The sequence below is a fragment of the Lygodium microphyllum genome, chromosome 26, assembly GCF_053477565.2.
Source record: "Lygodium microphyllum isolate KBCC chromosome 26, Lygodium_microphyllum_v1.1.10, whole genome shotgun sequence".
Taxonomy (NCBI): domain Eukaryota; kingdom Viridiplantae; phylum Streptophyta; class Polypodiopsida; order Schizaeales; family Lygodiaceae; genus Lygodium; species Lygodium microphyllum.
In genome coordinates this window covers 106,665,508-106,737,596 of record NC_141160.1, presented here as the reverse complement: position 1 = coordinate 106,737,596, position 72,089 = coordinate 106,665,508, and the positions used below count along the sequence as shown (strand labels likewise).

At 42.6% G+C, this 72,089-nt stretch overlaps 1 protein-coding gene across 1 annotated transcript; it reads left to right on the top strand.

The window, feature by feature from the left end:
• Nucleotides 1-17,474: 17,474 nt before the first annotated feature.
• Nucleotides 17,475-70,431, top strand: ACBP1 (acyl-CoA binding protein 1). The gene is made up of 7 exons (XM_087667733.1): nt 17,475-17,584; nt 17,758-18,478; nt 52,113-52,215; nt 52,315-52,430; nt 52,521-52,606; nt 69,803-69,900; nt 70,158-70,431. Exons 2-7 carry the CDS (start codon nt 17,820-17,822, stop codon nt 70,335-70,337), a joined length of 1,242 nt encoding a protein of 413 aa, XP_087523859.1. The 5' UTR covers nt 17,475-17,584; nt 17,758-17,819; the 3' UTR covers nt 70,338-70,431.
• Nucleotides 70,432-72,089: the final 1,658 nt, after the last annotated feature.

Genomic DNA, 72,089 nt, shown 5'->3' with positions numbered 1-72,089 from the left:
AGAGAGAGAGAGAGAAAATAATAAGAAGAAGATAAAGAATTTGAACACAGTGAGAGAATTATAAAGAGAGGAAATATTAAATTTAAAAGAAAAAAGAGAATTATAGAGAGATGAAATATAAAATTTAAGAGAGAGAGAGAGAGGAAAATAAAAAAGGAAAAGAGAGGAGAGAGGGGAGAGAGATAGAGAGAAGAAAATTAGAGAGAGAAAATAAGAAGAAGAGAAAGAATTTGAACACAAAGAGAGAATAATAGAGAGAGGAAATATTAAAAAATAAAAAAATAAAAAAATTTAAAGAGAAAAAAATAACCACTTTCTTTTTAATTAAAATAGAGAGAGAGAGAGAGAAATATACAAAGAGCAAAAAAGAAAGAAAAGGAGAGGGAGAGAGAGAGAGGGTAAACAAAGAGAAAGAGAATTATAGAGAGAGGAAATATAAAATGAGAGAGAGAGAGAGTGAAAGAAAATAGGAAAAGAGAGGGGAGAGAGACATAGAGAAGAAAATGAGAGAGAGAAAATAAGAAGAAGAAAAGAGTGAATTTGAACACACAGAGAGAATTATAGAGAGATAAAATTTAAAAGAAAGAGAAAAGAAAAAAATTTAAAGAGGAAAAAAAGGAAAAAAGAGGGGAGAGAAGGAAAAGAGAGGGGAGAGAGAGAGAGAGAGAGAGAGAAAGAGAGAGAAGAATAAGAAGAAGAAGAAAGAGGAAGAGAGATGGGGAAAAAGAGAAAAGAGGAAAGTCTTTTCAAAATTTAAATATTTTTGAGAAAGAGAGGAAGGGAGAAAGAAGAAGAAGAGAGAGGGGAAGAGAGAGAGAGAGAGAGAGAGAGAGAGAGAGAAGATGTAATTTAAAAGAGAGAGAATGAGATAAGAAAAATATAAAATTTAAAAGAGAGAGAAGGAGAGAAGAAAAAACAAAAAATAAAGAGAAAGGGGAGAAGAAGAAAAGGGGGCGGAGAGAGAGAGAGAGAGGACAAGAAGAGAGAGAATATAAACATAAAGAGAGAATTATATATAAGAAATATATAAAATTTACATACTTTAAGAGAGATTGAGGGGGAGGGAAAAAAGTGAAAGAAGAAAAAGAAGAAGATGATGATGATGATGATGAGAGAGAGAGAAAGAGAGAGAGAACATGTGGAGAGAATTATAGAGAGAGAAAAGATAAAATAGAGGAGAAAGAGAGAAGGAAAAGAGAGGAGAGAGAGAGAGAGAGAAGAAAAGCACAAAGAGAAGAAAATGAGAGAGAGAGAGAGAAAGAGAGAAGAAAAAATTTAAAAAGAGAATGCAGAGAGAGAGAGAGAAGAAGAAGAAGAAAAAAGAGAGGGAGAGAGAAGGAAAAGAGAGGAGAGGGGAGATAATAAAAAGAGCGAGAGAGAGAGAGAGAGAAGAAAAGCAGGGAGAGAAAAAAAGCAAAAAGAGAGAGAGAACCAGGAGAGGAGAAAAAATAAACTAAAATAGAAGGCAAAGAGAGAGAGAGAGAGAGAGAGAGAATTAGACATAGGGAATTTGGAGGGGGAGAGAGAGAGAGAGAGAGGAAAAAGAGAAAAGAGAGATGAGAAATGGATTGTTGAGCAAAGTTACCATGCGATAGCACGGCTACTTCGCTCGCCGCTTCGAGGCAGCGGAGCGGCCTAACATTCCGTGCACGCTTGGAACACTAGTTAGTATTTATGTGACTCTGGTGGGGGTAATTACGAATATAGATCATCAGCGACATGTGGAGGGGGATGGGGAGGGTGCTATTGACAAACCCACCCACTAGCAAAAGGCAGAGCAGGGCCTGCGCTTGTGTCTCCAAGTGCTCCACCATGCTGTTGTAAAGGGCCACCACGTATGTGAAGAGGCCCATGAAGCGCTCGGCCATATGGAGGCAGACGAAGGCAATGAACTCATCGGAGGTGAGCAAGATAAAGGTGACGGCCGCACTATAAAAGAGCAAGAAGAGAGCATGGTTGATCCTTGCACCTACCAAAATCACGAGGTGAAGAGAGGTCAGCCTAGTAAGTAGATAGCCTTGGCATGGGAGAGCGCTATTGCATTAGCCTTGTAGGTAGAGTGGATGCCAAAGGATGGCAGGAGGAAGCAAGCAAAGGAGATTCAGAAGGCCTCGTAGGAGGTGAACACCATGGCCTACATGTGGCACATTTGAGGAGCAAATTAGTAAGTGCAATGAAAATGATACAAGGGACTCCTGGCACAACCAATAGTGAGCTTGTTGCTAGCACAAGGCAGATAAGAAGGGAAGATTAGTGCATGCAATAGGTTTGAGGAGCAAATTATCAGGAGCAGCAAGAATGAAATAGGGCGCCTTGAAGTAGCAGTGAAGTGGGAGTAACAAGCCCAATGTGAAGGAATGGACTGAGAGAGGAAGGGAGGGAGGGAGGGAGGGTTGATTTGGTTGGCATTGAATATACACGATGGTCACTTGGATCTCTAGCAACATCCATCAATTCCCTTATTCCCGGATGACTCGTCGTGAGTCAAGGGTAAAGGTAAAGGCTTGAGGGCCCCATCGCCACATAGGCAATGGGGCTTGAAATATAGCCTAAACCGTTGGTAGTTGCGACTCGGATTCCAGCAACATGCTGATAGTGTTTCAAGTGGTAGTTCACGGTTAGTGGCAGTACTGTTAGCAGCTCTCGATGGTTCGTTGACTGGGATTCGTGTGGTGAGAATGTGGAGTCAATAGCTTTGTCACAAGGAACTTTAAGCACTTTTCCATATAGTAAAAAAAGAGAGATTTTCTAGATACTTATCAAAGTATCTAGAAAAAGTTTCAACTAGTAAAAGTGGAACACTTTACAAGTTAGTGGTCTAGTAAAATATTTCTATATAGAAAATTTTTAAAATTCCTAGTTGATGATCTAGTAAAATATTCCTAAATAAGAAAACTAGTTGAAACCATAGATAGAGTAAAAATTACCTATACAAGAAAACTAGTCGAAACCATTAATACAAGCCATTACCACACTAATATATCATGTTAAGCAAACTAATCATGATTTGTTCACAATGTTGTATTGTTAGCAATAGAATCGTGATTGAATCCACTAATTTTTTTTTATCTTGAACACTACATTCTCTCTGCTTCACCATGTTCTACAGCACCTAAGGTAGGTCTAGAGTTGTCATACTCTTCGAATGTACTCCACCATTAAAAAAATTAAGTCTCGTTGGCTCTTCCTAAGCCTCCCTTCTTTTTTTTTGAAATGCAAATCCTTGCTGCTTCACCAACAATGTTGTCCCTAGATGCATTTCGTACTTACAATCAGTAAGGATATCAAAAGATTCAAACCTATGCATTGCAAAAAAAGCTCAGAGCAACAAGAGAAGACCTACCATTTTTAGCAAACTGCCTTCCCTTTGATCCTAAAAGCACTGCAATCTCCCATAGCTCCACAACATAGATCTACTCTCTATTGGTTGTATGCTTCAAACCCTGTAGTCCTATCCACAACAAGACAAATAATGAAATGATATTTAAATTATTTGCTCATGGAACCATATTGTATCATACTTACTAATGGGGATAAATGTAATTCCCATCAAAATCAATGCATACTCTTGTGGGAATATGCAATGCTATCTAGACTCTCAAACAGTAAGATTTACCAAACACATATGCTAGTGTTGAGTTTTCCCACAAGATAGGAATCCAATAGATTGAAGTATCATACCAAGTCAAATTGATTTAGCTTACCACTACATGCAAATAAGATATCAAAACCCTCAACTTACATTCTTCATTTTCAATGTTTTAGCAAGTTGTTTAGATAGGTGAATGAAACATACAAATCCATCAAGCTCAAACTTCAACCAAGTTAACCTTTTTTTGGGCTTGCAACTACCAAAATAGCAAGAGGTGCATCTAATGTAAGAGCACTAAAGTAGCAAGAGTTGTACCTTCTATGGATTTCCTTCATAAGGATACATACCTTGTGGTGGCAGTCCAAGCTTTGATATGCTTCCCCTCCTCCAAGCACCTTGTTGGCATTGCCCATGTCTGGAAGAGCTGCTACCATGACCACTCTGACTCCATAGGCAAAAGCTGCTAGATAGAACAAGCCTCTCAACAGGTGAGGTTTCAAGTGCGCATACGCTTCATCTAAAAGATTAGATAAAGATTCACAAGAAAGAATCCTTGATTTGCTCAAATGCTAGCTAAACATTGATACTCCTATTAGAAATGATGATGTCGATGAAAAATGTCCTACAAGCAAGCCATATTCCACAAGAAGTTAGATTGGTCTTAGCTATTGAATATCCAAGGTGAACTAAAGTACCAATCCATAGATGGTCTCAAGAGAACTTAGGAAGTCACTCCTTCAAATCTAATATGCCCAATGATTCTTATTAATTCATTAAGCTCCAAGAAGTCGATACAAACGGGATCATTTTTGAGTTTGCTTCTACTAATTATATGCATCATGGAATTCAGCGTGATCTCTATTGAATACATCTCCTTCTTCTTCCACATGTCATTGTGAGCCTGCAGCCCTTAACTTACCCATTGCTGCTAGTGATGTTTGCACTAATGATTGTACTCCCAAACATGTCTATCCTCATGCTTTTTCACAGGGCCTATGATAGGGGGTACTTCAAAGGAGAAAGGCATGCACTGTGTTGTTAATTGTTGTCCTAGACACAGTTTTGATAGTGATTGTGCATCAAAAATTAAGATTTTTGTTGGTGAAAATTGGTACCTGAGCAATGTAGGGATCAATAATTTCAAATGATGTGTTCCTGCTCCCTCAGCCATCATAACCTATTTGAAAAGTTAAAATTAGGACCATGTAAAGTTGCAACTTGCGATCCTTCACATGATGGCTGAAAATTTTGGAGTTAATATATGATAGCATTATAAAGAAACCAAATTCATTGTTTATACACTCATACATACAAAGCTTTTAGTTGGTTACACCTTAACACCACCTAATACTACAGAATCACAAAAAAACCTATCAATATTGTTTTACAAAATCATAAGGCAGCCCCTCCCAGCTTGCCAAGCCCATCCTTAAAGAAAAATAATTAACAGTAGGTGGTCTTTCCCTTGCCGGGGTTCACACATTAGAGGACAAAAGACTGCGGGAGGAAAAGAAGAAAAAGAAGGTTCACACATAGGGGGAAGAAAGAAGGGAGGAAAAGAAGAAATAGAAAGAAAATACTCATCACGGGCCTCTTAGTCTTGGTTCGTGCGCAACCATTGCCTAACTCCCTTCCTCAATACGTGGGGTAGACCCCCCTTTCATGCAGTTCAAGGTATTGTTCTCTTTTCTCTCTTACTTGTGGGGGTTGCTCTATTTAAGCATGACTATTGCCTTGGCACAATGTAAAATAGCAATACATAATTAAAAGCTCTTCTTCCAATCCTACATATTAGTAATAATATTCAAATTGGCTCTTCTATCCCTAGTCATTATAGATTCAAGTGACATGCTTCATTAAAAAAGGTTTTTAATTCCATTAAACAAACTCTAGGTGTCATCAACATTTCACAAAGCAAACTAGCATTTCACACATACATTTTGGAGTTCATGCATGAGCACGTTTCCTATACCATACTGCACAACGTACGAGCGACTTCATGACCAACATACCCTTTGTCCAAGCAATAAAACCAAAATTTTGGGCACCACCTGCTCAACAATGGGACGTTGGATACACTCCTATTGTTTTAAGAGCTTCAATCACAAAGCACAAATGGCTATCTTTCACCTAGCCTCTCACACATCATGAATGCTATGATTTCCATTCATACTAAGCATGCATGACCTTCCTTAGAGTACAAAAGGCGTACATTGCAAACTCCACGATCCATAATATACTCCCTTGATTATTGAACCCTCTATAGCCTTTACATGCAAGAGATGAGCTTGGACATAGGTATGAGAGAGTAGTAGAGAGAACATTGGAGGCTTCACCACTTGGTCTCTCACACTCTACCTCTCTTACTCTCAATCTCATTGTCTCTCACACACAATGACAAAAAGCAAGAAGGAAAGAACAAGAAGTTTGAATACACGTTTAGATTGTTCTATTCAAACTCATCCTTTAAATACATTTTTAAATGGTTAGGATTTTCCAATCCCCCTTGGACATCCAATCCCTTTCTTAGTCTTGTGAGTGGTCATTTCTCTTGTATGCATGTGGGTTAGTTAATTACATACAATGTTTTATATGCCTAACATTTTTACATCTTTCAATTATGAATACAAATTGCACCGAAGGAATCCTAGGCTCTTGCAATGACATGATAATTATTCTCAAAAAATTTATGGGCCTTCAAGTATTATTCTTTTCTTTTCATCTTCTACCAATTGTTTGGTTAACATCACATAGTCAATATGGCCTTAATGGCTGAGATTATGATAGAAAGGAACTAGTAGACTTGGAAGAAGCACTTGTTAATCCAACATGGAGAGCAACTATGCAAGTTGAGTATGACGGCATAATGAAGAATGACACTTGGGAACTCGTGGATTGGCGAGAAAAGAGGAAGATTATTGGCACCAAGTGGGTCTACAAGGTAAAGTACAAGGCTGATGGCAGCTTAGAGAAATATAAAGCTAAATTAGTTGCATGGGGATTTTCATATGTTGAAGGATTTGATTTTCAAGAATCATTTGCTCCAACTACCAAAATAACCATTATTCGCAAACTACTTGCAGTGGCAACTCATAAGAAGTGACTAGTTTACCAAATGGATGTTAAATCTGTGTTCTTGAATGGTGACCTCAAGGAGGACCTGTATGTGGCTCAGCCATCAATGGCTTAAGGCCTCCCATTCTAAAAATAAAGTTTGTAAGCTAAAGAAGGCATTGTATGGGCTAAAACAAGCCCTTAGAGCATGGTATTAGCAAATAGATAAAGTTTTTTAAGGCTTAAATTTCAAGTGATGTGCCTCAAATGCTACCATGTATGTTTAAAGGGATGGTAAAAAGTGTGTAGTAATTATCTTATATGTGGATAGACTTCTTATTACAGGTGACTATGAAGTTATAATCCATTAGACCTAAAAGGCTTTGAGCTCTACGTTTGAAATGACAAACTCTGGCTTATTGCATTATTGTTTGGGGATTGAAGTTGGCAAAAACTTCATCTCTCTCAAAAGAAGTATGCATGGTAGATCTTGAAAGCATTTGGCATGATCAAGTGTAAGGAGATACCTACACCTATAGAGGTCAATGTGAAGTTATCCATTGATGTATTGCACTAGCAAACACAAGGAGGTACATAAGGTTGGCTTGTTGTCTCATCTACTTGTACAACTAGGCTAGATATCAATTTTACTGTTGGTGTTTTGATCAAGCTGTCAAACAAACCACAAGAAAGTCATTGGAAAGCCAAGATGTGGGTGCTTAGGTTCTTAAAGGAAACTCTTGACTATGGTATCACAAACAATCCCAAAGGTTCTATTTTGGGGAACTATGATTCAAATTGGCCAAGCGAGAGTAATTCGAAGAAATCTATTATTGGATATTGTTTCTCTTTGGGTTCAGGAATCCTGTCTTAGATCAATAAGAAGAAATCAATAATGGCATTATCTTCTACCAAATAATAATACAAGGCAAATTGTTTTGCCACATGTGAAGCAATATGGTTAAGGATGATCCTATGGCATATAGGAGTACATGATGAAGATCCAACAGTGCTAAGATGTGACAGTTAGAGTTACATCACCATTGCCAAAAAATCTAGTTTTTCATGCACACACCAAATACATCAAGATCCAATACCGGTATATGCATGACTGCTTTTGAAGCAATTTATTTCAGTTTCCATGAAGTAATCTCATGATTTGAACTTTGTTCCTTGCTTAATCTTTATCTTTTCAAGCACATTAGTTTATAATGCAATTATTTTTAACCATTAATTCTTTACTTGGCAACTCAATGCATCGTAACTCTTACTTTGATCATTTTTTAAATTCCATGGATCCCTTGTTGGATCCAAAACCTTTGAAATATTTTAATTTAGTTTTTTGAGAATTGTCATAATTTCTCAACTTTGTTCCTTGTTGAGTCCTTATGGTGTTATGCATATATAGTTATATGACATTTGCTAATTTTATCCATTAATTATTTACTTGTTAATCCAGTAAACTAGGACAATGTTTTATGGGGATTAGTTACTGGTTGCTATGATATAAATATGGTTGGATTGAACTACATATTAGTGATTGTATATGTGCTGGCCCCTCCATTAAGTGTTCAATTTGTTAAACATTCTAATGCAAATGTGGTTTTTTTCTAACCATAAAAAGCTTGCTTAGATTCTAATTATTTAATGAATAGTAATGTTGACTACTTACAAATTAGATTTGCCACTATATGAGAATGGTTGGCCTACACTACATGACGATGATTTCATATGTGCTAGCCCTTCCATTAATTGTCCATTATGTTAAAGATTCCTACTCATGTGCTGTTTTTCAAATCTCGATAAAAATCTTTCTAAGAACATACTTATTTAATTAGTTTTACTATAATAAGTATTAGGCATGGCTTCTAGATCCAAATATAAAGCTTTATTGCTCCTGAAGCTTCTTTTTAGTAATTTCTTCCTACATTATCTTAAGTTTATTTTAATGGATTAACCATGGTGAAATGGTTTCCTTCCTTCAACAACTTTACCTTACTTCTTAACTAAGCTCTCTCATATAAATTGACTTATTCACACAATTCTTAAATTTGATTATCCTTAAGAGAAACCTCTAAAACGTGTGGGCCTCTACTGCATCTAATACATTGGATATTCTACAACCCTTTTCCACTGCTCTTGGAGCTACTCTTGCTCCTCTCTTTTCATGTTGCTTCAAATTGCCATATGCCTATAAATTTCCAATGCTAGTTAATAAATATTGGCCTTCCAAATTGCTTCTACTTCATTTGCTTTTTCAAAGTGTTGCCTCCCCTAGTTTACTTCATGGATACCACTAGGGTATTTACATTGCCAAGGGGGCAACCCAAATAGCAACCACGTGCCTAAGTTGATACATGCAATGTAAGCTTGGTTTCTTTAGTCCTTACTAATAGTTGACTTATTTGATTTTGCGAGTAACATGGGGTACCCCTCCCTCTCTATCTTTGTAATCCTTATGGTATTCATTCCAATTTTTATGATTATTGTGTAAAAATTACATGGTGCAACAGACAAAATGTGAGCAAGGAATAGAGAAAACATGACTTAGTTTCAAACGAACTGATGCAAAGATGGCTCTATCCACCCATGTGCTTCCACTATGAAGCTTAGATGCTGGTCCAAATAGATAATAGAAGAAGAGCTTAAGGCTAGCCAGAAGAACTTTGACTGGGTGAAAGATAGATTGGGAGGGGTCTTCCTTTTATGGCATGGAAAGATAGTATGTTCGACCTTTCTAACCATATTATGAACCTTTCCTAGTCGGTCAAGGAATGTTCTCTTTATTCTTGAGTCAAGGTGCTATCCCTAGACCCCTATTAGGGGGACTGTTGGCCCTTGAGACCCCCCAGCTAGGGGCCAGGATAGGAGCTAGACATACAGTAAGGACTTGGGTTGCTTGGTCATTGTACATCTAGGGTTCATAGTTTCGATCGAGTAGAATGCTAGAGTAGGTACTTTTATTTTGTAATGTGTATATAGTTGAATGATCTTTGTCACTTTTATATTATCTTTGCTAATTGTAATCTAATTGTTTCTATTCTCCATTGTGGTTTGCTTTGATTATAAGTGTAAGAAGGAGGGAAGAGAATGGCACATCATTTGCCATACTGATGCAAGAGCATATTGTAGCTTTACCTACCCATGCTAGGTCTATAGATTAATATCTTTCAAATCGTTCTTTAAAAAAAAGAAAGGTTCACTTTGATTACCTAAATTAGAGAAAGTCTTATTTCCTATTGACATGGGAGATATTTTCCATCACTTGGACACATTTTGTTCTTTGTGTTATCGTTGCTATCTACAAATTGGCTATATGTTTTAGTAATCTTTTTTTGCTTTTTTTTTTTTCAATGTTTGGTGAGTTACATTCTTTGATTCTGATGTAAATGAAAATAATAAGTGCGAGCCAAGATGAGAGAGAGAGAGAGAGAGAGAGAGAGAGAGAGAGAGAGAGAGAGAGAGAGAGAGAGAGAGAGAGAGAGAGAGAGAGAGAGAGAGAGAGAGAGAGAGAGAGAGAGAGAGAGAGAGAGAGAATAAAATTGTAAAGAGAGAAAACATAGGCAAAAGAGACAACGATTTGCATGGCCACCAAATAATTCCATGAGGCAACATTGTGCAATAGTATTACTACATGGGCTAGTGCTTTGAAATTGTAAAGAGAGAGAGACTATTGTTGGGATAAAAGGCCTTTGGGCTTGCTCATGTACACTGTGACCGCCGATTCTTTATTCATATATAATATGATAGTGCAATAAGGTTGTCAATTCAGTTGGACAGCACCTACATTATGTGTGCTCTTCTCTCCCGCATCTTCCTCTTCTCCTCCATTGCCATTGCATCCCCTTCAACTGGTATTAGAGCTTGATCGTGGAGCTTGGCCTGGTATTACTTCAACCCGGATTGAAGACCTAGAGTTTGGAGCTTCAATGCCATCCATGGCTTCTTCCTCGCGAGGTAAGATTTTATCTCCCGCCTCTCCCCAGCCCTCATAGGCTCTTTGCAGGTGTTCCTTGGCTTCATTGGGCACCTTTTATGCCCCCATTTGCCCCCTTATCCTCAGCATAACTAGCAGGCCCCACAACAGCAGCTCACATTTTTTTGCGCATGTTTCAAAATCTAGCTCAAAAATCCCATTTTTCTCATATCTCGAGCATCCGGAACCTGATTTAGGCAAGGTAAGAGTCTTACTTGGGGTTTTTGCATGCTCCAGAGGCAATGGTGATGTCAGATCTGCCAAATTCTCACCACAAAATTTTCTGTGTCAGATTTGAGTTGATTTACAGTAAGAAAATGTCATGCTCTTAACTTATTTGATGCTCACGAGGCTTGATATTTGATGCCCAAATGCTTTGGGGATGTTTGCCCAATGTTTTGAGATGCTTTGGGACTTGGTTTGAGCTTCCATAGCTCGATTTATGCAGGGATTTACTGCTGTACATTGTTTGGGCAGCAAGGTTTTATCAGAGATGGCTTATGCATAATGCTCTTTGTTAACATTCGGGTGTCCTGTTGGATGTATTGATGCTTGGTCATCATGGCTTATGCCCAAAAATGCCATTTAAGAGCTATTGAGCCGTGATTTGGATGCAGACACTTTGTTGTTGGTTGGGATTTATGCTACCTTGGTTGACAGGTTATTTTACCTCCAGTTTGGTTATGCCTATGGTCTACGGGTGCTCCCGACTACTCGAGATGATATGTTGATGTATTTGAATGATGCCACTTTGATGTTTATGCTCTCGGATACTTCTTGAGCAAAGAGTAGAGCTCAATTCTTGGTTCACTATCATTTTCTTTGTAGCTAGCATTTCACTTGACAAGGTTTATGCCCCGTGCTACCTGTTATGGAACTGATGTCTGATGTAGATGCTTTTGGGTTCGGCTGTAGTATGGCAAATGTTTGGGCTTGAATCGACTTGCATTTGAGAATTTTGTGGAGCAGTTTGCATTTGGTCGGCTTATCACTTATGCAACTTGGATGCTATTTGGCCCTCAATGCCTCAATAATGGATCTTGGATTTACTTGGATGCAGATACATATTTGAGCAGTGCTTGCTCCATTGTCTTGGCAATTGGTTATTAAGCTTTCATTGCTCATTGATGCTTGGTTCTTTGCAGGTTACTCCTTGATCAGTGGACTTCTTGATAGTGCTTGGGTTTAGTAGTTATGCCTTTGTTGCTTCTGTGTTGCCTAGCTTCTATGCTAGTTGGGTTGCTTTTGCCCATACAGGTTAGAGAGCAGTTGCTCTTGATACTTACCCAGCTATGCACTTTGTCTACTATCATGTACTTTATAGAGCCACTTATTTGGATGTTGTTGTACAGATACTTGGGCTTCTCCTGGAGCTTGACCATTGTAGGATCTTATGCCACTTACCGGTCTTGCATTGACTTGGATACTGCTATGTGGTCTAATGTACCACAAAGTCATGTTTGCCATTATGGTTATGGGCTGATTTCATGGTTGAATACCGTATGCTCTTTTGACAGATGTCTTGGCCTTTACATTATTGTGGTTGGTTATGTCATGCACTTAGCTACGAGTCTTTTTCATGTGGGAGCTTCTGTATCCCTAGTTGATGCTTCTGTGATTCCCTCTCTAGTGAGGATGGAAGAGTACTTGCAGCACCATGCTTCTACCACTTGTGCTTCTACTGATAGTTGTCTTGGTGAGCAAATTCCCTATGTTGGGACAACCCTCGACTCCTTGAGCTCCGTGGATGCTATGGATATCCCTATTCATGATGTCTTGGATTCCTTGTTGTCTTCTACAGATTCTTCTTCTACAAATGTATGATTCCATTGTGGGAAGCTTGGGCTTGTTAAAAGAAAATGTTTCAGATGGATTAGAGAGCAACAGAGACAGAGACAGACTCGACATGAGTAGAGAGTCAGAGATACAGGAGATGCAGCGTGTGTTACCACTATTACTAGTGGTGAGGTACATGTTGTTACCCATGATGATGCAATTGAGCATGTACTCCTGTCATCTAGTTTCCCTACAACTTTCTTGCTCAGTGATACGGCCTACGTCCCAGATTGGCTATTGGATTCTATGGCATCTTGTCATGTTACTCCACATAGAGCATGGTTCTCTATTTATAGGGAGTTTGATGGATGCATTTCTTTGGGCATTGAGCAGACTTATACTATTCTTGGTATAGGGGACATATACCTAGCTTTGCCTAATGGGACTTCTCTTATGCTTAGGGATGTTTTACATGTTCCCATGCTCAGTAAGAGCTTGATTTCTGTCAGGTAGTTGCATGATGCAGGTTACTTCGTTTCTCTTCAGGATAGGTCATGGAAGATCTATCATGGTTGCTTGGTTTTGGGCAGAGGTTCTCGAGTTGGTTCTCATTACCCAGTGCATGTCTCTCATGTGGGAGAGTCTATGGTTGCAGTTATCCGAACACCACATGCATTGCTATGACATTATCGCTTAGGCCATATGCACCACAACGAGATGGAGATCTTGTCTCATTCAGACTCATTGTTGCCTCCTATATCACTTACAGAACTTGATGCTTGCCCTGATTGTACTCTTGGTCATTGTACAGCCCCCTTGACTTATGGCAATCGTACAATGCATGCTCCTCTAGATCTTGTCCATTGTGCAGTATATGGACCTATGCCTTCCTAATCACTTGGTGGAGCGTCATACTTTGTGACCTTTGTTGATCATGCTATCCATCGTGTTTGGGATTTTCCCTTAGTGCAGATTGAGGATGTTGTAGTTATGCTTGACATGTTTATGGATTTTGTTGGTAGCAGGCCTAGGTGCTTTCAGATGGATTATGAGAGTCATGCTCTCTCTCCTAGCTTTCAAAACCTCTTGTTAGCAGTATGGCATTGATTTCTTATGCCCACGGTATTATGGGATTGCTCATGGCATGTGCCTGACCTTACATGCAAAGGTTGCTTCTATGCTTACCATAATTGGGTTGTCTTATGGCTTCTGAGGCCCTTATAACGACAACCTATTTGGTTAACAGGACGCCGTGCTTGAATTTGGATGGTATTACACCCCATGAGGCATGGAGTGGGGCATACAGCTCTCCTATGATTACTTGAGGATGTTTGACTGCCAAGCATCTGTACGTATGCCACATGAGCCTATGTCACATAGATGTATCCTCCTTGGTTATGGAAATGGTGACTTTAAGGCCTACAGATTATGGGATTTGGATGCCCAACAGGTCATACGTAGCCGTCATGCTATCTTCTATGAGATGCAAACACCTCTCAGGCCTCTTGATGAGTGTTTAGTGTGCTTTATGGCTGATTTTACATCAGCTATAGTGCCATTACATCAAGCTATTTATGCTGAAAATGAGGCACTTATTGGCCCAGATGACATAGCTATGCATAGGAGTCAGGGTCAGGATGTTGGTGGGCAATTGCTAGACCCCTTGCAGGCTCATGAGAGTCATTTTCTTGTAGTTTTGCAGGCTGGACAGCCAGCCATATGTTAGTCTTCCACTATGCTAAGGCCGCATGTAGTTTTGAGACCGCATTGGACGAGTGTCTGGGATGTTGGCTATCTTTCAATGATTGACTCTGGAGAGTTTGATTACTCTCCGCTGTCTTGTATGCGCTACGATGATGCTATGCACGACTTTGATGCTTTACATGTAGTTTTGAGACCGCATTGGACGAGTGTCTGGGATGTTGGCTCTCTTTCAGTGATTGACTTTAGAGAGTTTGATTACTCTCCACTGTCTTGTATGCGCTACGATGATGCTATGCACGACTCTGATGTTTTACAGTCGTGCACTGATGAGTTGTGCTTGCTTCATGAGAAGCATTCTTGGATTACTCCATTGTATGGAGCTGCGGGATCGCTTATCTCCTGGATGTCATGGACTTAGGGATGCTTGACTCTTTTTTTGCAAAGGTTCCCGACACTTCTTGCACAGCTCACTTTCCGATTGGGCGTTGGGTGAGATTTCATGATTCCTCACCTTATCTTTTTTTTTCTTTTCTTTGTTTTCACTCCCTAGCTACATTGGCCTTTTAGTGAGAGATTGTTGGGGTAAAAGGCCTCTAGGTGTGCCTGTGTACACTGTGACTGCCCATTCTTTATTCATATATAATATGATAATGCAATAAGGCTATCAATTCACTTGGACAACACCTACATTGTGTGTGCTCTTCTCTCCTGCATCCTCCTCTTCTCCTTCTCCACTGCCATTGCATCCCCTTCAAGTATAGGTGAAGGGCAACATTGTGCGATAGTATTACTACATGGGCTAGTGCTTTGAAATTGTAGAGAGAGAGAGAGAGAGAGAGAGAGAGAGAGAGAGAGAGAGAGAGAGAGAGAGAGAGAGAGAGAGAGAGAGAGAGAGAGAGAGAGAGAGAGAGAGCATAGGTGAAGGGTGCAACAATTTGCATGGCCAACAAATAAAATGGCGAGTTTGTTCCTTTCACAATGTTATTCACAACGACTTCACATGATAAGCTGCCATAAAGCAGCTTAGCATTTTTTCAAACAGTAGTTTGGGAATAAGTATCCTATATACTTGGATATCCAATCAACTAGGTTTTCGACACACTTAGAGCACACATTTTTAAGCCTATTTAAGTGGGAAAAACTTGCATTTGTATGCCATGAAAGTTACATACATAGAAGATTAATAATGCACTTAAAAACCGTGCAACCTAATTGCCTTTCACATTAAATTGAACACATGGAAAGCATAGTAGTGTTTAATTGCCCAAAAGTCCCTCTCAACACCATGTAAGTACCTAACAACTTTTCATTGCACTAAATCTCCCAAGTTTTAAAAAAGCATTGTGCTTAGCAAAATTGCATGAAAGGGCTTTGAAGGGGGGGGGGGGGGGGGGCATGGAATAGCTACCAACTACATAAGTGGAAATGTAGTCATTAAGTTTAATTGAAATATTGGGCAACATGTGTGATAATGTTCACATTTGAGCTAACGACTTGCAATATATCAAAAAATATGGGCACCATTAAAACTTCTATAGTTCATGAGTTTACATTTAGATGCTCTTGCAATTGTAATCAATGCTCATCTTACATAAATATGAGATTATTCACAAGATCTTACTATGATATATTGTTGCATTTTCTCTTGAAGAAATGGCTAAAGAAATATGTCTCTATGTTTAATTCCATATTCTATGCACTTATCATGATTTACAAGAGTAGCATGGTCATTTAGGTGTCTATTGTAGATATAGCTAAAGAGGTATGAATTTTAGGTTTGAGTTCATGTCTTTGTCCTTAGATTTGTTGCCATCCATATATATATATATATGTGTGTGTGTGTGTGTGTGTGTGTGTGTGTGTGTGTGTGTGTGTGTGTGTAGTAAACTATTCCGTAATGCACATGAAGAAAGAGACAATTAAACATACATGCCATAGATGCTTCACAAAATCTTATAGACACTTTTGGGTGGTATAGAGTATCTCTCCAATGATTTGTGGAAAAAAAAGCACTTCTTTGTATGCTCAATGACTCTTGGGTAGTTGAGGGGAGGGATAAGCATTATTGTATGCTTGACAAAGTTGTTTGGACCATGTAGGAGGATATGAAGTGAGGTGCATAATAGGGTTGTTATCTTAGGGATTTATGGCTGAAAGTGACATTTTAGGAGCATTCGTCTTCACATTCTTTCCCCTAATTCTAGATAGAGCAAACTTCACACACTCATGATGTGGAATTGGTAGGATGAACATGCACACACAACCTATTTTAGCGTGGTCTAATTCAATGCTTCAAGATGGTATAACTTGCAATTTCCACGTGTCAAGCATGGAATCAATGCAATCCCTTCTATTTCCTAAACCGAGACAGTATTTCTCTCTCTTAATGTCTTTCAAGTTGCTCAACAACTTTCATTATGTCAATAACACTTGAAGGCAACACTGATTGAAATGTATGAACATGCTTATAGATGGTTTGGCAAGCCCTATAACCCAAAATTGGATGTCAAAGACTAAAAGGATTTGTGATTGCCACTTAATGGAGTTGATCTTGTGTACCTAATGAGTGTATAAATGTGTGAAAGACCACACAATGAGAGGGTGGACTCCAAAAAAATGATCAAATTAGGCTAGGCCAAGATAGCATAAGCTTGGGCATACATGGGGAAAACTGCATCACAAGGTTCTTCACATGTGCTTAGATATGATTCCTTATGCGTCAAGTCAGATGTAAATCGCATTTCTTATACTTCAAGGTTCATGCATATCACATGTCAATATTTTTACTGGTTAAGCTCTTACTTAAATTTGATTTTCTTAGTATATCTAGATGATTATTCTTCGCTATATTACAAGTTTAGATTTAGCTATTATTACTACCTCATACGATCAAATTTGATTTACATGTACAAATGATAATAAAAGCACATATATATTGAAATAATAAAAAAAGGTTAAAATATATTCAAATATGTACAATTCCTTACACATTAAGTTACATTTAAATTAAATTTATTTTACTTCAAGGCACATGTATGTCACGTATTAATATTTCTTGAGTAACAAATCGGTTAAGCTTTTACTTAATCGGTTTGAAAAAAATAAATCCACATGACTATTCTATGTCAGATTACACACTTGATATTTAGCAATTATAAATTCGAAAAATTAATAAATTTGATATTCTTAAGAGATCTTCATGATAGTTATATGTCACAATACGCACTTTATATTTGGTTATTGGTATTACTAAATATTGTCAAAGTTTCATTTACATATGCAGGTGATAAAAAAGCACATATATACTAAAATAATAATAAAAAACAATGGAAAAATATATTTAAATATGTACTTCTTCTCAAGGAAGCGATCAACAGTGGAGCCAAAACTTGTGTCGTATGGGTTTTCTCTGAGCTGCCTGCCATGGAAGTGCACACAGTCTAGCAATGCCTTGCTCCTTTCTGACACCATAGCTTTTGTGGGTGCGCATTTCATCTCCTCCCCTGCATCTTGTTCCCTTCTTTTCGTCGTGGTTAAATTAATGAAAGAGTCAAGAGAAATAGCTCTTTTCTTTGGGTGCCATCGAGGCGATAGGACTACCCTTTTGATTGAAATTTTACTGTTTGTCATAATGCTTTTTTGGGCTACTCTGCAGGAATCAAATTCAGTATTAAGACAAATCATCTGCTGTGTGAATCATCACAGCAATCATCAATAATGGCAGATTGGCAGGAGTGGATCAGCACATGCTTCATCTCCTTTATCTTTGCATATATGGTTGCCAGGCTGGTATGGGTGGTCATATCCTTCAGAAGACAGAATCTGAAAGTTGATTTTGGTCATCGCTCGACACCGGCTGTTGGTGAGCCCAGCACATCAGAAGGGCACCAGAACCCTAATGACGCCCCCCCGCCTGAAGGTGGTGGCCTATTGGGCTCACAATCGCCCCTCGGCACACCATCGCCCCATGATAGTGAAGAAGGCCACATGGATAGAGCTGCATCCATTGCTCAATCAGCAATGTCTCCAGCTGAAACTGTTGCGTTTGTTGAAAAAGTCGAAGACCCTGTGGCTGCTGGGCTTGCCCCAGCTGAAGACAGGCAGGATGTACTGAGTGACGATGAGAGGAGCGAAGACTCGATCGAAGAAGAGGGCTTGCTGTCCGACAATGAGGATTGGGAGGGCATTGCAGATTCTGAGCTCCGCAAGACGTTCCAGGCGGCAACCTCATTTTTCGAGAAACTTGTCCTTAATCCCCCTTTCAAGATTTCAAATGACCTGAAGCTTCAGTTTTATGGTCTTTACAAGCAAGCAACTGAGGGCCCTTGCTCATCTCCACAGCCTTCTGCTTACCGGCCTACTGATCGAGCCAAATGGTGCAAATTCGTTACTAGTTAACCTCTTATTGTTATTACATATGGAAAGAAGTATCTTGTGGTTTTAATCTTGTACAGGATTATGGCTGTTGTATTTCAAGGAAAGATTGTATGTAGAACCTCTTCTGTCTTTGACATAGTAGAAGATAGAAATTTAAGGAAACATGTAAGGATAGTACATTTTAGTCCCGTGTCAATGTGATGATCTCACGAAAATGTGGTCCCTATGGAGGCTCTACCATGTGCAGCTGGGTTGTCTCACTTCCTGGGTTCTTTATGAACAGTTTGGCTGATGTTGTGACTTATCAGTTTCCTGATGGCATCGCAGGTTGCAGTTAATCATATATTTACCATGTCAGTCCTCAACTCATGTGTGCTTAGCATAATGTGATGAGATAATGAAAATGGCTTGCTAGAATGTTGGTGCATATGTGCACATAAACCCTTATCTTGCCGTTTGAATACCTGTGAGCTGGCTCTGTGTGCCCAGATTTGTTATCTCAAAGATTACATGACTCTCCATCAAGAATGATGTGGAGGGATTTAGATGGCTGTTCATGATTGACTAGTCTATTGCTGCCTGTATATTGGAGTAAACTGACAGAAACGAGTAGCTCTTATCAGCCCAAATAGAACTCTGCTGATTTTTATCATCATAAAATTGCAACCTTATTAAGATGCTGAACCTAGAAAATCTGGAAAGGTATTTTTCACATATGCCAATCAAAGTATCAGTCACTATCCTCACCCAACTTGACCATCATTGTTCCCACATAATTGGGATTAGGGAAGTCCATTTGCATGTCTATAAAACTGATATAGGGCAGGTTTTTGTATTCAAATAAAACAAGAGTGCTCATTGTGCACTGGAGCATTGCCTTATGCTGGCTTTTCTCGTTCTCTTATGCTAATTTTGACTGTGATAAGGGAAAGAATAAAGCCCTTTAAAAAAGGAAAAGAAAAATGAAAAAAGGGAAAAAAAACCCTAGTAGTTCTAGTTGACTAGGGGTAATTCCCTCTCAAAAATAGTCAAGTTATCCCTAAGCATTACTATGGCACGCCCTTATGGGCAACGACAACAAAGGAACAGTTTGAAGTACGATGCACATAGACATTGAACATGACAAACTTGACTTTAGCTCTTCACAGGTTGAAGACTGTGGTTGGTTTGAGGTTTGGAGTAATAGCAAGTGTGTCAATTTGGTTCACACTCATTGGGCAGGCTTGAAAGTTTGTGCTAGTATAGGCTGATTGGTTGAGACCAAACCAAGTAGATGGTGATTGCTATGTGCAAATCAGATGGTTTGGACTAGCTAGAGGTTGGTAATTAGCAAGTCAGGCTGCTACGACCTTGTACACCTGCTGTACGAAATGAATGAAAATCCTTGAAATCCTCTGACTTCAATTGCTATTTGCTCGTACAGCATAAGAAAGATACTGTTAAGAGCCAATGTGAATACAGATGACCATAAAGTACATAAGCTAAAGTTCCCACCTGCTGCTTGAGGAGAGCCTATTGGGGTTGCTATGTTGACATACTAGCTTTGTAAAGAAACTTGTGCTGTATGACTTTGTCTCATTTTTCCCTGGTGTGATCTGCTGGTCTTGTAACAGCACTATTATTTAGTAAACAGCTCATGTTTCAGTGCCTTGCTTCATCCAAACCTAGCTTTCAATGAACGTGAGAGGTCCAATTTTAGGTCAAAAGTCCAAAACTCAAATTGTTGTAGTCTAAATCTATTTATCACTTGAATTAGGTCTAGCTCACTTGACATTGAACATGAAGTTTCGACTAGTTCAAGACACGAACTTAATATTGTTGAGAAACCACATCATTCCATATAGTTTCCCTCCTTCATTCCCATTTTGGGTTTTGTTTCCAGCCTTAAAAAAGGCTTTCTAGGGCCTTTTGAGAGAGTTGGAGTGCCACTCGAGAGACTTCAGCGGGCGAGACTCCAGATTGTTTGTGCCTATATATTCAGCACCTCCATTTCATTCTTTACCACACTCACTCACTTCGTGAGACCATCATCTCTCTCTCCTCTCCTTCCACCATCTTCTTCCTTCTTGCTAGGCGCAGTCTCAAGCCTCCTAGGGCTGCGTTTATCGTGATAGTGGTATGTTCTCCAACTAGCGCTCCTTCCCACTCTCAGGTGACAACTTCTAGGCACCTTCCTCCTTGCATTTGAATACTCTGTGTTTTTCCCTGCAAACCCTATTGTCTATGTGGTTGCTTAGTCATTTCTTGACATGGTATCAAAGTCGGAGGTGCTTAGTGAACCGCAGAGATCCTTTGCATGAGAGAAGGCAAAGATAGGTTGTAGGTTCGGCATCAACATCTAATTCTTACTCTACTTCTGTGTGTGACTAGGAGATATCCTTCTCCTCCCTTCCACCCTCCCTTTTGCAAGGTGCCACTCTGGTATCATGGTGTTGTAAAGAAATACTCTGACCAGAAACACAAATAACAATCGTACGACAAAGCACAAACTGATAAAGGAACTCAGTTAGGGTTAGGGTATCTCATAGACAATGAACATAGAAAATAATTGAAGTGATAGAACTGCCGAATATACAATACTCATGCAGCAAACACACTATGCAATAAATGAATACTAAACCTCGAACTCGTGTATCTCAAGGATTAGGGCAGGGGTAATGAGCTGAAGAGTGTGTCGTGCTTTGAACAGATCTCAAATCGCAGCAAGGCAGCCTTCGGATGTCGAACACTAGCTAACGCAGTAGTGAGAAGTTGGATCTGATGCAGACAGTAGTGAAGAGAGAGAAAGACTAAAAACACATGTAGGATAGCTTGTAGGAAAGAGAAACCCGCCAAACGTAGGTTGGACAGCTTGGCGACAGCCTGTAGAAGCTAGGCAACAGTTGGAGGAGAGAAAAAACTGCCAAACGTAAGTTGCAGATGACATGGCAGGCAGTACGACAGCATGTCTGTGTAGAAACACTAGTCACTTGGCTGGGATCAGCTCCAAACTGTGAGAAGAGGGCTGGAAATCAGGCGCCAACTGATGTAGACAGCAATGGACAGCTTCGGCTAAGATGTCCTCCACGAATGGGGTGTGGGCAGCAAGCTGAAACTCCTGAAATCTGCAAAAACGAGATTGTTTTGAATGGAGGGCAGCATAGGTATTTATAGAAAGTTTGGGCCCTCCCAAGTGGGTTTGTGCTTATGGGACACAGAAACTCTCTAGGATCACACTTCTTTTAAATAAACTAGGTTTCTTCATTAATTAAGCAAGTTTTGGGGTTGTTTAAGTAAAGCTAATGCATTTTTAGCTCAATACCCCCTCTTAGGCCCAACAACGGTGCCACGAGAAAGATCTTTTACCCCAAGGCGTCCCACTCCAAAGTAGCCAGAGCACCGGACAAAGGGTGTGCGTTGGCTGCCCAGTGGCCTACTAAGACTACAGAGGTGATGGTAATCTTACCAAGGGAGCCCAAGTGATCACCCTAGATTGGACAAGGCATCGGATAAAGGGTGCATGTCGATTGCCCAGTGGTCTACCAAGCCCTACAAAGGCAGATGGAATCAGCTATGGACTGTGTTTGTTTGTTTTTTTTTTGTTGAATTTGATAGATGTAGCATTTAGTGGGGTTCAAATCAGTTTTCGTCCTATTGAGTATCCATGCCTCAAACAGGAGAACGATAAAGGATGGTTAGATTCAAGACCTTCACAAAACAAGTATACTATCCCTACCATTACTGGGTGTCGGTGAAAAAGAATAAGGCTAAGGGTATAGCAAATATGTGAAGCAAGCAAGACAAGCAAAGCAAGCAAGCAAGCTAAGGAAAAACTTTGTAGGAGATTGCCATGGGAAATGCCGTGAATATGGTGGATCTAGAGTCGACCACTCCAAAAGACCGAAAAGGAATAAATGCGCACAGATGCATGTTTACATGAACAGAATGCCAATCATGGGGTAATGCAAAGGGCGATACAAGATGTCATGCTCACGCAAGATGCAATGCAACGGTGCCACTTGGACAGTGCCCTTGTAGGGGAATCGTTCACTTGCCAATCGCCCTTTTACAATCATATGATCCTGACAGTGCGGATGAAGTTACAATTGTTCATAATATAATACAAAATAATAATTGAATGAATGTCGAAAAACTGTAAGTAGCATCACTGTCACGATCAAGAGTAGAAGCCGCCCCCTCTCAAACTGGAAGGGAAAGCAAGAGAGAAACACCCGTCTCCCTGTCAAGCTGAAGTAGGGGAGGGTGTACCCAAACTGATCTTGGGTAACAGGTACTGAAGAACCAGTCGGTTGACCACTTTGGTCAAAATATCTGCAAAATTGTCGGATGTAGGCACAAACTCTTATAGTGCCTAGCTTAACCTGCTCTTTAGAAAAATGGAAGTGGACTCCCACATGCCACGTCCGTGGTGTAACGATTAGATTGCCTGCAAGGGCAATGGTATTGTGGTTGTCGTAGTAGACAACGGTGGGAGAGTCGCATGGGAAATGAAGTGCCTCCAGTAAACTCCTCAGGTAGATGGCCTCGATGGTGCCATCGAAGAGAGCCCGGTACTCAGCCTTGGGCGTGGAAGCTGCCACCGTCTCTTGCTTATGGCTTGACCAAGAAATGGGAGCTATGTCCAAGGTAAAGAGGTAGCCGCTATGAGAATGCGGAGTGTCGGGATGTCCTGCCCAATCAGAATCAATGTACCCTTGCAAACATATACCAGAACCGTATGTCAAGGCATAAGAATAAGTGTTGGAATTAAAGGGCCATCGTGCCTTTTATATGTGCACGGATATGAACACACCCTTAGCACATTTGTACTTTCATATATATATCTATCTAAAAACCTAAAGAGGTACACTTGTCATTGTATCCAAGAACATTGTGTCGTGCTCACTCTCCTCTCTACTCTGCACTGCTCTCTCTCTCTCTCTCTCTCTCTCTCTCTCTCTCTCTCTCTCTCTCTACTCTGTGTGTTATCCGTCATGCTCACTCTCAGCTCCCCGTCTAGATCCATCAAACTGGTATCAGAGCTGGCAAGAAGCACACGCTTCTCAAGACAGCTTAGGAGAGGCAGTTGGACTAGCAGGCGGAGTTGCAGGTGTCGTAGGTGAGCAGGAGTTGCAGGCAGGCAGCAGTCGGCAGGTCACGGGCTGTAGACGTCACGCGAGCAGGCGACGGCAGCAGGCAGCAGCTGTGCGTGACTGGGTAACAGTTGTGACGATAGGCAGCACGTGACGACTAGTCGCTGCAGGCGACCAGACCTGTGACCAGTGTCCACTGGGAGTGACGAAGTAGGCAGGTGGATGCCACGCGACTGACGGGTCGCACTACTTGCATGCGACGGGCTGGTGATGGGTAGGTGACTAGGCGACAACTTGTAGGCACCGACGGGCGGGTCAACAAACCCCAAGTCAGATGTTTTTTTCAAAATAAAAAAATTTCCCCCTTTCCTTTGCGAGCGTTCGTGCGTGTAAGCACAATTCACGATTTTGGGCAAATTTGTGCTAGAAATTTGGGGATTTGTCCAGATTTGATGCGAGCAAGACACAATCTTGATATTTGTGTCAGAAAATTGCGGGAATTTGTGACATTTTGCCTCCGATATTTGGGCCTTTTCATGTACATGCAAGAATTGGGCTGAAATTTACCCGATTTCTCGACATTGAGGCACATTGGACCCCGTGCAATTTGGGGCTTTTGCAGTTTGGGCGAAATTTGTGTGCCATTTGGTCATTTTATGTACATGTGGGTTTAATTCCATGCAATTTGGACATCTAGCACTTGGAAAATTTGGGGGTTTTGCTGAAATTGCTCTATTTTGGCAAAATTGGTCTATTCTATGCATGTCAGATACAGTGTAGATGTATGGTTGATGTTCTGAGCACAAAAATTTTGGGGCTTTTGACTGTGGGTGTCAAATTTTGTGCCCGTGGGTGCATGTACAACAGAAATTGCAGCTAAAATTTGGGACTTCTCATGTAATGTGATGTATTTGCCCTTGAAACAGCTGTAATCAGTTGTGGAGTGCTGTAGCACAAGGTTTAGTGCTTCTGGAAATTTATTTGCAGGTCTGAAATTTCTGCTTGTACGTGGTCATTTATTGCTGGTTGATACTTGCTTGTACCTTGGTTACTTGTGTGCAGTTTGGGCCTGCATTTGCTGAATTTTTTGGTCACATTTGTACTGAAAATCATGGTTAGCAGCAGTGACAGCAGTCATCTCATACACATTAAGAAGCTTGAAGGAGCACATAACTTTGCAGTCTGGAAAAAAAGTGCTATAATATCCTGTTGCAGAAGAAGCAGGCAAAGCCGATTAAGACCAAAGAGACAAAGCCCGCAGATATGGAATAGGAAGATTGGGATGAGTTAAATGAGCTTGTACGCTCAACCATCGAGCTATCGATTTCTGATGCCTTGTTGTTCAACATTGAAGGTTTGGATTTTGCTTATGCTATTTGGACTCGATTGGAAGAACTGTATGCCCAAAAGAGTGCCGCAAGCAAAGTTTATTGGCTGAAAAAGCTTATGGATTTGCGTATGAAAAAGGGTACATCAATGTCTACTCACTTGAGTGAGTTTAATTCCATTTTCAGCCAGCTGGTTGCCTTGGAGTTCAAGATTGATGAAGAATTTAAGGCTATGTTCTTGCTTTACACTTTGCCAGAGAGTTGGGATACATTTAGGACTGTTATCAACAATTCTAATGCGATGCTTTTTTATGCTGATGTAGAGAGTGCGTTACTCATGGAAGAAAAGAATCGGCAGAACAATGCATCCAACAAATCTTCCAGTGCTTTGCATTTTAGGGGCAGATCACATCAGAAAGGCAAATTTGATAGCAAGGGAGGCAGTAAATCACGTGGCAAGGATGTTGAATGCCATCATTGTGGCAAGAAGGGTCACTTTAAACGTGACTACTACAAATGGAAGAAAGAGAAAGGAAAGGGCAAAAAGACAGATGATAGCTGTAACCAGCCTATCTTCTTGGATAGGGTAGTTTAATCTGATTAAGCACTTAATTACAGCAATCAGCAAATGAACATAAATTGAAATGCTCACTTTACCTTCATAAACTTGGACAGTGCACACCCTGTTGGCCCCAAAGCTGGCGCTCCTTTTGGTATTTCTTTAATTTCAATTGCTAATGGATAAATTACAAGCCGAGATTTCACAATCTCCTTGGCTGATTCAAAAGCCCCTTGCTGTTCCAATAATCAGCAAAGCATTGGGGCAAATTGCCCCTTGATTTTCACCCAGGACTTGCTCTAATGGAACCCCAACTGGTCAAATGCTGCCCCAAATTCACAATAGATGGGCTGGCATCTAAAATCCTTACAATTCCACGAATTTCTGGTGCTGATTTCGGTGTACAATGCCTTTGACTGATGGCACGGGTTCCAAGGTGGCTGCTAAACCCTAATTACTATTGTAATTTAGGGTTTACAGCAGTAAACTCTCTGTTGTCCACCAAATTTGGCTTTACACTGCTACCAATGGCTGAGAATTACTGAGAATGTTTGAGCATAGACTGGAGGAGATGAGAGAATGCTGTAGAGAGAGAGAAAATCAGCTGAAATGTATCTTTTGATTCGTAGCTCTGATGATAAATCTGATGGTACCAACAGCTTCAAAAGGTAGGTAAAACACCAGTTTGGCTGGCGAGCCCTCCTCTTCTACCACCGCCTCTCTTGAGTCGGAAGAGAAAACCTGCTGTCCCCTGTCTTGTTGCGGTGTGCGATCAGTCGTCGTTGCCTCTCAGAGCCAAATCTGATTACCTCCTCTCCCTCCACCAAGCTCCAAATGGCTGTAATTCAGCTTCCACCACCCTCCAACAGCCTTCTCCCTAGTTGGATAGGAAAGTTTTGCCAAGTGGCAACCTTCCTAATGCATTTTCAGCCATTAAATTAATTTTTCAGAATTAATTAATTTTGAAAATTAATTTCAGTTCTTTTGACTCTGCCCAAAATTAAACATGCCTATCTATAATGAAATTGACTAGGCCATTTGCAACTTGGAGTGGTTTCCAACCTTTGTTGAACCTTAGACTAGCATTAATTAATTAAATAATGCTAGTCCCTAGTGTCACCACTGATACTCAGTGGCCAAACAATTGTCCTAGGGTCTAACCTGGCACCAACTGACTACCAAAACCCAGTTGGCATAACTTAACACAACTTTTGCCTTTAACACCCATTGCATCCTCAGGGTCCTTGGCCCGTTCCCATGAAATAACTGCCATAGGCATCACGTGCTAAACAACCTTTCACATTTGATTAATAACTTAATCAAATGTTACCAGCAAGATTAAAGCATCTCAAAATTTCATGTCCCCGTGACAATAGCAAGGAAGAGAAGAAAGAGAGTCAGCCTAAGAAGAGCAGTGTCAAAGTTGAAGAGGTGAATGTAGTCACTCATGACAGTGACAGTGGGAATGACGTACTCTTTGTCTCTTCATTAGTACACATGCTTTACTTGCAGATACGGATGATGACATGCATACTTAGATTCTAGATTCAGGTGCTTCCTTTCATGTCACCCCTCATCATGAGTGGTTTTTTGACTATATAGGGGGTCGACATGGTGTTGTCCATCTTGGGGATAACTATGCATGTGACATTGCAGGTATTGGCAGTGTGCAGCTACAGTTTCAACATGGTTTTGTCTTCACACTTCAGCATGTACAACATGTACCTCAACTCAAGAAGAACTTGATTAGCACAGGGCAGCTAGATGACGATGGATTTCATACCACCTTTGGTGATGGGAAATAGAAGATCTATAAGGGATCTAGAGTGATTGCCAAAGGTTGTAAAAGTGATACCTTGTATCCTCTCCATGTATCTAGTGTGCGTGACCATGTTGTTGCCGTGATTGAGCAGGCAAGTGTTTCTTTGTTGCATGGTCGGTTGGGACACATGAGTCAAACTAGAATGAAAGTGCTTTCTTGTTTGGGTTACTTGCCTTGTCTTTGTTATGCTGATTTTGAGCATTGTGATCATTGTGTTTATGGTAAACATGCACAAACATCTCATAAGAAGTCTCTTTCGCTGAAATCTTCTCCTCTAGAGTTAGTACATTCTGATGTATGTCAGATGCCAAGGTTATCTTTAGGGAGAAAGAAATACTTCGTCACCTTTGTTGATGATGCTACACAGAAGGTATGGGTTTACCCTATTCGTAGCAAGGACGAAGTGCTTGGCAAGTTTAAAAAATTCTTGGCATTGGGAGCTCCCCAAGAAGTGTGGTCGGGCAAGCCACCTTCGTATGCACACTTAAAAGTGTATGGCTGCGAAGCATTTGTGCACATACGTAAGGAAGAATGCAGCAAACTTAAGCCAAAGTTGTGCAAATGTATTTTCTTAGGATATGGTGATGAAGGTGAAATGGGATATAGATTATGGGATCCCGAGAAAAGAAAAGTAGTATGCAGCAATGATGTTATCTTCTGAGAAGATCGCATGTACAAACAGCCCGAAAGAACAGAGGAAGTTCGTAGAGTTGTATTTTGGGAAGAAATACCTTTTGGACAGCAAAATGCGCCCGTTGTATAGCAGCAAATACCTGCTGTAAATGAACCTGTAAATGCAGAAAATAATACTGGAAATGATCGGTTAGCCATTGCCCATAATGATGAGCCACTGGATGTGAAAGAACAGCCATGACAACAAGCTGTTAATGTTGATTTGCAGGCTGAAATACTAGGACAGCAAGCTGAAAATGAAAATTTGCAGGCTCAATAGTCAGCAAACAATGATCATTGGGTTAGGGGATCGTCTAGGGCTACTAGACAACTTGATAGATTCATTCCTGGTGCAAACAATGTGGCTGATTATGTCATGTTGACAGATTGTGGTGAACTGTCTTGCTTCAAGGAAGCAATGGACAGATAGTATAGCAAGAAATGGTATAAAGCCATGTTATCAGAGATGGACTCTCTTGAGAAAAATGACAATTGGGACTTGGTGCAGTTGCCTAAAGGGCAGAAAATCCTTCCATGCAAATGGGTTTACAAGATGAAGGTCACTTCTGGTTCCTCGCCAAAGTACAAAGCAAGATTGGTTGCGAAGGGGTACAAGTAGGAACATGGAGTTGACTTTGATGAGATCTTCTCTCTTGTAATCAAGATGACTACATTGAGAACCATTTTGGGCTTGGTTGTAGCTGAAGATATGGAGCTCATACAGATGGATGTAAAGACTACATTCTTACATGGTGATCTGCTTGAAGACATATATATGCAGCAGCCTGAAGGGTTTGTAGCAAAAGGGAAAGAGAAGATGGTATGTAAATTCCAAAGTAGTTTGTATGGGTTGAAACAAGCACCAAGAGAATGGTATCATAAGTTTGATACATTTATGCAGTCTCAAGGTTTTCATAGAAGTCAAGTGGATCACTGCTTGTACACCAAAAAGGCCGCAGATGGCAGCTTGATTATCTTGGTTCTGTATGTTGATGACATGCTGATTACTGGTAGGGATACTTATGCCTTGGACTCACTGAAGCAAAGTCTTCATGCCATCTTTGACATGAAGGATCTTGGTGATGCAAATCACATTCTTGGCATGTGAATACTCAGAGATAGGTCAAAAGGATTACTCTATCTATCTTAGCAGGAGTATATCTCCAAGGTTTTGCAACGTTTCAATATGGAGAGGGGGGGGGGAAACAATCGGGGTTCCATTGTCTCCATATGTGAAACTCAGTGCAGAGAACAACCCTACATTTGATGATGAGAAGGTTGAAATAGCCAAGATACCATATGCTTCAGCTGTTGGCAGTTTGATGATGCCATGGTTGCTACACGTCCTGGCATTGCCTTTGGAGTGGGAGTGGTTAGTAGATACATGGCAAACCTTGGTAAAAAGCATTGGGAAGTAGTGAAAGGTATTATGAGATACCTCAAAGGCACAAAGGATTTGTGTATTTGCTTTGGAAAGCGGAAGGCATCTGTTGTTGGCTTTACGGATGCAGACTCTGCTGGTTATGCGGATTGCAGAAAGTCCACTTTTGGATATGTGTTTACCTTCACAGGAGGAGCAGTCTCTTGGATCTCCAAGCTACAAAAGTGTGTTGCATTGTCTACTACAGAAGCAGAGTATGTGGCTGCCATTGAGGCATGCAAGGAGGCTTTATGGCTTTCATGTCTGGTGGGAGAGCTTGGCATTATAGAGTTACCTGTTCTCCATTGTGATAGTTAGAGTGCTATCATACTAGCTCAGAATCCCGTCTTTCATGCAAAAACGAAGTACAAGTGAAGTATCACTTCATTAGAGATGTACTTGACAGCAAGAGCATTGAGCTTGTCAAAGTGCATACAAATGATAATCCTGCAGATTTTCTCGCAAAGGGTCTTCCAGCAGAGCGGTTTGCTCGCAGCCGATAGATGATGGGAGTTGGATAGATATATGTATTTCAGCTTTGTACATACCTAGACTTAGCTGATTCTTTTCTCCCCTTAAGACACATTGCCTTTAGGTGGGAGGTTGTTGGGAATAAAGGACCATCGTGCCTTTTATATGTGTATGGGTGTGAGCACACCCTTAGTGCATTTGTACTTTCATATATATATCGATCTAAAAACCTAAAGAGGTACATCCGTCATTGTATCCAAGAACATTGTGTCGTACTCACTCTCCTCTCTACTTTGTACTCTCTCTCTACTATGAGAAAGCATTGCGTGTCTCGATCCTCGCGCTCTCTGTCATAACAATAACTACAACGTAAATAACGCAATACACGAAGATATGCAATTCAATGTGACATCCTAGGTGTTGTGAAATACTGATTGAGTATGCTAATTGAGTAAGCTAAATCTGGCCTAGTGTGAATTAACCAAAGAAGTTTTCCTACAACAGAGCAATAGGTATGTGCATTGAAGGGCTGTCCTATCTTATCATCAGGCGCGTGTATATAGGCACGACACCCGAAGACTCTGAAGTGGGAAATGACAGGCCGAGAGCCAAAAAATGCCTCATACGGGGTCTTTTGAAGAAGAGCCGCAGTCGGGCACCGGTTGAGAATGTACACCGAAGTGTTAACAGCCTTGATCCAAAGGCGCTCAGGAAGCTCTGCTGCGAATAGCATAGAGCATGCCATTTCCATGACTTTCCGGTTCCTAAGCTCTATGACTCTAGTCTAAGAGGGGGAGTTAGTAGAGGCGAGCTGGCAAGAGATGCCATGCTTGAGTAGAAACTCGGAAAACTCGTGGGAGATAAATTCACTACCGCTACCACCAGCACGACGTCCAGTTTGGTTTTGAACTAGCAGCACCCAAGCAAAAAAATATGTGAAAGCATAGATAAATACACTACTGCTACCACCAATAAAACGTCCAGTTTGGTTATGAACTAGCAGCATCCAAGCAGAAAAATATGTGAAAGCATCTGACTTATGCTTGAGGAAGTACATCCATATGTATTGTTGGAGCTCACTTGAGGATGTGCAGCAGTTCTAGAAGTGAGAGAGACGGCGAGAGAGAGATTGAGTGAAAGTACGATTAGATTTTAGTGTATCAACAATGTGTTGGTACACAATTAATAAAATGTATTTATACTTAGGGTATATAAGGGTGCATTCACATGTACAACTGAATAGTGTGTGTGTACTATACACGGAGGTCAAACGTGTTAGCAGATATTAGTCAGCTCATGGTGTGAGTTTGTGTGCAGAGGCTGGGCATTTTATGTAGCATTTTATGCAGTATTTTATGGCACATTTTTGTGGCCATTTATGATGTATTTTTAGCATTTATTGCTGGCCGACCAGCATTAAATGCTGGCCGACCTGCATTTTATGCTCCCCACTTTTGTGGCTATTTATAGGGCTCCTTCTCCACAGTCTTTTGTGCTTCAGCCATCAGTGGAGATCCTTCTGGGAGAGAGGAGCCGGTGCTGAGGAGCCCACGCAGCCAGTGACTCACCATTGTATGCTGCTGTCTCGTGTTCGATATGGATTCCATTTCCCGAGCATACATCTGAGTTCTCATTTGTCTACTGTGTTCATTCTTTCTTCTGTCTTGTGTTTCAGCATTTATTTCAGCATATTCTTTACGCTTCCATTGCTGCACCACTTCTGACATGGTATCAGAGCTCAGGCTGCAACCTATTTGTGCTGTGTTTTCTTGCTGATTTCAGGATTTACACCCTTCTTGCTGATCAGCCAGCTGTCCTTCCTGCTGGCGACTGCTGATTTGCTGCTGGCGACAGTGTTTCAGCATTTGCGTTTTGCGTTTTTCTGGACAGATTTGCGTTTACTGCTGTTCCACTCTTTGCTGCCCGTGTTTCCTTCATCAAATTGCTGGCAACAGTCTTTAGCCCCTGTTTATTCAGTTTGCAGCCTGCGTTTTGCTGTTTACAGCATTATTTTTGGCTGTTTTTCTGATTATTCAGGCCGTTTTTGCTGTTTTTGGCAGTTTTTGACTGATTTTTTCACTTTGTGCAGCAGCTTTTGGCTTATTCTGGTCAGCCTTTGGGTTATATTGCATGTGAACTCACCATTTTTGGTGTTTTTGGTTGCGTTTTGGCTGTGCTCACTCTCCAAACGACCTTCTTTTCTTCTACTTCTCTTTTCTACCTCCTCCAGATGGCCCCTCCGTGCACCTCAAGTGAAGATAAGTGGTGCAGCAATGGAAGCGTCACCTATGTCACTCAGGACATACAAAGCCAATCTGCCAAACATGTCTCTGAACATGTGACCATGGATTCCCCGCCTTTGGCCAAACCACCAAAGTGTCCCCTCATGTGAGCTTCAGACGAAAGCCTCTCGCTCTCTGTCAAGAAGAACAGCTCATCATGAACCCAGAAATCAACACCAGTCTCTAGGATTTCACTGCCAGATACTGTCGATGCGTCAGGGACATCCCTCTCGGGATCCTGTGCATCTATATCAAAATATAGATGAGGCACTGCAGCCCCACCAACACCCGCTCACACTCCCTCTCTGGCATAAGAGAGTTGTGAGGGATGACCTCATCACCACCACTAGAAAGCAGCCGAGGAAGGGGCAACCAAGCCCTTCCCGCGATCCGAAGAAGAGGATCCCTTCCGCGCCTTGGACTTCCCCTTGGCCGGAGGATCGGAGTCGGAGTCTGATGAAGGAGAGGACTCATCGGTAGAGTCAGCATCCCGCTTCGTCTTCTGCTCCTTCTTCCTGGAAGCCGCTAACTTCTTGCAGTCCTTTCGCAAATGTCCCTTCTTGCCACAGTGGTAACACTGGGCCTTCGACTTCTTCTTCCTGGCACCCCTCTCTGAAGCTCCAAGAGCCTCACTTGACCCTCCATACTGTGAAGGAAGCTGTCCCTGTAGCTTATCTTCACTTGGGGTGCACGGAGGGGCCATCTGGAGGAGGTAGAAAAGAGAAGTAGAAGAAAAGGTCGTTTGGAGAGTGAGCACAGCCAAAACGCAACCAAAAACACCAAAAATAGTGAGTTCACATGCAATATAACCCAAAGGCTGACCAGAATAAGCCAAAAGCTGCTGCACAAAGTGAAAAAATCAGTCAAAAACTGCCAAAAACAGCAAAAACGGCTTGAATAATCAGAAAAACAGGCAAAAATAATACTGTAAACAACAAAACGCAGGCTGCAAACTGAAGAAACAGGGGCTAAAGACTGTTGCCAGCAGTTTGATGAAGGAAACACGGGCAGCAAAGAGTGGAACAGCAGTAAACGCAAATCTGTCCAGAAAAACGCAAAACGCAAATGCTGAAACACTGTCGCCAGCAGCAAATCAGCAGTCGCCAGCAGGAAGGACAGCTGGCTGATCAGCAAGAAGGGTGTAAATCCTGAAATCAGCAAGAAAACACAGCACAAATAGGTTGCAGCCTGAAATCTGATACCATGTAACTTATCCTAACAACCTCCCACTTAAAGGTTTGAAGTGAATCTCTAACCAACTCCCACTAGTAGTATACAATGCTCATGTTGAGCTTTGCTTAGACTTTTAGTGAGAACATCTGCAGGGTTGTCCTCTGTTTTGATCTTGGTCAATGTGATTAGACCATCTTCCAGAATTTGTCTGATAAAGTGATCACATCCCAAAACTCTAGCTATCACATCCTAAAACTATAGTACCCAATGCCGAGATCCTTTGCAAGTTTGCTCAACCATATAGCTTCCTTAGAAGCTTCAGTAGCTGATATGTATTCAGCTTCAGTAGTACTGAGTGCGACAACGTTCTGCAACTTGGAATACCAAGAAACAAACCTTCTAGCAACTGTAAAGACGTACCTGCTGGTGGATCTACGAGTATCCAAGTCACTTGCCATGTCTGCATCACAATAACCCTGCAAACTAAGACCCTGGCCATAGCAAATACACTTTCTTTGTGTACCCTTTAGGTATCGAAGAATACACTTGATAGCCTCCCAATGTGTTTTGCCAGGATTTTGACATAAACCTGCTAATAACTCCCACTGCATGAGCAATGTTTGGATGAGTAGCAACCATAGCATATATAAGAGAGCCACAAGTTGATGCATAAGGGACTCCCTTCATAGCATTTGCTTCCACCTCATCTTTTGGGCTGATGGCTTTACTAAGCTTAAGATAAGGAGGTAAGGGTACCCCAAAAAGCTTAGATTCAGCCATGTTAAATCTGTCCAGTACCTTTTTAATGTACTTTTCTTGCGATAAAAACAACAATTTCTGCATTTTATCTGTGCGAATCCTCATGCCCAAAATATGCTTTGCATTCCCCAAATGTTTCTAGAGAAGGCTGATTTCAGCTGATTTTTGAGAGCATCCAAGCTAGTCTTTCATTTGCCAGCTAGCAACGTATCATCCACATACAAAACAAGCTAACAAAGAGTCTAGAATTGAAGAGTCCATCTTAGATATAAACGAGGACCAAATGAGTTTCTTGAAGGAGTATGAAGATTGTTTTGTAGGCACTTTACTTGATGAGTTACCACTAGAAAGGCTAGAATATCATCATATTGATCTCATTCCTGTGAGCTCATCTCCAAATAGGCCATCCTATCTTGTGAGTCCAACACAACAAGAGGAACGAGCTCTTGGAGAAGGGTCTAAGAAGACCCGGTTCCTTATCTTTTTGCTTTCCAATCCTCTTAGTGCCTTGGCGCATGTGTGTGGACTACAGGGTCCTCAACAAAATTACAATTTGGAATAGTTCCCATTTTAAGAATTGATGATATCTTGGATAGATTGGATGGATTTAAAGTATTCAGTTGGATTGACTTGAAAAGTGGCTACTGTTAGATAAGGATCGCTTCTCAAGATATTCATAAAACGACATTCAGGATAACTTTTGGTTTATACAAGTTTCTTGTGTTACCATTTGGTCTCACTAATGCTCCGACAACCTTTAATAGAATGATGGAAATAATCTTTAGAGTACTTCAAAAGTTTATATATATTTTTTGTGATGATATTTTGGTTCATTCAAAAGATAAAGAAGAGCATAAGCAATACTTGAAAATAGTGTTTCAAAAACTCCGCAAACACAAACTTTATGTGAATGGTAAAAAGAGTGAATTTTGCCTAAAAGAGATTCACTACTTGGGCCATATTGTATCCAAAGATGGGATTTGGATGGACAAAAAAAAAGTCAAGGCTATTGTAGAGTGACAAGAATTGACTAGTGTTTATGAAGTTCGAAGTTTCTTGGGATTATGCACTTATTATAGGAGATTCATTAAATGGTTTGCAATGATTGGTGGACCACTGCATGCTTTAACCAATAAAGCAATGGCATTCCGATGGACCAAACTAGAGAAGGAAGCTTTTGAAGCTCTAAAGTTCTATATCAGCAAAGAGCCTATTTTGATTATACCTAATTTGTTGAAACCTTTCTTTGTGGAATGTGATGCTTCAGGAGACTGCATTGGTGCAGTCTTAAAGCGAGAAGGGCATGCCCATATCTAGTACGAAATGCTGTCTTAGGAACATCTTGTGCCTTAATTCTTACTTGGTGATAGCCTGATCTTAAGTCTATTTTTGTGAAGAATTTTGCCCCTTGTAATTGATCAAAAAGATCTTCCATTCTGGGCATAGGAAATTTATTCTTCACCGTTATCTTATTAAGTGCTGTATAATCAACACAAAGTCGCATAGAACCATCTTTTTTCTTTATCAATAAAATTGGTGAAGCCCAAGGTGAATTGCTGGGTTGAATAAACCCTTTATCAAGGTAATCCTTAATTTGTCTTTCAACTTCTTGGTGCTGTGTTTCACCTAACTTATAAGGTGGTTTAGAAATAGGGTGTGTATCCTTATTTGTGTCAATTGGGTGATTAATATCACCCTTATCTGGTGGAAGGCCACTTGGTAAATCAGAAGGAAACATATCTTTAAATTCATCTAACAAACCTCTTAATTCATTACCTACATTCAACTCACAAACATAAGAAAATTGTTTCTTTATATTACAAAAAGTAAAAGCGTTTTGTACAGGAAGAGACCATAACATATATACCTCACAAGCTTCCTTCTTTATCAGCTTCTAAACTTCAGTGGAACACAACAAAGGATTATCAGATACTTCATGTTCACCTTGAATTACAAAAGTCTTACCATCCCTTTCAAATTCCAGTGTATTATGATGATAACTACGTTTTAAGGATGGTTCCAATCCCCATAGCCACTCCCTCCCTAAAGCAATATCGGCTCTTTCCATATTCATAATTTGGAAATCAAGTTTATCTTTATATCCTTGGATCTCAATTTCCAAATTGGATACCATTGTATCCCATATTTTATTATCCTGACCTTGCATCATACGAACAACATATTGATTTGTGAGAGTTCGCAACGGAAGAAGAACACGAACAAAGAGGAGGAGAGAGAGAAAGCAGGGAATGAAGGAAGAAAATCTGCACTGACTGAAATGAAATGCTGAATACACCAAAGTGGACTGATCAGTCCCTGCACGCAGCCCGGAGCGTCAGTGAGGGCACCGGAACAGACTGAAAGAAATGGCAGCACCAATGCCGGAGTGGGAGAGGAGGGAGAGTGTGCTGAATCTGCAGAAGAGTGTGAGAGAATGACTGGGGGGGGACTGCTATAAATAGCCCCAAGTCAGAAAAACTGGCCGACCTGCCCAAACTGGCCGACCTGTCCAAATATGGGCTGACTGCACACAAAAAAGGCCCATTTTGGGCTGAGTGACACAAAACTGACAGAGCTCCTCTGTCTCCTGCCAGACTCTGACAGGAGCTCACAACCAGGAGATGACAGACTGAGAATGAAAATAGAGCAGGCTAACACCCCCTCTCAGATCCTGGGAGGGTCTGAAGACCTAATAACTGCATGTGATGAAGCAAAGAAGCCTGAGGCAAAGGCTTCGTGAAGAGATGAGCCACATTGGCCGCCGTGGGACAATAGGCCACCACTAGCTCTAAATCCACGATCCGCTCTCGAACATAGTGATACTGAACCTCAATGTGCTTCGTGCGAGCATGAAACACCGGGTTCTGCGCCAGAGCAAGGGCACTTTGGTTGTCCACGCGCAGCTCCGTAGGTCTTGTCTGGGAAAAGCCAATCTCCGCCAGTAAGCGACGGAGCCAAACTGCCTCCATAGCGGTCGAACAGAGGGCCCGATACTCAGCCTCTGTAGAAGAAAGTGCCACAGTAGGCTGCTTCTTGCTGCTCCAAGAGACAGCATCGGATCCAAGGGTGAAAGCATAACCGGTAGTGGATCGTCTCGAATCCACATCACCTACCCAATCAGAATCACTCCATCCAGAAAGGGTGATCCCATCTCCATACATGATCCCATAGGATCGAGTCCCTTGTAAATACCGAAGAACACGCAAGGCTGCCTTCCAGTGATCCTGTGTAGGAGTCTTCATAAAAGAAGACAACAAAGCCACCACAAAAGAGATATCCAGCCGAGTGTGAAGCAGCCAGAAAGGCACCTGTAATGAGTGGCATCCGTAAGGGGGACTCCATCTGCCAAAAGCTTGGACTCAGGGTCCATGGGGCAAGAAATAGGCTGACACGTGACCATACCAAACTCCGAAAGAAGCTCGGAGATGTACCTGTGCTGCGAGATAAAGATGCCCTATTCCATTTGATAGATCTCCAGTCCTAGAAAGAAGTGAAGGATCCCTAGATCCGTCATGTCAAACTCCTGTTGAAGAATGGACCGAGTATGCTCCACCTGCTGAGTGTCGCTCCTTGTAATGATAAGATCATCGACATACAAAATAAGGAAAACACAAAGAGAACCCACAACCCGTAAGTAGAGGTTGGGATCATGATCGGAGCGCTAAAAGCCACTCTGTAGAAAGAAGCGGTCAATCCTTTGGTACCAAGCACGAGGAGCCTGCTTCATGTTAGAGATCACAGCCAAGCTGGTCAGGCCAGTGCAGTCGGACAGGCAATCGGACTGCACAGTCAGACTGCCACGTGGCAGTCCGACCTGTGCAGGCAGTCGGCTGCGACAAGATATTTTCTGTGCCCTGTTTTTTGTCAGATTCTGGCTATAAATAGCCGACATCCCCAGCAGTCTCCTACACTTCTCTGCTCGCAGATTACAGACCGGTGACACGCGCAGATTCCATCTCTTTTTTCAGATTTCAGACAGGAGACAATGCAGACTGCAGCGGACTTCGAGGTGAATAGCAGGTTGCATCGTCAAGGTGGAGACACGCAGTCCAGCGCACTGCGCCCGTGTATATATCTGCATATCTTTGTATTCAGCACACTTTATACAGCAGATCTTCATCTTCCACTATCTCTTTCTCTCTCTTCTCTCTCTGCGTTCTCTCTCTCTCAGTCCTACGCTTCCGCACCGCTGCACTCTGACATGGTATCAGAGCAGTGTTAGAGGGCTGACTGAGCGCAGAATCAACCTGAAGAGGAGTTTCTATCGCGACAGAAATTTGCGTTTTTTGCGTTTGAGGGCAGACAAGAGGGCTGCGCCTTGGAACAAGGCTGAAGCGAGTGTGGGCGCGCAGGAAAGGAGTCCAGGTGGTGGATTTGCTGCTGTTTGACGCGGAGGAAGTTTGAGTTTTCAGCCTACAAGTACAGGTTTTGCTTTTTTATCGCCTCCGGCGGGTGAAGAGGTTCAGGACGTGGAAGAGCCTTAGCAGGCTGAGTTTTCCCAGTCAGAGGGGGCTGCTTTTGCGTTTGTGAAGGCATTACAGGTGAAGATGTCTACAGAGATTGACTTGGAGTTCTAGTCGATCATGGACCGGAAGGTGCTTGTCTTACCGGCTCTTCCTGCAGATCAGAAGCTCGACGGTGACAACTACCGCATTTGGTGCATAATGATGTTGGCCATCCTTGAGTCCTATGATTTGGCGGAGCTAGTACAGGAGGAGATTGACCGGCCTTCGGTGAGAGATGAGTCCAAACTCTCTTCCGATGCTCGTGCGGAGTTGGCCAAGGCTCAGTCTCATTGGGCCAAACTGAATGCCAGGTTTCGTTCCTTTCTTTTTCTATCATGTACTACAGTCGTGATAGCTCACATCGAGCACTTGACGGTGGCTCGGGAGATATGGCTGGAGCTTGATCAGATGTACAATCGGATGACCCTTATGAAGCGGGTTTCTTTGGAGGTACAGATGCGGACCTTGTCCGTAAACAAGTCTTCTTCGCTACCGGAGCACATTAACAAGCTAAGGCAGCTTCAGATGCAGGTTCAGAATGCGGGGAAGCCGATTTCCTCCGAAGACATGGCGATCACACTATTATCCCAGTTGCTGCCACGAGTCGGTACATTTTACTCTGCCCTTATTGCTTCGGGGCGAGAGTCTACTCTTCGGTGGGAAGAGTTGGTTTCTATGGTCTTGGACCAAGAGGAACAGTTAAAGGGACAGAATGCTTCCAAGTCGGAGGCGCTGACAGGTCAAGTCTCTCAGAAGAAGGGAAAGGACCAAAAGAAGAAGAAGGTGGATAACAAGTCCAAGAAGGACAAGGATAAGGACAAAGAATCCACATGTCATATTTGTGGAAAGACTGGCCATTGGAAGAAGGATTGCCTTGACAAAGACAAGAAGGACACCAACAAGAAGGACACCAAGGATTCTGGAGCGGTGGTTGCATCCTCATCAGCTGCATTTCTTCATCTAGCTGTCATTGAGGACGCTTCACCGAATGCTTCTGATGCTGCGATGACGGCTCCCCAGGCTCGAGTGGAGGGTCATAGCCATGAGTTATTGCTGCTAGGCCTCGAGCTCATGGTGCACGCGGGACTGCTCCTGGCGTTCATCGGGATCGTTGATAGTGGTGCCTCCCGGCACATGACTCCTTCATTAGATGGTGTTGCCCAGTTGTGACCCTCGCGTGGGTAGATTCTCATTGGAGATAGCTCTTCAGTATCTATTGCAGGTCGGGGTAAGATGCAGCTTATTCCAAATGGACGAGGTGGTACCCATACCTCAGAGGTTTTGCATGTACCAGGCTTTGGGTACCATCTCCTGTCAGTTCATAAGATTTGCTCCCTTGGCCTTTTGGTGGAGTTTGACAGTACTACGGTGCGAGTCCTTGATCGTGGATCGAGGAAGGTTCTATCATCCGGATATGAGGAGAACGGCATTTATAAATTGAAGTCTTCCACTGCCCTCTCTACTCTTCTTCTTACCTCTCAGTCACAGTCAGAGTTATGGCATGCTCGGTTTGGTCACCTGAACTATGATTATCTTTGGAGGGCGTCACGTGGACAGCTTGTTCGAGGGTTGCCGGATATAGTGGTGAGCCAGCAGCCATGTGTCTCCTGCATTCGGGGGAAGCAGCATAGGGATGCCATTCCCCACACTGCTTTGCGGCGGTCTACTTCACCGATGGAGCTTGTATCTACGGATCTATGTGGCCCTATGAGGAATGAGTCCTTGCGCGGGAGCTCTACTTCATGCTGATCGTAGATGACTACAGCAGGATGACATGGGCCTTATTTTTGGCATTAAAGTTAGAAGCTTTCTCACACTTCAAGGATTGGCTTCTCTTTGAGGAGAACCGATCGGACCGGAAGTTGAAGACCTTGCGATCCGACAAGGGCGGTGAATTTGTTTCTAATGAGTTTGCTCGGTTTTGTGCAGATAAAGGAATTCACAAGGAGTTTGCCAATACCAACACTCCTCAAGAAAATGGCATTCTTGAACGGAAGAACCGCAGTGTGATTGAGATGGCGCGCACCATGATGGAGCACCCACAGGCCCCTCAGGTTCTGAGGGCCGAGGTTGTGGCTACTGCAGTCCACATCCTTAATCGATCCCCTACTTCGGCTGTGGAAGGGATGACCTCGTTTGAGGCTTACTTTGGGACGAAGCCAGATGTTTCTTACTTTAGGGTCTTTGGGTGTGATGCCTATGTTCACATTCCCAAGGCTCACCGTGATAAATTTGAAGCAGCTTCCCGAAGACAGGTATTTGTTGGCTACAGCTCCCAGTCCCAAGGCTATCGATTGTATGATCCCGTCAAGCGGGATGTGTACACTAGCCACGATGTGCGGTTTGTGGAGGTTCCGGCCATATCAACGGGTGAGGAGCATCCCGTTCTTGGAGATTCAGGGGAGAGTTGGGCTCCTTCTACAGTTCCATTGGAGCCCGTGCCTTTTGATTATGATTCTGTTTCTGACACAGAGTCTACTGCTCCACCGGACACCCCTGTGGAGTTACCACTGGTAGATATTCCAGAGTCTTCTGCTGCTGGAGAGAGACGAGGGGAGGTTTGGCCTCCTCCTCGATGGGCCCGTGACACACTCCGTGATTCAGGGATCGAGGGGGTTCCTGAGGCGTGGGGACCGTAGGATGGTGCGCGGCGGTCACGTCGGCACGAGGCACATTCAACGGAGCTTGTATGCTCTAACTATTGTTTGATGACCCGTGTTATGCAAGATCGAGAGCCCACCTCCGTGAAGGAGGCTTTACAGTCCGCACCATGGAAGAAAGCTATGGAAGCCGAGTTGGAGGCTATTGAGAGGAATGGCACTCGGTCACTCGTGCCCCGCCCCCCGAATAAGAAGGTGATTGGTTCAAGTGGGTCTTCAAGACCAAATATCTTAGCGATGGTTCTTTGGATAAGCACAAGGCTCGCCTTGTTGCTAAAGGTTTTGCACAACGCCCAGGGATTGACTGTCATGATACTTTTGCCCCCACAGCTCGTATGGCGACCATTAGAGCTGTTCTTGCCTTGGCTGGCCATAGGAGATGGCCTGTTTACCAGTTGGATGTGAAGTCGGCCTTCCTCAATGGTGATTTGAAGGAGGAGATCTATGTTGAGCAGCCTCCTGGCTTTGGATCTTCAGATGGGAAAGTCTACAGGTTGAAGAAGGCCTTGTATGGCCTCAAGCAGGCTCCGCGTGCATGGAACGAGAAGATTGATTCGTTCCTCTAGTCTCAGTTGGGATATCGGCGTTCCAAGGCCGATCCGCAGCTTTATGTTCACACTTCCGAGGATGGTTGTTTGCTTTTTGTCTTATATGTTGATGATTTGATTGTCACAGGTGATGATGCACAGCAGGTCCAAGAGACGAAGTCAGCTTTATATCGGACGTTGGAGATGACGAACTTGGGTCTACTCCATTTCTTTTTGGGCCATGAGATTTATCAGTCTCAGAGGGGGATCTTCATCTCTCAACAGAGATATGTACAGGAGCTCTTGGTGTCTTTTGAGATGGAGGATTGTCGGGCCCTTTCTACTCCTATGGATCCGAACTGGAAGGCCACTTCCCATTCAGCTTCTCCTATGGCGGATGCTTCCCGCTATCGTCAGTTGATTGGGTCCTTGATTTGGCTTCTCAACACTAGGGTTGATCTTTGTTTTGCTGTTGGGCTCTTGGCAGGGTTCATGAGTGAACCTAAGACGGTGCATTGGCAGGCTGCTCAGAGGATACTTCGGTATTTGAGGGGGACGTCTAATTTAGGGATTCATTACCCCGCAGGGACAAATGGTTCAGATCTTGTACTTGCAGGTTGGAGCGACTCGGATTGGGCCGGTGATGTGGACCACAGGCGGTCTACTACAGGTTACTGTTTTACCTTGGGTGCAGGTGTTATCTCTTGGAGTAGCAAGAAGTAGCCCACGGTAGCCCTTTCGTCTATTGAGGCGGAGTATCGGGCCGTGTCTTCCACCACATGTGAGGCTGTGTGGCTTCAGAGATTACTGGAGGAGCTTGGGTGCCCCCAGACTCGTCCTACTTTGCTGCAATGTGACAATGAGAGTTGCATTGCCTTGGCACAGAACCCTGTTTTTCATGCCCGGACGAAGCATGTAGAGATCCAGTACCACTTCATCAGAGAGAAGCTTCTGGATGAGACCATCACTGTGGAGTACTGCAAGACGGAGGACAATCTTGCGGATTTGTTTACGAAGGCACTTCCCCAGGCTCTACTTCGGAGACATTCCAGATCCCTTAGGCTTCTGCCCTGCCCCGGCTCTAAGAGGGGGTGTTAGAGATCACAGCCAGGCTGGTCAGGCCAGTGCAGTCGGACTGCACAGTCAGACTGCCACGTGGCAGTCCGACCTGTGCAGGCAGTCGGCTGCAGGATATTTTCTGCGCCCTGCTTTTTGTCAGATTCTGGCTATAAATAGCCGACATCCCCAGCAGTCTCCTACACTTCTCTGCTCGCAGATTACAGACCAGTGACATGCGCAGATTCCGTCTCTGTTCGCAGATTTCATACAGGAGACAGTGCAGACTGCAGCGGACTTCGAGGTGAACAGCAGGTTGCATCGTCGAGGTGGAGACACGCAGTCCAGCGCACTGTGCCCGTGTATATATCTGCATATCTTTGTATTCAGCACACTTTATACAGCAGATCTTCATCTTCCACTGTCTCTTTCTCTCTCTTCTCTCTCTGCATTCTCTCTCTCTCAGTCCTACGCTTCCGCACCGCTGCACTCTGACACTTCAGGCCATAAAGGGCCTTCCGCAGCCTGTAGACATGATCCTCCTTCCCCTGCACAAGAAAACCAGGAGGCTGTGAAACATAAATCTCCTCCTCAAGGACGCCATTCCATCTGCAAGATACTTGGTCTTAAAGACCCATTTCACACCTATCACCTTCCATTTCTTGGGACGCGGTACAAGCTCCCAAGTATGGTTTCGCTCGATGGAATCGAGCTCGGCCTGCATAGCCTGTCTCCAAATATCCTGTGCAAGAGCCTCCTCCACAGTGGAAGGCTCGGAATCCTGAAGAATCTGAGATATAAGAGCATAGTCCACACATAGTGAACTATCCTGCTGGGCGTGTAAGCGGGCTGATCTGCGTGGACGTGTAGAAGAAGCAGGAAAGTGAGTAACACCTGAATCCTGCATGAGCCGGCGATACCATAAGGGAATCCTAAGAGACTCCTCCTGCTGCGAGGGAGACCGAGTAGTCTCCGGAACCTGCAAAGCACCCGTGTCGGAGAGGGACTCCCCCTTACCAAGTGAAGGTAGATCCTCCTCACCTGAAGAAGGCTGTGTATCCCGAGAAGACTCCTGAGGGGAGTCTGAAGGGGTGGAAGAACTTGTAGAAGGAGTCACATCCGTCAAAGGGGGAAGGGAAGCCGTAGTAGGAGGAATGGGAGGGGTGCTAAGGGGTATCCTGGAAGGAAGAGAAGGTGTGGGGGGGGGGGGGGGGTTCCGGGCGATGTCGAAGAAGCACCCGGAATAGAACCATCAATCGGATCCTCGGAGGCCGAAGCCTCATCAAAGATCACATCCCTGCTCACCTCAATCTTCCGTGTCGTCGGGTCGTAGAGCCGATATCCCTTCGTGGTCGTGCTCTAGCCCACGAAGATAAGCTTTCTCGACTATGAGTCGAGCTTCGTCTTCCTCTTCTTCTTGTCCACATGGACAAAAGCATCGCACCCAAAGATGCGAAAGTGGGACACGGAAGGCTTCTTCCCAAAGAAAGCCTCATAAGGAGTCATGTCCTGTAAAGCCGAAGTCGGAGAGCGGTTGCGAATATGCACCGCTGTAGCCACCACCTCACCCCAAAGGAAATGAGGAAGACTCCTATGCTCCAGCATAGATCGGGCCATCTCCACCATGGTCCGATTCGCACGCTCCACCACACCATTCTCGGATGGTGTGTTCGGATGGGAATACTCCACCCGAATGCCATGATCCCTGCAAAACTGAGAGAAAAGGTGAGAAGTGAACTCGCCACCGTGATCAGCTCGAACGCCACAAACTTTGGAAGTTGTTTGTGTCTCCACAAACACTTGCCACTCGCAGAAACGGGAGTACGCCTTACTCTTGTACTCCAAGAAATAAGGCCACACATAACGACTGAAGTCGTCCACAATCAGCATCAAATACTTGGCCTTCCCAAGGGAAGCCGTGCCCATAGGTCCGCAAAGATCGGTGTGAACTAACTCAAGCGGAGAAGTAGCTCTCCTAGAGGCAACCTGAGGGTGAGGCTGCCTATGCTGCTTGCCCCTCAAGCAGCTAGGGCACAAAGTGTGAAGAGGAGGGAAATCTGGAAGTCCCTCCACCATCTTCCTCCGAGAAGCCGGCCGAATAGAATCGAGGTTCAAGTGACCATACCGAGCATGCCAAAGCAGCCCAAGCTCATGGGAAGTTCTCGCAGCCAAGGCTGTGAGCGTATAAAGCCCACCCTCTTGTGTACCCGTCCAAAGAGCATCACCTGTAGAAGCATCCTCTACTGTGACTGCATCCTGTGTAAAAATGACTCGGGTACCTAGCTGAGTAAGACCATGCACATACAATAGGTTAAAGCCCAAATCAGGTATATAGAGAACTTTGGCGGAAGAAGACCACCTATCTGAAAACATAGGTAGAGTTCCCACACCTCGAACAGGAACTGTAGAATTGTCACCAATGGTGACAGTGCCCCCTCGGGAACGAAGATCCTGAAGCCAATCCTGTTGGAAGGTCATATGTGAAGATGCTCCACTGTCCACGAGCCAAGTTTTCTCCTAAGTGGTAGAAGCTAGGGCTGTATTCTCCTCAACAAAGACATGCACAAACGCAGTCTCTGTCGTGGTTGGGGCCGCCTTCGAGTCCTTCTCCTTGGGCTTCAAATGGGGGTACTTCTGCCAACACTTCTCCTCGGGATGAGTACCCTTCCCACAATGGGGACATTTGGGCTTCTTCTCCTTCGCATCCTTCTTGTCCTCCTCCTTCTTGTCCTTGGCCTTATCCTTCTGTTGCTTCTTCTTCTTGCCGCCACCTGTACCTGCAGTAAAAGCCTTGGTGGAGCCACTGGCAACCACCTCTTTGAGTCGCTCGTCATGCTCCAAGACAAGCGGGGAAAGTTCCTCCCATAGGAGTTTCTCACGGGTCCTCGAGGTGATGAGGCTGGTGTAGAAGACATCATAGCGGGGTGATGGCAGCTGAGTCAACAGAATCATCGCTATATCCTCGGACGATATCACATGACCAAGAGAGGCTAGCTCGCCTCGCATGTCCTCCATCTTCGTGATGTGCTCCTTCATAGAAGAAGAATCATCAAGACTGAGCATCCGCAACTTCTTCTCCAAGGAAATCTTGTGGGCAAACGTCTTGTGCTGATACAAAGATGCAAGCTTCTTCCACACTTCCGCCGCGGTCTGTAACCTGTGAACATGTACAAGAACCGAATCATGTAAACTCATAAAAAGAAAGGAACGGGCTCGAGAGTTGAGCCTATCCCACAAGGCTGCACGGTCCATAGAGGCGCCATCTGACGAATCCACGGGGGGACGGTTGATGGGCGAAGAAACAAGCTCCCATAGGTCGAATATATCGAGGATACACTCCACCTTGCACGACCAGAGGGAGTAGTTGGAACCATCCAACTTATCTTCCTTCGGAAAGGAAGGGAGAATCGGCACCTGAATAGAGGGAATTAAGGAAGGCATCCGCACATCTGAAGCAGTCTTCACGGAAGGCACCTTCACGGTAGATGGAACCCTCTGAGATGCATGGACTGAAGAGGGACGAGTGCGAGGAGTCTTCTCCCGACGTCGAAACTCCTGATAATCCTGCCTCCGCTCAGAGGAATGATGAGAAAGAAAACTGTGCCGAAGCCGAAGTATGACCAGCAGTATGGTCACCAACCACCAAAACGCAGGCTGTGATAGCCTACAAACACCTGGATCTGCAAAACGCAAAGGTAGCTAATGAAGATCACTAGAACAGAAGCCGCCAACACCAAAACGCAGCCTGGGAGAGGGTCGCCAGCAGGAGATGAGCCGCCAGGAGTGGTAACGACCACCAGATCTGCAAAACGCAGCCTGATGATGTATCACCCAGCTGAGAGAGGGGCCGCCTAATGGAAAACGCAAGCAGGAGGGGTCTCTGAATGACGTGGCAGCCTCTGGAGGAGTCGTCTGCAGCAAACTCAAGAAGAATGGCCACCTGGAGGGGCTGCCTGGGCAGTTGGAGATGAGGCGACAGCAGCAGAAGAGGGGTGAGGTATCTCTCCACAAGGTTAGGTCCTCCGTGCTCTCAGTCAGGCGATGATACCATGTGAGAGTGCGCAACAGAAGAAGAACACGAACAAAGAGGAGGAGAGAGAGAAAGCAGGGAATGAAGGAAGAAAATCTGCACTGACTGAAATGAAATGCTGAATACACCAAAGTGGATTGATCAGTCCCTGCACGCAGCCCGGAGCGTCAGTGAGGGCACCAGAACAGACTGAAAGCAATGGCAGCACCAATGCCGGAGTGGGAGAGGAGGGAGAGTGTGCTGAATCTGCAGAAGAGTGTGAGAGAATGACTGGGGGGGGGGGCTGCTATAAATAGCCCCAAGCCAGAAAAACTGGCCGACCTGCCCAAACTAGCCGACCTACCCAAATATGGGCCGACTGCACACAAAAAAGGCCCATTTTGGGCTGAGTGACACAAAACTGACAGAGCTCCTCTGTCTCCTGCCAGATTCTGACAGGAGCTCACAACCAGGAGATGACAGACTGAGAATGAAAATAGAGCAGGCTAACATGATATCCACTCTTTTGTTGGGGAAGTTTCAAATTTTTGACAAGTGTATAATTTATGAAATTGTGGGTAGCGGAGTCATCAATCATGACTCTAACCCTCTTTCCAGCTATCAATCCATGCACTCTAACTAAATCATGTGGTCCAAAAGTAGGCTGCCACATAGAAGTTGACATACAACACCTGTGTTGTACATCCTTGTGCAAAACCTCTAAAGATTTATACTTTTCATGCCCCTTTAATTCTAGGGTCTGCACTACATGGATTTGTTTTTCTTTTCCGTTGCCCTTGTCCTTATCCTTTCCTTTACCTTCCCCCTTTTTCCTTTGAGGGCAATTCCAGGCAGCATGGTTAGAGGATAGGCAATTGAAACACAACTTTTCTTTTTTGGCCTTATCAAAGTCATCTGGACTTAACTTTGGCCTTACATATTGTTTCTTTTCAAAGGGTTGTTTCTTGCCCTTAAGAAATGGCATTTTCCTTTTAAATTTGTCTACAAATTTTGAGGTTTCCAATTATTTAGTCTTGGGCTCCATATCAGTGAGACTAGCGAGTGTACCTGGACGCGTACTATCTTTATTAATTAATGCAAATTTAATTGCCTCTTCAAGCGTCTTAGATGAACTCATTTTCACTTCCTTTTTACAGGCCTTATCTAGTCTCCTAATGAATCCTCTTGTCTTTTGAAATTCATCTATTCCTTCCAATTTGAGGATTATCTCACGATATTCCTCCAAATATGTCAGCAGGGGTCTTCCCTTTTGTCTGTCATAATCCCAATCTTCCCAATTTCTTTCCATTTCATTTTTAGGAAGGAATTCTTTCAAAAAGACCGATTCAAATTGAGCCCAAGTTTCAGATATTTTATTTGCCTCCTTTAAAGTTCGCCACCATTTATACGCCTTTGGCCCCAAAGTTAAACTGGCCTCTAGCGCTTGAAGATGTGGTGCAGTATTTTTAAGTTTGTGCAAATCCTCCCATTTTTGGAGAAAATTAAAGATAGTGTTTTTATTTCTATCTTTTTCCTCCCCGTGAAACTGAGAGGGTTTCATATATTTTAAAACTGGATTATCCCTCAACTTGTGGTGGGGTTCCTTAGGATCTCGCATAGCCACATCCAAATCTTTCGATGAAGATGGAAGATCCAAGGTTTCTATCTTATTTTTATCCCTTTCTAATAATAAAGTTAATTGAGATTTTATTTCGGTGAGTGTTTGAGTTAAAAATTCCATTTGAACCCCCTGTGCCTGCACACAAGCAGTTAGATCATCAAATTGTTCTCGTGTGGCAAAAAATTCTTCCCATTGCTCTTCTTGTAACTCCGTTTCATGGGAATCTACCATAGGGTGGTTCCCAGAACTAGAACCTTCAATTACTCCCTCTCTCCCTTTTCCCTCCATTAATACACTGGAATTGGAAAGCAAATATAAGAAATTTGCGTACAAGATGAGGTACTTCCTTGATCACGGTGATAGGGCAGATGTCGATGGCCTTTACAATTTAGTGATAGCAAAAGACATGAGGAACAGTTCAACTTTCCTCCAAACTGTGCCTATCGCGTGGGAATAAGGCTTGTCGGGCAGAGACGTAGGATGAGGATGGAATTAAACACCCCTTGCCAGATCACATATGAACTAATGTGATCACTATGACATGTCTTGCATCGTCCATGCTGGTGACGCCTTCGCTGGATTCGTATCCTGCCAATCTATAGCTGTCATGTGGCTAATTTGCAATCGTCGCCAATATGCAGCTCTTACATCACACGGTAGCCTGCAGCCGTCGCCAATATGCAGCTATCACGTCACACGGTAGCTAGACGGAACTCGTCACGGAAGCGTTAGACGAAATACTGCCGTTTGATTGTTGCGCCTCACGAAATCAATCATGTCCAGGATACGGGCTAGTGTGACGTATAAAACGTGGGCACAGTCTTCTCAAACTGGTACCCGTATGACGTGTGGGGCACCGTCTTCTCGCCTGACCCGTGTGACGTGTGGGCGCCGGAGAAAGCCTTCGCGAGGACAATCGAAAGCTTTCATGAGAGACAGGCTAAAGCAGGACCGGGCAGCTCTGATACCAATGTTATGTGGATACGTGAAAAAGTATTGACAAATAGTCGAATCACTCAGAAATGTCTGACGATCCTGAGATACAGTGGCAGAGACTTGTTTCTCCTCCCAACCTCGCCTAGATAGTTGCTGGCAACTCTAATCATGATCCGATTGCCAGCCGTCAACTTTAGGTGAGTCCTACTATTCTTGGACTCTCTTACTTTCTAGGCTCCCCTAAACCCTGTTTGGGTGCCCAAGGCACCCAAATGGTCATCCCTCGGGCCTGTCTCCCATAATTTACCTTATTAATGTAACATCTCCAATTACTGTGTCATCATAGCACCTGATCAGCTTGTGTTTTCAGCATCTTATGCGAGGTGATAGGGTGCTACCATCTCTCCCACTAGGCGGCTGTTGTAGTACTTGCGTTTTTGTTGTGGAGGAGGATGTCTACATCAGCAAACACCTCTCCTGTTGTCGCCTCAATTCCTTGACACTTTGGTGATCAGTGTTTGGTGTTTCCTGCAATGCGACACTCTGACTAGTGGTTACCGCACATGGGATCCGTCTCCGGTGGATGTCACTCTTTGACATTGCATTGCTTTGCCCTTGGGCATTTTGTGCACTCTTACATTCAATTACAACATTCATTCATTTCAAAGTTTCTTCTCTTTGTGTTTAAGTTGGGAGTTTTTGCATTTTGCGTTTAGGGTTTGAGTTTTGCTTGTCTCTGTCTGAGTCTTTGTGTTTCAGTCTTGGTCATACATGCTGTGTTTTCTTAGTGCAAACCCTAGCATATCTTCACAGTAAGGTGGGGCAGGTGAGCCTTATCTATATAGGTATATAGGTACAAAGGTTCTAGAGAGGGACTTCCCTTCTGCATTGATTGAAGTTTGGTAGGTTTTGAAATCCTAGAACTAGGATTGACTTCTAGGTTCATGATGGGGTGTCTCTTGATAAAAGTGAGGTTGGCTCCTTGTTTGCCAAGCTCACATAAGGGAACACTTTGGCAGTCTTTTCCTTGACCAAAGGCAAGGAATTCATGGTCACATATGCTCAAGTCTCAAAGGCATGCTAACAGGATGGTTATGTATGCTATTGCGTTTGTGTGGCATTGCTAACAAACATAGAGAGCTATTATGATTCTTCTCTCTTTTTAGGTTCTAGTACGATCAACATCAAGTTCTCTCTTTTTAGTTTCTAGTACGATCGACATCGACATCAAGTTCTCTTTGAGGCACCTCAGTGTGGACTTGATCACCCACTGCTTGGGTATCCATGGTCCTATTCTGATGGTCTTTGTTGTATGGACTATGATGAGTCATTATTATTGTATCATTGTATTGTATTAGATTGCCCATGATTTGAGAGGGGGTGTTAGTAGATTAGTCAGCTCATGAGTGAGTGTATGCACGTGTATTCTTGGGCTGGGCACATGGGATTAATTTAGGTATTTTTTTTGGGCTTTTTTCTTATGGTTTTTGGCATGGTTGGTTGGCTGACTTTATTTCTAGGCCATCATGATGCTGGCTGACCCGATTTATTTGGGCATTATTTTATGCCTATTTATTTGTGGTCTCCTCAATCATTCATAAGTGATCACTTAATATTCTAGAACAGGTTCTGTTGGAGAGAGGGAGTTGGTGCTAGTGCTCACACAGCCAATGACTCATTGTTGTATGGGACATATCTCATGTTTGGTATATGGATTCCATTTTCCATGCATATCTCAGAGTTCTTTCTTTGCAATGTTCCTTTGTGCTTGTGTTCTCCTCTCTCTTTCTCAGAGTTCTTTCTTTGCAATGTTCCTTTGTGCTTGTGTTCTCTCTCTTTCTTCTCTCTTCTGTTGTGCGGTCTATTACAGCAGTCTTCTATGCTTCCATCACTGCACCCAGTTCTGACACTTCAAAGTCTATAGTTTAATGCTTGAATTTAAAGTTATCTATGGGAAAGGGGCTGGCAGCAAGATTAGACAACAGGATAGGCTGCAGGATCCACACAGTAACAAACAACAAGAAGGAAGGCCTAGGCAGCAATGGGTTGTTGCAGTCCCATTCAATTCCTCCTCCACACCGCCTCCAACCAACCAGGTTCTTTGTATACACATGCATGTGCATATCCACGATGCAGTTGTGGGAGTAGGTTACATTACTGATCATTGTATGATAGCCCAATCATACTTATTTTGCCAGGCTATGCTAGAAATAAATTATAAATCGCGTCATATTCAATTGAGTGTATTGTGGTCTTGTATGGTTTTGCCAGATTTTGTTTTCATAGGAAGTTTGTTTCCCTTAGGGCATAGGATGCTAGTGGAAGTATGTATTGGCAAGTTTTTACTAAAATTTAAGTCATAAACTATTTGTGATGCACACACTTTGGGAGGAAACTGCTCTTGGCTTTTTCCCTCTTTAAGTCTAGTTTTCTGTGGATTGCTTGCTTGGCAACTTATACCTGTCATTTCATGGTTTTCATGGAAGCCCAAGTTGTCAGCTCTTATCTGTGCCCTTTTTAAATTGTAAGCTCTAGTGAGATCATATCTGATTGAATATTTTGGAAAGAAGAGCTCCTGACAGACTTGTTCCAGTTTGTTATTATTAGACTTTCATCTGTGAACAACTTTCTTCTCCAGTGGATTATGATCCCTGCATTGCTTCGTAGATTGCCTATCTATTAGAGCTTGAGTCATTCTGACAGTGTTTCAGTTCGCATGCCTTGAATGATGGACGGGGCCATTTTTGCTGGCATGTGCAAGGCATGCTTGGAAGAAGTTGGGAGACATTTCGCCAGAGGAAGGGATGCAGCAGTACATCGCATTGCTTACAGATATATGTGCAGATTGGAACACAAATTCCAGAGTACAACTCAATGCTTATGCAGGCTTGTTCACTACAGTAATTATTTCTTTGACTGGTCACTTGCTCTGATGTTCTTGTACAATGCAACTTGTCTTACAGGACAAAGTTCTAGATGAGAATAAAGAGGTAGCCTCTGGAAGCAGCAAGAAAGCATTAAGGATGGGACCTGTCTTCAGTATGCCAGCAGAGGAGACATCTCAACAAGAGGGATTTGTGTATGTTTCTTTTCTGGTTTTGGTGTAAGAAGAGGAATGAGTTACTTTGAGATCAGTGCCTCGTCAAATGTAGTTCTCTCCTTTGCGCAGTTTGGAAGACATACATATATATGCAAAGGAAGGAGATATCAAAAGTCTTGAGAAACTATTAGAAAATACGCCAGTTGATCAGTTGGGTAAGCTGCTACCTGACTCTTTTCATGTTTTTCTTTTAGTGTCAGGATAGGATAGACTCTTTCAGTTACTTTATTGAGAGGACCTTATTGTTTTCAACAATCTAAATTTTATAAGTCAATTTTAGGTGCTCGTTCAATAACTACTTTTATGTTACCAAGGACTCTATTTGTTTTTGTTATATCATTATCCCAAAAATAACCTGTTCCTTCTAATGTTTGTGATACACTGTTTTAAGTGTCTTTCTTAACTTGAGTCCAGACTAGAGTTCAGAACTGGATCACTTGCTTCACTGCTTACACAGCTGATCTAGTCGTTATCCCCCAAAAAAATACAACCTGTTCTCTCTGAGATGTGTGATGGTATTGACTTAACGTAGGTTTTACATAATCTCTTCCAACTTGAGTTCAGGCCAAGGTTTTAGGACTAGTGGACTGAATGATGGGCTGGTTTGTTTGTCATTACATCATTACCTGCAAAATGATTCAATGTGGTCTTCCAATATTCAGTTCAATGTAGAACTGGCTGAGTGTTGACTGCATGATAGCTCACTGGGCTTATTTACTTGATGATGTTTTGTCATAACTTCTAACATAATTCAAAAAATTATTTCTAGTGTTTTGTCATAACAATTTATAAAAATTTTGAGAAATTTTAACTTTTTAATTTTTATCGATTTAATGGGTTAAAAATACCCTCTCTATGTTGATGTTAAAGATGTGTCAATTGCTTGGGATGGTGTCCCAAAGCATTGGATGCTTGGTGAGCCATTTTATGCAGAATAGCGAGAGCAAAGAACCTGACTACTACGAGAGCCTTTAGTTTGATAGCGATTGGCTTCAAAAAGGAGAGCCCCAAAGGTTTACTGACGAAAGTTCGAGAAAATGGCTTAGAAGTGAAAAGCTCAAATTTCTTATATGAGCTGCCCCGTGCAAGCCAATGTTTGAATGTAATTAAAGTTTAATTGAAATTTTAATTATGAGCTTATCTAGTTGGGTGGATGATGGGCCATGTTGGTGATGGGCTGTGTGTTAGGTGGATGGTGAACGGGCAAGATAGGTCGATGCTGTGGCATAGTTGAGACAAAGGGACATAGGGCAGTAGGTCGACATGACAACGATGACGACGAAGATGACACAACAAAGGGCAGAATTCAACACTGGGTAGAGATGATAGGTAGGCAAGTCAGCTCGAACAAAGTGGGTGGTGTTAGGTAGCCGATGAGCTGGTGACAACATGTAGGCAAGTTAGCTCAAACAAAGTGGGCGGCATTAGGTAGCTGATGTGGCAAACTGGTGACAAGGATAGAGGGCAGGTTATACATGTAGTTGAAAATAGGTCCACTCTACACTTGGGCGTAATTGGAGCTGTGGGTGTCAGACTGTAAGGTAGGGGTTTAGCTGTTGGAACTTGGGCTCAACACTCCTTTTTCTTCTTGTATGGTGATTGTTAGCTACTTTCTTCTGCTTTGCTTGAGTCTTTTGGAGAGCTATCTTCACTCTAACATAAGCTTCATCCGTGCTCTCAACATAGTTGTCGGCCTCAAATATCCCTTTCTTTGTATGCAAAATGGGTAGGTCTTTCTTCCCCCCTTTCCATAGTCTCAAACATTGCTTTGCTAGTGGAACTTTCCAGTGTGTTGGTCTAAGCATGTTCCATAAGTGATGGAAACTGCTCCCATTTGGTCCTATGCTTAGACACATAGCATTTCAAATGTTCTAAGACAATAGTATTTGCTCTGCAGATTGTCGATTTGTATGTGGATGAAAAGAAGATGAGAACTTTTAGGCCATACCCATGTTCTCAAAAGTGGCTTTCCCAAAACAAACTCTCCATGTGAGGATCTGTGACATTAATGTGACATTAAAAGTGATCATTTAATGTCACATTAATGTCACAGGATCCTTGTCACCCGCAATAGATTGGAGCAAAATGCCATGATATTTTAAGATATTTAGTATAAACAATCTTGCCATGTGATTTGTAGTTTCTTCATTGGAATGAAACGTGTCTATTCGCTAAATTTGCAAAAAATGGTTCATATGCCACCACTCCTTGTAGGTGTCCTAGGAAGATGAATCATGGCTATAATGTTCCATGTTCCACAAGAAATAGGCAAGGGTTGCAACAAATCCGATGGCTTTCGTTGGTCAAACTTGACCTTCTAACATACAATGCTTTCTTGGTGTCCTAGGAAGATCAATCATGGCTATGTTGTTCCATGTTCTATGAGGAATAGGCAAGGGCTGCAACAAGCCCGGTGCCTTTTGTCGGTTAAATTTGACTTGTTGACGTACAATGGATGTGTGCACAAGGTGATCTACATCATGTCTCAAAGTTGGCCAATAAAAGAAAGTCTCAATTTCTTTCAGTGTAGCATCAATGTCATGATGCCCTGCAGTATTGTGCTCATGGTGCTGACCATGATGAGAATGTCAGTAGTTGTGTGTCTTGCACAGTCATCTCCTTCTTGTGAGTCTTAGTCCGACATTAGGAGCTCTAACACTTAGTCTGTCATGTGTTTTGATGGAGGAGGCAGCTTTGTTTAGAGCGTGCATTTCTTTTTCAGTTGGTTTTAAGTGTGTTCACACACAGTGGCTGCTTAATTTCCAGCTTGTGCATTTCTTTTCCAGTGGTTTGGATTGTGTTCACATTGGCTAGTATGATGTGATCAGCATTTATTAGGGTGATTGCATTTCCTGCATTATTTAATACAGGTCAGCCAGCTTTTATTGCATGTCTTGATGCAGGTTGGCCAGTTTTTAGGGGTGTTTGCCTGCTTGTAGCTGCTCCTCCAGTCGGCTGGTTATTATCTTCTGCTGATTTCCAGCACACTTGGACATTCAGAACTCACCTTTGTCTTCTAGTGCTAGCATTTGCCATCAGCTTGATCCGGTGCCCTCATTGATGTTTTGGGATGCATGCAAGGACTGATCAGTCCATCCATGGTTGTTTTTATACATACTATGGACTGATCTGTATGGTACATATTCGTATGCTCTAGTACGAAAAAATAGGCACTTTTTGGCCACTCTCCTTCAAGCCTACAACTTTCTTTTTTTCTTTCTCCTCTTTTTTTTTCCCCCTTCTTTCTTTCTTATCTCTCTCTCCCCCAAGCCTCTCTTTCTCTCTCTCTCTCTCTCTCTCTCTCTCTCTCTCTCTCTCACTTCTCACATCCTCTTTCTTTGAAGCCTCTTATATATCTCTTTCTCTCTCTCTCACACACACACACACAACCTCTCTCTCTAGCCTCTCCCCCTCTCTCAACCTTTTCTCTCACAAGCCCAGACTTCTCTTATTTGTATGGTCATTCATGTATAATGTATCCACTCCCATCTATATAGTTGTAAGGTATAGGTAGCACTAATACATGTTGCGCATGCGGGCATCAGGTTTTGGTATGTTACCCTCAAGTATCATATTTTATACTCTAATAGCATTGTTATTTAGACTTGAAACATCTGTTCTATTATCTTTAGTCCAAAACAATTGTCACAGGGACGTGAAATTTTGAGATGCTCTAATCTTGCCGATAACATATGGTTAAGATATTAGTCAAATGTGCAAGGTTGTTTAGTACATGTGATGCACATGGTAGTTATTTCAAGTTAACAAGCCAAGGACCCCGAGGATGAGTGTCAAAGGCAAAAGTTATAATAAGTTATGCTTGACAAGTACTAGGTGGTATCCGATGTCAAATATGGGCCTAGAACAATTTATTGGCCACTAATGTCAATGGTGATATTAGAGACTAGGCATTAACTAATTAATTAATGCCAGTCTAAGATTCAATTACAACTTAAGGATACTTGGAAGACAAATCGGCCTAGCCAATTTAATTATTGGCTAATGAAATTAATTTTTTGAGCACTAGAATAATTATTAAATTAGTTTTCAGAATTAGTATTTTAAAAATTAATTTGAGAAGTTGGATAATGTTGAAAATTTGAATTAGAAGATTGCCACTTGGAAAAATTTGGCCATGCAAGTGGATAAAACATTTTTAGGGGTTGGTAGAGACTATATCAGCCATTGTGAGAGAGGAGGCTATTAAATAGCAAGGAGAGGATGTTGATGTGATTTGCACCCACCAGGGATCAGTCCTACAACATGTGACAACAGTTTGGAGTCCTCCAAGAGTAGATGACAGCAACCCAAGGTCCTTTTGGTATAGATGACAACATACATGGGGGGCATCAGTCTTTTTGGTGGTCCTTGTAGGTGATAGCTTCCATGGCTGTTTGAGCAAGGCAATAGTAGCTTTTTAGCGTTTTTCGCGATGAAACTCCGAAATTTCTCTCTTTACAACCTTTTTTCTCATCCCCTAGCCATCTCTCGAGTTCTCTCAGCATTTTCCAGCAATTTGAGCCATGAGAGGAAGATATTTCAATCAATCTTTGCTGTAAACCCTAATTAGAGCAGAAATTAGGGTTTTGACAGCTGTCTCAGGATGCGTGCTTAGAATTGAGGGCCTAAGACTTGAATTCTTACAACTGAAATTGAGGAATTTTAAGGAGATTCAAGGGGCCTGCCAACCAATATTAGATTTGGGGCTGAATTTGTCTTTCAAGGAGCAGGGTGAAGGTCAATCTCCAAGCAAACCAAGGGGCCAATTGGTTTGAAGGCTTCTCGGTGAGTTTTGGTAGCAAGAGACACTTGGATTAGCAAAGGAGATTAAAGGATCTCAGTAATACTTTTTTCAATTGCAATATAAGATAAAGAAATATCGCAAAGGACGCCAATTTTAGGGCCAATAGGGTGTCCAATGTCTAATTATTAAAGTGGTAAAGTGTATATTATCAGTTTATATGAATTTTATGCTTGCTATAATTAGTACCTAATCAGGTTATTTACCACCCTATCTAAGGAGGAAGGTTGATTGCAATAATCAAGTTAATTTTATTTTTTGTACTAATATTGTACCGTACCTTATAAAATCTTAAGGTACCATTTAGTACCGTATTTTATTGCATTGTACCGTATTGTATCTTTTGTACTTGACAACTATGTGTCTACCTTTGTATTCAGCTTTCATTCAGATTCAGTATAGAGTTATCATTTCCATTTTCTTCTTTCATTGCGGTCTTAGACTGTGGAAAGGAGAAACTCACCTAGGAATGCACACAAGAAGCCGACAAGTAAAGAAAATGCACCTAAACTGCTAGAGCTTCTATATCTCTATTAGATTCTGATTAGAGCTCACAACCAGGAGATGACAGATTAACATGACGAACATAGACATGCTAACATTCCCTCTCGGATCTTGGGAGTGTCTGAAGACCTAACAACCTCATTCGATGAAGCATAGAAGCCTTGGGCAAAGGCTTTGTGAAGAGATTTGCTACGTTGTTCTCCGTGGGATAATAGGCCACTGCTAACTCGGAATCCATGATCCACTCGCGAAAATAGTGATATTAAACCTTGATGTGCTTCGTGTGAGCATGAAAGACAGGGTTCTTCACTAGAGCTAGAGAACTCTAGTTGTCGACACGCAGCTCTGTAGATTCAGGTTGACGAAAGGCAAGCTCTGTCAACATGCAACGAAGCCAAACTGCCTCCATAGTGGTAGAACATAATGCATGATACTTTGCCTCTGTAGAAGAAAGGGCCACAATAGGTTGCTTCTTACTGCTCCACGAGATAACACATCACCTGCCCTGCCAGAATCACTCCAACCAGAGAAAGTAACCCCCTCTTCATATATGATCTTGTAGGATCGAGTCCCATGTAAATAACAAAGAATATGCAAGGCTGCTCTCCAATGGTCCTGAGTGGGAGTTTTCATGAAAGAAGACAACAATGCTACAACAAAAGAAATATCCGGCCGAGTATGTATGAGCTAGATGAGGGAGCCAACAAGACACCTATAAACGAATGGCATGTGTAAGGGGAGCTTCGGTTGCCAAAAGCGTGGATTCTGGGTCCATGGGGCAAGAAATAGGTTGGCAATTGGCCATACCAAACTCTGAGAGAAGTTCAGTTATGTCTCTATGCTATGAAATAAAAATACATTGTGCCATCTGGTGATAGATCTCCAAGCCAAGGAAGAAATATAGGATTCCAAGATTCGTCATGTCAAACTCTTGTCGCAAAAACTCCGGAGTACGATCAACCTCCTAAATGGAGCTCCTTGTAATGATAAGATCATCTATACATAAGATGAGTAAAACACTCTTGTTACCCTCAACCTTGAAGTATAGGTTGGGGTCATGAGCTGATTGATGGAAGCCACTCTGTAGAAAGAATTGATTAATCCTCTGGTACGAAGCACAAGAAGCTTGCCTCAGGCCTTAAAGGGCCTTCCACAATCTGTAGACATGGTCCTCGTTCCCCTGTACAAGAAAACCTGGGGGCCATGAAACATAAATCTCCTTCTCAAGGACACGATTCAAGAAGATAGACTTTACATCTATTTGATAAATAGGCGAGCGCGTGTAATGCACCTATTTGTGGTAAAGAATCCCTCTTTGACAGTTGATCGGTCCTAGAAGACCTCGAAGGGGAGGCTGAAGGGGTGAAAGTATGTGATGTGGTACTAGTAGTTGCATCCATCAAAGATGGTAGGAAAGCCGGAGCAAAGGGTAGAGGGTAGATCAGGAGGAGAGGGAGAAGCCCAAGAGGAAGAAGGGGTGCTAAGAGGCAACTTGGAAGGAAGGAGAGGAACAGGGGGTGGGGAAGGTCAGCTGATGACGAAGAATCACTTGTAAGAGAACCATCAATAGGATCCTTGGAGGTTGCAACCTCGTCAAATATCACATTCGTGCTCACCTCAAGCTTCCGTATTTGCGGGTTGTAGAGTCGATAGCCCTTTGTGGTAGTGCTATAGCCCATTAAAATGAGCTTCCTGGACTTCAAGTCAAGCTTTGTCTTCCTCTTCTGTCCACATGGACAAGTGCATCACATTCGAGGATGTGAAAGTGAGACACGGAGGGCTTTTGACCAAAGAAAGCTTCGTAGGGAGTCATGTCCTATAACGCAGAAGTCAAGGAACGGTTACAGATGTGAATTGTAGTAGTCACAAAATCCCAAAAAAGTCAGTCTCTCATTCAAAATCTTGAGCCCTCGTGAGTCATTACTCATCATCATTATCATCATGTTTAACATTGCCCAATAGTTTTTGTCAAAAAAACCATGTTTTTGGGTTCCAACTAAAAAAAAAACCCAACATTTTTTTACTGTCATAAATGTTTCTTACTTTAAGAAATATTTCGTAAGTTTCAAACTAAGGAAACGTGTTTCTTTGTTGCTATGATTCTGTCCAAAGAATGACATGTGTAGAAGCATCCTCCATTGTCACCGCATCCTGTGTAAATACTACGGGGGTACTAAGCTGTGTAAGACCATAAACACACAAAAGGTTAAAACCTTAATCTGATACATAGAGAACTTTGGCCGAAGAAGACTACTGTCTGGCAATAAAGGGGTAGTCTCCACTCTGTGAATGGGAATGGTAGAATTGCCACCAATGGTGAGGTGATGATGCCCCCTTTGGCACTCAGGTCCTGAAGCCAATTCAGTCTATAGGTCATGTGAGAAGAGGCTCCATTGTCAACAAGCTAAGGCTTCTTCCAAGTGGAAGAAGCAAGAGGTGTATTCTCCTCGGTAAATACATGCACAAAGATAGACTCTGTTAACGAGGGCAGCCTTCGTGTCCTTCGAATCCTTCTCCTTTGGCTTCAAATGGAGGTACTTTTGCCAACACTTCTCCTTGGGATGAGTGCCCTTCCCAAAGTGTGGGCACTTGGGCGACTTCTCCTTCTTCTCATCCTTTTTTTCCTTTTGCCTCTTGTTCTTCTGTTTCTTGTCCTTGGCTTGTGCTGCCTTCTTTCCTCCACCTGTTCCTGTAATAAATGCCTTGGTGGAGCCAGAATCACTAGCCCCGACCTCTCTGAGTTGCTTGTCATGCTCCAAGATGAGCACTGAAAGCTCCTCCCATTAGAGTGTCTCATGAGTCCTCGATGTGATAAGGCTAGTGTAAAAGACATTGAATTGAGGAGATGGCAGCTGAGTCAAAAGAATCATAGCTATGTCTTCGGAGGATATCATTTGACCAAGCTAGGCAAGCTCACCCCTCATGTCCTCCATCTTCATGATGTGCTCCTTCAGAGAGCAGTCATCATCAAGATTGAGCATCCCAACTTCTTCTCAAGGAAAATCTTGTGAGCAAAGGTCTTATGCTGATACAAAGATGCCAACACTTCTGCCGTGGTCTTCAACTTGCGAACATGCATAAGGACATAATCCTACAAACTCATAAAGAGAAAGGATCATGCTCCAAAGTTGAGCTGATCCCCACAAGGCTGCGCGGTCCGTAGAAGTCCCATCTATTGGATCCTCCTTATGACGGGGGATAGAATTAGAAACATGAGCCCAAAGAACAAAGGTATTGAGTATACACTCCACCTTACACGACCACAACGAATAGTTGGAACCATTGAGTTTATCTTCTTTGGGTAATGAAGGTAAGACATGCATGTAATGAAGGAGACCTAGGAGAGAAAAGGAGAGCAGGGAGAGACTGTAGAAAGGAGAGAGAAAGAGGAAGAAAATGAGAGAAGAAGAGAGAGAGAGACTAGCAAAAGAGAGAGAAAGACAGGAAAAGAAAGAGAAAGAGAAGGGAAGCCATGAAAGCTGGAAGGAAGGGTAAAAGAGACTCGATTATCGACTAATTGGATCTCCTAACACCTTAAATACCCCGTCAGTATAACTAGGTATTCTCGTGCTAACCCATGTCCTACCCGTCTATCCCCACTCTTTTACATTCCATCCCAACCTTGAAGGTTTTTGCCCTCAAAAACAAAAAGAGGTCTTATTGGTGTGGCTCATAGCAGAAGGGGGGGTTGCAGAGTACTACTCTATTCAGCATTACAAAGGAGAATATAGGTATGGGTAAGTACAATCTTATGTGGAATTGGGGCATACAAATATGTATATGATGCATACGGCATGTGCAAGTTTATAGCGTATGAGTTTGGCCACCAATTCTTGACAATTAGGGGCTGACAAACAGTGAACAACATGCTGTCTAGAACAGGCCTGTTGTAGAAAACTAGTCATAACTTCCTATGGGCAGCTTCGATTGAGGCGTGTGACATGTCAAAACAAAGCTCATGATGTACTTTCAGCCCATAGAGGTGGCACTTGACTGTCATTAATGCAGGGTAAAAACTATTCTAAAATAATGTGCTGTTTGCAAGTTGTCTATAGTGTAGACTAGGGCAAATTTAGCTACTCCTCAGTCAAAATTCCACCCTTGAAGTAGGGGAAGAACTGCACTGGTGAAATGCTGATCGGGGTAGGGCTTTTTCAAGACCATTCCGTTCCCTAGGATCAAATGGATAACCTACATAATAAGCATCAAGAGCACAATGGTCATCCATACAAGCATGGGTCATCGTAACTACCACCAGGGCCAAAAGGATAATTGTGATCCAATGCATCTGCTGTATCATAGAAGTAATTCATGGTGTCATCTTCAAGCACTGATGGTGACACAAGATCCTCACTGACCCATACGGTAGCATGCATTGACTTGTCCATAAACTCATTGAGGACCACTATGCGGGGTAGAACTGGAGCAGATGAGGTTGCAATCACTACAACATTTAGTGCATCAACTCCTAGGCATTTCATGTCCATGAGTCCCACATGCATGGCTACTATTGGGCATTCAAAGTTAAGGGCCTTGGATTGATGGGGCACCTGCTCATGAAGCTGTAGTGAGATGCTCTCATCATGGCATCATTCGTGAGAAGCATCATGTTGCTCATAAGGATGCAAATGCTGCTCATAGTAATGATCAAGTGGCTGATGATATCGATCATTCCGTTGCTGATAATGATGTTGCTCCCCATGTACATACTCGTATACGTTTGCATGATATTGCTCATGTACATAAGGCTGTCTAGATGGTTGTCCATGTATGTGACCAGAATGTAGCCCATAAGAACAAACTTAGTCATTAGATGCATGCTGTTGCTCAAAATATGCACAATCATCATATACATGTTGACCATAAGTAGGCACATGATGTTGCCTTTGCACATCCAAACCATGCCAGTGGTCATGGTACCCATAATGTCCATGAGAATGCCCATGCTGCTGCTCATAATCATGCTGATCCGTCCTTTTAATTATAGCCATTTGAGCAACTTGAGTCGTAAGGGCTGCAAGTTTGTCACTGATTGCCATGGTTTGCATGTTGGTTACTGAGATGGTTGAGATCACTCGGTCCAACTTAGATATGAACTGATTGTGTTGCTCAATTAGTTGGTTGTGGCTCGCAGCTTGGAGAGCTTCTTGTCGTTGTAGAGTAGCATTCAATGCATTCATTTGGGGATGCCAAGAGTGAGAAAAGGAACTGGAACTAGGAGCCATAACTAATTTGTTTTTGCAAATACTATTGTCTCTTTGTTGGTGCATTTTATCCATCAAGTCCTTGTGCCTTTTTGCATCCCTTGCATGAAGCCACCATGAAGTGTGGAGCAAAGCTCTACATTCTTGTTCAATAATCTTTTTTTTATCCTTGTCCCTTGCCATTGAAGGTGCAGTCCGCACACCCCTAGTCACAAAAACTGAGATAACTTTGTTTAGGGAGCTCCGATCGGGGAACTTTCTGATTCAAAACGGAGGGGAGACGCCCTCTACGAGCCTATGCAAAAAGCTTTATGGCAGAAAATATTCAGAATTGGCTGTGAACAACTTTCTGTGGCTGTACAGAAGGGGACTGCAGCCTGCCCTGCAGGATCACTGCACACAGAAGTGGCTGTAACTCTCCAATGGCCGCTCCAATTGGGGAGCTTTCTAGCTCTACTTGAAGATATCGATCCCCTTTACGCAAGGAGCATAGGTATGTAATAACAAGTCTTATAAGAAAATTCTGTAATAAGAAATGTGCGGCTGAACTGTGAAGTTCAACACCCTGTTTGCAACTGTAAGAGGCCTGTTTTGAATAGTAGATACCCTGTAGGGTCTAACCAAGTTATCAAACTGAATGAGGAACTTTGGGAGACCTGTGAGCACCTTGAGGGACTTGCACATACTTCCCTAAACCACAAATACCTTTGTGAACACCTGTAGAAGCCTACAACAGCATGTATTAGCCTATTATGAGCTGGAAGTTGTCCTGTAAATCATTGTGGGTTGGAAGTCGCTGCCAATATGACCCAAACCATTGCCACCATGGTCCAATGCATTGCCAATAAATGCACAACCTTGTCAAACATAATCATCACATGACCAACATAAGCATCACTGTCAAACAAGGACATATAATTGCCAACATAGACATAGGCATACCACAAAGTTGCAATGCTCCATAGTAGTGTACTTCGGGTTACTTGACAAAGAGTCCACAAGGAAGATTGAAGCCTCAATAGTGCCAAAGTGCCCAGCTATCCAAGACTCAAGGAAGAGGAATGTCTAAGATGCAAGCACTATGAGAGATGCTCAACAATGAGAATGAAGGTATAGAGCCAAAACTCCCCAATTTGTGGTTCCTAATAGCCTCTTGGGGGATAATAAGCATCGAACTTTGCAATGTTGATCCATTGTAGCCATAGATTACTATGAAAGAGCTTTAGGATTCAATAACCAAGGCGTAGCACTCACTTATTGACACAAGCTGTTAAACAGTTTAAAGCTTTTGATATTTTTCATGGAAACTTGAAACTCTGGTGCTGCAATTCTAGCATCCCGTTTGGACGTGATTGCGTCTACCTACCATAGGCCATTTCCAACTGTAGGGACACTCCTTGCAGTTCACAGAATGAAGATCCTTTGATATCTAGACTCCTCATATGCCCTGTTATTCAGCTCTAATTGGATCAGCAAAACTCCAGAGCAACACCTAGATGCTCAGCATAACACTGATTGCAATTATGTTCTCCTGTCAGCAGCTTGGATGGTGCCACTACTAAGACCTTAGATTGGCTATCTTCCCAAGTCTGAGAAAACAGATGCATCTGCTACTTCCTTGTCTAACACAGTCACTGTAAGCATGTTAAATGAGCTGGTTTGAGGCTCCAGTTTGCAGTTTGTGTTCTCTATCTTCAAGCATCTTCTTCTAATGATAGAGTGTGGTTCTCCCAAAAAATATTGGATCACGAACACATGACCATAGCACAAGTATGATTGCTACTGTTGTTGCTGACCCGCATGCTGTCTCAAAGAATAGTGAAAATGCCTTTTGTAACTTGAGGCATTAACATGATGAACATGTTGACTGATCAACAACCCTGACCTCATGCAAAATTTGATTATGAGCAATTCAATGTTGCTTCATCAACGCCTCCCATCTAATTGTTAAAGAAAGAAGCTCCTCCTTTAAGTCATCAAAGTGTGTGAACTGGTAAGACATCTTCAATCTTGCAATCATCTAGAAAGCTGCATTTGTCAAAGAAAGGCTATTGCCTGCCACCAAAAGAGGGTCCCTTGCACCAGGAAGTTGTCGCCTATGCTAGAAAGTTGTTGCTTGAGCCACAAAACTGCTACCTACAAAACACAAAAAATGGAGCTACCTGATGTTTGAACGTCACCGGGGCCCTAGATGATGTCACCTGGTCTCCAAAATGGTCAACTTGGCACTGGACCACCTGCACAGGTACTAAATGCAGGCTGAAAATCTGCATTTAAGAAATTTGGGCTGCTCCTCTACGACGAAAACCTGCTATCTTTAGACTTTGTCCTCACTTAGGCAATGATACCATGTGAGAGTGTGCAATGGAAGAGAAGCATGAACAAAGAGAGAAGCAAAGAGAGAGAAAGAGAGGAAGCAGAAGATGAAGAATACTAGACTGATTGAAAAAGAATGCTGATACAATGGGAACAGATTGATCAGTCCCTACATGCAGCCCAATGCATTAGTAAGGGCACCAGATCAGGCTGATGACGATGGCAGCACCAAGTATGGAGAGTTGTAGTGTTGGAGTGTGCACTTGCAAATGAAAGAATGAAGACTGAAGAGTGTGTGTCTAGCAAGTGGGGGGTGCGGCTATAAATAGCCAAAAACACCAAAAAACTGACTGACCTGCTCTTGTAGGGGCCATAAATGTTGGCTTACCAGCAGTAAACGCTGGTCACACTGAACAGGAAAAAGTACCAGAAAAATAGGGGAGACCCCAAAAAAATTCCGAATGACAATGACAATATCCGACAGGTATAGGCAGACTATGGAAAGCAGAAACTGGCCTAGGAATGCACATAGAAAGCCGACAAATAAAGAAAATGCACCTAAACTGCTAGAGCTCCTATGTCTCCGTCAGATTTCGATAGGACTCACAACCAGGAGATGATAGACTGACATGATGAACATAGATAGGCTAATAGATTCTACAAACCATTGGGAATCTCACATACACCACCAAGGGAACTGTTAGTGCATGTCAGGATCTCAAGTCCTACAAGAACCCCAAGAGTATTACATTGCTTGAGCACCAGATGCACTTCATTGTAGCTGATAGACCACCAAGAGAGCTAGTAAACACATGTCTTAGTGAAATAAAGTTATTAAAACTCACAAAAAGGTTGATTCAAGGCACAAAACACAATGTAAGCTGTCCAATGGGAAAGTCCAACATGATTGTGAGTGATATACCCTACCAATTGCAGTAGGAGGAGGAACGCCTATCAATAGCTGACCTACCGAATAACAAAGAAAAATACCTCCACTTTAATGGCATAACTGCAAGAGATAAGCACGAGTCTTGATGCCTAGAGCTTAGAGGGTGGCACCTCTGCTAGCCCATGGTTGAACCCCTTGAGCCAAGGAGTGCAAAGACACCAAGAACAGAGTAATCTGCACCACCCACTTCAAAACTGTAAAGGCCTATGCGATGATGAGGACGAAACTTCAAGCTTGAGATGGTAGATTGGGAGCAAAACCAGCAATAAATCCTCTAGAAAGAGAGAGAGAAGAGAAGAGATGAAGGTTGTTAGCTTGTCTTATTTAGTTTGTTAGCTTGTCATCTCCTAGTTGTGAGCCCTAATTAAAGTTTGATAGGGACGTAGGAGCTTTGACTGTGTTTTATCTAGTTTCCTATGCATTTCTTTGCAGTTCTTCCCCTTGGGCACATTTTAATGTGCATTTCCAATGTCTGTCAGGCATTTCATAGCCTGTGCTGCTGCCAGTTACTGCCCAGCCCCAGACTGCAGCGATTTTTCTAGACTTGCCACATCAGCATTTGTGACTGCATTAATTGCAGTTGGACCAGCCTGCAGTTGACCCTAGGCAGCGGTCGGCCAGTTTTCTCCCTCCACTGCTATTTATAGCAGGTGCCATGGCTTGGCAGGTCGTTCGTGAATCGCTTTTGTTGCTTGCAGGTGCACACTCTGACATTGACATTTCTCTCTGCCTCTAGTGTTGCCAGAGCCTTCAGCCTGATCCAGTGCCCTCATTGATGCCGTGAGCTGCGTGCAGGGCTTGATGAGTCTATTCTCTCTCTTCTTCTGTATCCAGCAATCATTTCAGATTCAGTGCAGATTATCACTTCACTCTCTCTTCTCTTCTTGCTGTCTCTCTCTTTCTCATTCACTCCATTTTCATAGTTCTCTTCTATTGCAGACACTCACATGGTATCATCACCTATGTGAGCTCGCAGAGTTTCCAGCCAAAGAGGAGACCATACTGTTGCTGAAAACTCAAATTTCAGCTTGCTGTTTGCTGCTGTAAATAGAAATTTTTCTGCATTTGATGTTGGGTTTGACTCACACCTATCCTCACAGCGGAGTGTCGGTGATCCTCGGTAGGACACTTGCACTTTTTACTCTCCTTATGAGAGGTTTTTTCCCCCAGATTTAATTCCTTTTATTTTATGTGCCTATGTTACACAATTTGGGCGCTTATCATGTTTTACACTTTTTGGGTGTGAACACACTCTAGCATCCCTAAGGTTTAATGGTTTTACTTTGTACTTGCATTTCATACTCTTTAGTTTATTTGCATTGGGTGTCATGCTATCACACTCACAGACACTCTTCACAATCAACTGTACTCTTAGCTGAGCTTGAACTTTGATCTCTGTGCATTCTCTCACCTCTCACATTTGGTATCAGAGCTGGCCCTCAGTTCAGCCCAGCCAGCGGCCACCATCTCCAACTGAGCTCCTCAGCCATTGTTCATCAGCTCGCAGCTCCTACTCCCTTTGCAGAGCTGCTGGCCAAAGGCGACACCAGTAGCTTCAATTAGTCAGCCAGCTCATCTGCCAGTCTACCCGCCACTTGGCCCGAACCGCTAGCTAGTCCAGCTCGTTTGCCAGTCTCCCCCGCCTCGCTGGCCAGCACCGCTAGTGCCTGTAGTGCTTTTGTCTGCGCTGCCTAGCTTGGCCCTATTCGCCCGCCAGCTGCTTGAGCGCAGCCGTTAGTGCTCACCTGGCCCTTGGTCTGTCTGCCCCCTGCGCCAGACCCTGCAGTTCCACTTGACAAGTGCGCCACTAGCACCCACCACCTGAACCATCTCTTGCCTGGGTGGTCTTGTGTGCAGCCCGCCCACCTCCAGCTCGAGCTCCACCAGCGCCCGCCAAGTCCACCCCATCTACTTGATAGTCCAGCTCGATCTCCAGCTGCGAAGTTCAAGGAGGTAAAAGAAAAATTTTATCAAATTTTTAATACAGTTTTGATCTTCAGAAAGGGGCTTGTGCCTAGGCAGCATCTCTCTACTTTTGCAAGTGTCTGGGATACATTTCTCACAAAGATTTTGTGCATTTGGAATCAGAAATTTGGGGCTTTTATTGTCAGCTCAAAGGTCGGCAAATGTACATGAGTGACATTCTGGAATAGACAGAATTTGTGCATTTTGGGACGAAATTTTGGAGCTTTTGCATTTTTAGTACTGCTGAGGATTGTTTATGCTTTGGACAATGTGTACTTCAGATAGTTTTTGACATAGTGTGATCAGATTTGCTAATTACAGCAAAGTGCTTTCTGTGATTTTTGGAAATTCTGAGATTTCCAGGTTGGTCTAGCTTGAAGTATTGCTCTTTTGCTCCTTGATCAATGACATTTATCATGGCAAATCAGGGAGGTAATGTATTTACATATAGCTTCCATCCATTAAGCCACAAAAGGTACTTGGCCAATTACTCAATCCAAACCCTCGCTCAAGCCAAGCGAAGCTTCTATATCTAATACGAAAAACTGTTTTGGGAATATCTTCTTTGGCTATTCAGAGTATTTTGCTCCATGGATTCTATCTAATAGGTCTTCAATTAAGGGCATGGGATATTTGTTCTTGATAGTGATCTTGTTAAGAGCCCTATATTCTACACACAATCTGAGTCCCCCGTCCTTCTTCTTGACAAACAACACTGGGCACCAAATGGGGACTTGCTTGGTCGAATAAAGCCTTGCTCTTCCAATTCATGCAATTGCTTCTTCAATTCCATCAGTTCAGTGTGATTCATGCGATATGGGGTTCTAGCTGGTGGAACTGCCCTTGGGATTAGCTCAATCTTGTGGTCTGTGCCCGCGTGCCCCCCCCCCCCCCCCCCCCCCCCCGACTTTGGCGTATTCAGCATTCATTTCAGATTCAGTGCAGATGATCACTTTACTCTCTCTCCTCTTCTTGCTCTCTTTTTTTTTCGTAAACTCTTCTTGCTCTCTCTCTCTCTCTCTCTCTGTCTGTTCATGGCTCTCTTCCATTACGCACTCTTGCAGGTACATAGTAGTTCAGGCTGATTGGGTTCCCAGATCACTTCTGTTTCCCTGAATATCCAGAATGTAAACCTGAGCACCAAAGATCTAGCACAACTTAGGTCTGATACCATGTCAGAATGCACAGAATGGAAACAGAGCACGGATCACTCCTGTTTCCCTGAATATCCAGAATGTAAACCTGAGCACCAAAGATCTAGCACAACTTAGATGTCTGATATCATGTCAGAATGCACAGAATGGAAACAGAGCATATACAACAGCAGTAAGACAAATAGCATGAACCCTATATGTAGGAAATAGATCTATAACTGCATAATTATCTCTGGCTAGATAAACTATCCAGGACTTAACCATTGGTAATGGCTTAAGTTCTTTAAGAACAATTGCTTTTCAACTCTTTAAAAAAGGGAATTCGCTTAACCAATGTTATTCATCGATAGTTCATTTGGGCTCTTAGGCAATAAGGTATTTACTTGCTAAAATTTTTGGCCTAAAGTTTAACAATTTAGTTGACTGGCTGAGGTTGTGTATATCTATACAATTTGCAGATAGTGAGGACCGGACTGCATTGCACTGGGCAGTTGATCAAGGTCATCTTGACATTGTTAAGTTACTTGTTTCTCGTGGAGCACAAGTAAATGCCAAGGTACTGCTCAAATGCTGATCATGATATGGATAATGGTATAGTTACTGTTGATTATGCTTGGTAGTGGTATTGTGGAGGCAATGTGTGTGTTTGTGAGTTGAGCACATTATTCTACAATGAAGCATTTTGCAACAAGAATGGCTTTACAGACTTGGGCCAAATACAGTTATTTTCTGCATACATGCACCTCTAATGTTGATTTGCTCCACAACATCCACTAATGTGGAAGAATGAACGGTATTCATTTTTTGGTTTAGGATTCTGAAGGGCAAACTGCTTTACATTATGCTACTACTTGTCAATGGGACGAGATTTCTGCATTTCTCCTGAGAAATGGAGCTGATCCATCTCTGACAGACAATGAGGGTTGTACACCTTATGGTGAGCCACAGATAGCTCCAAAGGAGCATTCAGGAGGCACTGATGATGCTGAATGACTTCCCAAACATGGTCAAATGGATGGACTTGTATTCATTGTAAGAAGATTAACATCAAGGAATTAAAGATAGCTCTGAGCTGAATTTACTACTCTGTTTTTGCAGTGTGTGTGTGTTTTATTAGAGGCTATGTAAGATGCCGTTTGCAATTGTGAACAGTGACCTTTATTAGGTTTACATGCTTGATCTTCAGGAGTGAGGCAATGTAATAGTCAATATCAAGTAGGGTATGCAATGTTCTACAGTCTGAGTCTTAATGCGACTGAAGTGTTGTTTAGTTTCAAAATCTGTGTGGCCCATTGTCTGATGATGATATTTATTTATTCTTATACATGTATGTCGTGTGTCGGCTGTTTTTGAACTTCCATTATTTTAAAATTTTAATATTTTCAGAGTGATGTCCTCTATGTTACTTGAACTAGCCATCATATTGTATTGGTCAATAGATTGGCTAGGCGGTTGAAAGTATTTGCATGTCTTGCTTTATTGAGGCGCCTTAAGAATGTTGTCATTGCGGGGATTCACACACAGGCAGACTGAGGTTATCCGAGGTTTCATGTTGAAATAAGTGTGTGTGCACACTTTCTAAAACCAAAATTGGGCCTTCAGGGTTTTTTGGAGCTTTGTACCAAGACTCCTATGCTTAGAGTCTTGTACTTATGTACAAGGGCATAGTGGCACTACATTCATATGTCTTCACATGTGGACTTCTATTGGTATTTTGATCATTGTAAGGTCCATAAATTTCTGTCATACAATTGCCTCAAGAACTAAACCCTTAAACTGTTTTAGGGTTTCCGTGATCCTTGTGCTCAAAGTTTTGTTTACATGTGCTCTTATTCTTGATGTGGCATTGCTATGTGGTGTCTTGTTGTGGATAAAACATTCTTGGCTAACTTTTGTAGTTCTTGTACATTATAGTATGATCAAGTTGACTATTTTTTTCTCCTACATCTTGTTGTATTATGAAGTTTGGGTTTGATAACTAACACATTCAGATGTCCTGCTAGCGTAGCTACAACCCCTTGTTTTCTCTTTTCTCCATGCACCTATCCTGACCCTCTGAGCCTATAGCTGTTCACCCTTGCAAGAGCTTAGATTTGCTATAAGCATGTTTGGCTTCATCTCGTTTGATGTTCAAGATATATTATGCTTGTAGGTGGGCATTTTCTTTTGCTTGTGGGTGGGCATGTTCTTTTGGTGTGCATCATCTAAATGCCTTCCATATTTCCATATTAGGGCTGCAATTTTGTAGATCACCTACATGTAACTGGCTCTACTTAAACCTTGTGAGTGCAGCTATGTAGTGAATGTTTATAGATATGATTCAGGCGTCTTGTAGGTATCTTTTATGAGTCTAGTATTGTGTGTTTTTCTTTTTCTTAAAAAAAAAAAAAAGGTCTAATGGTTCTTGCTTCAATGCTGTGTGGTGATACACACTGCGTGGATGAAGCTATTAGATGGTCTTCTTGGAGCTATCTTGTCCTAGTGCCTCTACACATCCTATGAGACATTAGTGAGCTACTTGCAATCTACAATTAGAATGTGATCTATTTTTGTGTCATCTCCTTTGATGCTCTACTAAGATGTGAAACACATGATGATCTAAATGTGTAAAAAACACCTTTTTATTGCCATATGTATGTACTAGAAATGATCAGTTGACATGGTTGGATAGATCTTAATGCTTTTCACATAAAGATGTTGTGGCACTATACAAGGTTGGATTCTATTGATCAAATTGGTGAAAAG

What these genes read in the sequence shown, in the direction of transcription:
- ACBP1 (XM_087667733.1), top strand. Translation starts at nt 17,820, where the DNA reads ATGGCAGATTGGCAGGAGTGGATCAGCACATGCTTCATCTCCTTTATC. An exon ending in ATTGGAACACAAATTCCAGA is followed by an intron (nt 52,216 to 52,314) that starts GTACAACTCAAT and finishes CTTGTCTTACAG; the next exon opens with GACAAAGTTCTAGATGAGAA. An exon ending in TCTCAACAAGAGGGATTTGT is followed by an intron (nt 52,431 to 52,520) that starts GTATGTTTCTTT and finishes TCCTTTGCGCAG; the next exon opens with TTTGGAAGACATACATATAT.